At 43.8% G+C, this 72,089-nt stretch overlaps 2 protein-coding genes across 2 annotated transcripts; both read right to left on the reverse strand.

The window, feature by feature from the left end:
- Positions 1–11,509: 11,509 nt before the first annotated feature.
- TEX26 (testis expressed 26) lies at positions 11,510–33,575 on the reverse strand. The gene is made up of 7 exons (XM_065902400.1): positions 33,515–33,575; positions 29,171–29,252; positions 23,921–24,086; positions 21,318–21,468; positions 13,667–13,843; positions 13,336–13,497; positions 11,510–11,602 (listed from the first exon to the last, which is right to left on the reverse strand). Exons 1-7 carry the CDS (start codon positions 33,573–33,575, stop codon positions 11,529–11,531), a joined length of 873 nt encoding a protein of 290 aa, XP_065758472.1. The 3' UTR covers positions 11,510–11,528.
- Positions 33,576–39,884: 6,309 nt separating this feature from the next.
- MEDAG (mesenteric estrogen dependent adipogenesis) lies at positions 39,885–56,906 on the reverse strand. Its single transcript, XM_065902087.1, has 5 exons — positions 56,458–56,906; positions 46,125–46,234; positions 44,386–44,498; positions 43,662–43,947; positions 39,885–41,376 (listed from the first exon to the last, which is right to left on the reverse strand). The coding sequence occupies exons 1-5, from the start codon at positions 56,733–56,735 to the stop codon at positions 41,252–41,254; spliced, it is 912 nt and encodes a 303-aa protein (XP_065758159.1). The 5' UTR covers positions 56,736–56,906; the 3' UTR covers positions 39,885–41,251.
- Positions 56,907–72,089: the final 15,183 nt, after the last annotated feature.

Here is a 72,089-nt window from a genome sequence, read left to right on the forward strand (position 1 = left end):
TATATTAACTCATATATATGGAATTTAGAAAGATGGTAATGATGACCCTATATGCGAGACAGTAAAAGAGACACAGATATAAAAAGCCCACTCCAGTATTCTTGCCTGGAGAATTCCATGGACAGGGGAGTGTGGTGGGCTACAGTTCATGGAGTAGCAAAGAGTCAGACAAAGCTGAGCAGCTAACACTTTCACTTTCTTTTTTCAGCATGTAGATGGCATTTAATACAATACTGAGCAGAAGGCAAACATAGGGAAGAGAAGAGGGTCTGGTTGAATGATGAGGATCCCAGTGTTTCAAGGACAGGCAGAGAGAAGAGGAGTAAGGATGAGGACTGTAATGGTGCAACTAGGGAGGTAGGAAGAAAACCAGAGATGAGGGTGGAAAATGTCGGTGTCTGCTTGTCATTCCCTCCGAGAAGCCATCTCCCCCACCCCTCTGCTGCTGCTGAAACTCTGCTTTGTTTGGGTCTTTGGGGTCATGCCCTTCATGAGATGCAGGTCTTCTCCCCAGTCTTGTGGGGGACAGGGAGGGGGGGACGTGTAAATCGTGAGGCCTAAGACATCCATGGTAATCACTCTCCTTGCTGGTTTGGGTTTAGTCATGAGCATGTGATACAACTTTGGCCAATCAGGTGTAAGTGAAAGTCCACTGGGTGGCTTTGGGTAAAGTTCCCATGCTTGTGAAAAGTGAAGGAAAGGAGAAAACTTGAGTTCCTCTCCTGCCTCAGATGTGGCCTCTGGATGGAGACTCTGCAGCCATCTTGCAACCAGGACAAATGTGAGCCCCAAAGCCCAAACAATAAAGATGCAAAGAATATTTGTGTTAAATGACATCTTTGAATTGTTGAGTTGACCAATTTTGAGCTCTCCTTAGCAAGATTTATTTTGTGAGATAATCATTTTTCTAAAGGTTTAGGCACTGTGGGTCTTCCATGACCTGTACGTAGCTCTAAGCATCCTAGATAGTACTCATGGTATCACACGACAGAGCAAGGTGGCTTGTGGCCTCTAGTAGTATGATTATGCCAAGGGTTTGAGGGTGATATTTAGCTCAGAACTTAATGGTTTCTTCTACCTTATTTGGGGGGAATAGCAATTTCCCAATCTTTTATGTGTATTCTTTGTTACTCAATGCTAATTTAATATTATGCTTACAGTTTCTTTCAATAGTCAAAAACCAAATTCTTCTGCCAAGCTAAAAGCATATTTTATCTCAGTCATCTCAGAAGAAATGGATCACTTTTAATTATGACATGTTATCCACACTTGGTCAGTAGGAAGGATGCTGAGAATAACTGAGCCAGAAATAGTCTAGAGTTTATTTTCCAGCTAACTTGGAAAAGGTTCAGAATAGGGCAACACAGGAAGGAAGAAATAGATACCGAAGGGTCAGGACAACAAGAAATGAGATAGAGATTAAAATACAAATAAAGTGCCTGAAGTCAAAATGTTTGATGATACTTAGTACCTTAATTAACCAGATTTTAAGATAATGACTGTATATCTTCAAATGGTTTGGGCTGTCCTTTAAGCTCTTTGAATAGGGTTCTTTTTATTCAATTAAAAGCTTCTGAAAGAGCTTTAATTTTACATTAATCAAAAGCCCTCATGATATTCTCAGGATTTACTCAAATTCAAGGGTTTTTTTTTTTTTAAGTGCAATTAAGTTATCAAGGCAGAGCCTCTGATTGCAGGGACAAAATTCCATAGCAACAGTCAATTGAGTACAGTAACCTGGGGCACTGCTGCATCCCATGTTTGTGCCAGGCCGCGGGGGGCATGTGGTCAGACTCCACAATGAATGGGACTAACTTCCCTTTACCTTCCTCCTGAGGAGCAACACCTGCTTCCTTGACAATGTAAACAGTTACCTTATAATACCCATTTTTACCACAAACAGCTCTCTGCCTGTACCCCCAAGCAGAATTCTAGAAAATTCTACAAGATTTTAAAAAAGAGAAAGCAAAGAATGAAGAGAATGCTTTCTTACCTGTCAGCATGAGATGTTTCTAACCTTCCCAAAGCAGTACCTGCTCTTCGTCTTCTCCAGCTCATGGTATCAGGCGGCCAAACCTGCCAGGGACTCCTGTACTAATTAGAATGATGTCTGCTTGGCCCCCAAGGGCAATTACTGATGATCAGAGGGATGCCAGGTGAAGAAAATCTTGCTACCTTCTTGCTGGGAGCAGCCAGTGCTGATGAGCGGTACCTGTGGTGCTGGCTTGCGCCTCACTGTGCCTGGATTTGTAACTGGAGTGATTGGGTACGTTCCTCATCTCTCCCCTCCTCCCCAGGTGTGTTAATGCCATCACACGAGAAGGTAATTGATGCTAACATGAAGCTGGGAGGTGGGGTGGGGAGACAATACCAGAGAGTGAACAAAGAGGAAAACAACTCCAGTATTAAAAATGTTGTCTTATCATCTTGCATGCTAAGTCACTTCAGTGGTGTCTGACTCTTTGAGCCCCCATGGATTGTAGCCTGCCAGGCTCTTCTGTCCATGGGATTCTCTGGGCAAGGATACTGGAGTGGGTTCCCATGCTATCCTCCAGGGGATCTTCCCCACCCAGGGATCGAACCCACATCTTTTATATCTCCTGTATTGCAGGTGGATTTACCACCACTGAGCCACCTGGGAAGCCCCTTATCATCTTGCCATTGATTTCCCAGTCTCACACCTCCTCCAACTGTCCTATCTCAGATAACAGCTCCATTTTTTCCAGCTGTTTAAGGGAAAAACCCTTGGAGTCATCTCCTCCCCTACCCCTCCCAAACGCACGCCCAGTCCACCAACAAATCCTGCTGATTCTACGTTTGAAGTGTCTCCAGATTTCAGCCACTCCTCACTTCCTCCACCAACACCTCCAAGTCCAAACCACCATGTTTCTCACCTGGACCTTGGCTATACATCCTGATTGGTCTCCCTGTTTTCACTTCTTCCCTGTTGCTCAGTCACTAAGTTGTGTCTGACTCTTTGCAAACCTCATGGTCTGCAGCACACCAGGCTTCCATGTCTTCACTATCTCCTGGAGTTAGCTCAAATGCATGCCCATTGAGTTTGTGATGCCACCCAACCATCTCATCCTCTGTCGTCCCCTTCTCCTCCTCCCGTCAGTCCTTCCCAGCATCAGGGTCTTTACCGATGAGTCAGTTCTTTGCATCAGGTGGCCATAATATTGGAGCTTCAGCTTTAGCATCAGTCCTTCCAATGAATATTCGGGACTGATTTCCTTTAGGATTGACTAGTTTGATCTCTTTGCAGTCCAAGGGACTCCCAAGAGTCTTCTCCAGCATCAGAGTTCAAAAGCATCAATTCTTCATCACTCAGCCTACCCAGTACAAAATATTCTATGTAGAGAGTGATCTTTTAAAAACAGAAATTGGACAATGTTAACCCTCAGCTCAAATATCTGTCAGGCTTTTCATATCATCCAAAGTAAAATTCATATCCTCAGGCTTCCCTGACCTGCCCTTCTACCTGTCTGACCTACTGCTCTCCCTTCGCTTCCCCAGGGCCACCTTGACCTTCTCTTAGAACACAAAGGGGTTCTGCCCTTGTTCCCTCTAACTGGAAGTCCTTCCTCCATACAGCCACAAGCTTCTCCCCTGCTCCTTCACTTCTGTCACTAGTGGGGTCAGTGCAGTGTTGAGAGGCCTTTCCGACCATCCTCATTAAAATAGCAACTCTCATGCCTCTCTGTCCCTAGCCTGCTGTATTTTTCTTCATACTTCTGAATTCAACATCATATTATATATTTACATGGTGTATTGTATGTATGGGAGACCGGGGTGGCGCAGACAGTAAAGAATCTGTCTGCAATGCGGGAGACCCAACTTCGATCCTTGGTCAGGAAGCTCCTGCAACCCACTCCAGTACTCTTGTCTGGAGAATCCCATGAACAGAGGAGCCTGGAGGGCTGCTGTCCATGTGGTCACAAAAAATCAGACATGACTGAGTGACTGTCACTTTTCATTATACATGTATGAAACCCACTTTATTGTTTTTAAAACATTTATTTATTTGGTTATGCCAGGTCTAGTTCCTGGACCAAGGATCAAACCCTTGTCCCCTGTACTGGGAACACAGAGTCTTAACCATTGGACAGCCAGGGAAGTCCTGTCTTCAGTTTAAAATAGTATTATTTTTCTACTCTTCTATTTGTGAAAGCTTTTTTTTTTTAAGAACTCTTAGCCTTTACTCTCCTACAATTTTTATGTAAAATATCCAGCAGAACAGAACAAGTTTAAACTTATTTATAGAGCAGCTTTTTCAAGAGGTTAAAAACAAAGAATGAATGTTTTGGGAAAGCACGGAAATCTGCTATATATACTTTTTTTAATTAGATGTGTATATGTGTAGCTGGGGGCGAGTAGTGAGGTTTGCAGGAGGTTAGAGAATCAAAAGAGCCATCAGGGGATACCGCAAGAGAAAAGATTCCAGAATCATTTTCTGTGTTGAAATACTGCTCTCTTTGAAATACAATAGTGAAGGTAATGGTGCTACATAATTAACTCACATCATGTACATTGATCTGTCTTGACAATCTGCTCTGAAAAAAGGAACCATACTAAAGCACTCTTTCACATCCTTTGGCGCATTAGAATAAGCAGTGGCTGCTGGCCGCATGAGAACTTTTGTAGTGTTCAAGGTTGAAAATGCCTTCACGGATTTTAAAATATGAGAGGACCACAACCATATTCTCCTGTCTTAAAAAAAAAAAAAAGCAATCTCTATTAAAGCACATGTGTCAGTGGTGATCAGATTTAATATTTTTAAGAGGGAAAATGGATTCTACCAAGCTTTTCATTTTGAGGGTTTCAGAGAAGCCTCATCTAGATAAATACCATGCCCCCGTCAGTTACCTCTGTGTGTGTCTGTGTGTGTGCTTAAAGTCATGTCTGACTCTTCATGACCCCAAGAACTATAGCCTGACAGTCTCCTCTGTCCATGGAATTTTCCAGGAAGAATACTGGAGTGGGTTGCCTTTTCCTTCTCCAGGGGATCTTCCCAACCCAGGGATGGAACTTGAGTCTCTCGCGTCTCCTGCATTGACAGGCAGAATCTTTACCACTAGCGCCACTGTTAACCACTGCAATGCTAATCTCAATGGCGTGCAACAGAAAGCATTTCTCTTTCACTTTGTGGGTCACAAGGGTAGATCAGCTAGGGTAGCTGTATTAGTCCATTTGGGTTGCTATGACAAAACACTGTAAACTGGGTAGTTCTTAAGCAATAAACATTTGTTTCTCATAGTTCTGGAGGCTGGAAGTGCCAAGATCATAGCACAAATAGGTCTAGTGTTTGGTGAGGACTTTCTGGTTCAGATAAACATCTTTTCTCTGTGTGTCTTGTGTGGCAGAAGGGAGCTCTCTGGGGTCTCTTTTATAAGGGCACTAATCCCAATCATGAGGGCTCTGCCTTAAGATCTAGTCACCTTCAAAGGTCCTACTTCCTAATACCATTACTTTGGGGATTAGGGTTCCAATAGAAGAATCTTTGTTGTTGTCATTTGGTTGCTCAATAATGTCTGACTCTGCGACCCCGTGGACTGCAGCACGCCAGGCTTCCCTGTCCATCACCAACTCCCGGAGCTTGCTCAAACTTATGTCCACTGAGTCAGTTATGCCATCCAATCGTCTCATCCTCTGTCATCCCCTTCTCCTCCTGCCTTCAATTTTTCCCAGCATGAGGGTCTTTTCTAATGAGTCGGCTCTTAGCATCAGGTGGCCAAGGTATTGGAGTTTCAGCTTCAACATCAGTCCTTCTAATGAATCTTCAGGATTGATTCCCTTTAGGATTGACTGGTTTGCTCTCCTTGCAGTCCAAGGGACTCTCAAGAGTCTTGTCCAACACCACAGTTCAGAAGCATCAATTCTTTAGCACTCAGCCTTCTTCATGGTCCAAGTCTCACATCCATACATGACTACTGGAAAAACTAAAGCTTTGACTAGACGGACCTTTGTTGGCAAAGTAACATCTCTGCTTTTTTAATATGCTGTCTAGGTTTGTCATAGCTCTTCTTCCAAGGAGCAAGTGTCTTTTAATTTTGTGGCTGCAATTGTTTTCAGAAGAATCTTGGGGATGTGAGGGCGATTTGGTTGCGACATCTGTCACCCCATTGATCGCCAGGGTTGATTCGGCTGATCCGGCTGGCTAGGCGGGTGTCCCCTTCCTCCCTCACCGCTCCATGTGCGTCCCTCCTGAAGCTGCGTGCTCAGTCGAAGAGGACGACCACCCCTGATAGAGGAGGACCGGTCTTCGGTCAAGGGTATATGAGTACCTGTGCTCCCCTGCTAGAACCTCCAGACAAGCTCTCAGAAGAATCATGGGAAGGTGCAAACAGACCATATCAGCAGTTCTCCTCCCCACACCTCTCATCCTCCTCCTGGGACCAGGGAGCAGCCAGTACTTAGGTCTGCTAACATCTCATTGGTTAAAGCGAGTCACATGATTAAGTTCATAGTCAAAGTCTGGGGAAACACCTCCCATCTTTAGTAGGAGGGGTTGCAAAGTTACATAGCCAAGAGTGAGGAAACAGGAACATGTCAAGAAATGGGGGGGGGGGGGTTTGTCCAGATAGGAAAAGAAGAAGTGAAACTCTTGCTGCTTGCAGATGACATGATCCTCTACATAGAAAACCCTAAAGACTCTTCCAGAAAATTACTAGAGCTAATCAATGAATATAGTAAAGTTGCAGGATATAAAATTAACACACAGAAATCCCTTGCATTCCTACATACTAACAATGAAAAAGCAGAAAGAGAAATTAAGGAAACAATACCATTCACCATTGCAACAAAAAGAATAAAATACTTAGGAGTATATCTACCTAAAGAAACAAAAGACCTATACACAGAAAACTATAAAACACTGATGAAAGAAATCAAAGAGGACACAAACAGATGGAGAAACATACCGTGTTCATGGATTGGAAGAATCAATATTGTCAAAATGGCTATTCTACCCAAAGCAATCTATAGATTCAACGCAATCCCTATCAAGCTACCAACGGTATTTTTCACAGAACTAGAGCAAATAATTTCACAATTTGTATGGAAATACAAAAAACCTCGAATAGCCAAAGTAATCTTGAGAAAGAAGAATGGAACTGGAGGAATCAACCTGCCTGACTTCAGACTCTACTACAAAGCCACAGTCATCAAGACAGTATGGTACTGGCACAAAGACAGAAATATAGATCAATGGAACAGAATAGAAAGCCCAGAGATAAATCCACGAACCTATGGACACCTTATCTTTGACAAAGGAGGCAAGGATATACAATGGAAAAAAGACAACCTCTTTAACAAGTGGTGCTGGGAAAACTGGTCAACCACTTGTAAAAGAATGAAACTAGAACACTTTCTAACACCATACACAAAAATAAACTAAAAATGGATTAAAGATCTAAATGTAAGACCAGAAACTATAAAATTCCTAGAGGAGAACATAGGCAAAACACTCTCCGACATAAATCTCAGAAAGATCCTCTATGACCCACCTCCCAGAATATTGGAAATAAAAGCAAAACTAAACAAATGGGACCTAATGAAACTTAAAAGCTTCTGCACTACAAAGGAAACTATAAGTAAGGTGAAAAGACAGCCCTCAGATTGGGAGAAAATAATAGCAAATGAAGAAACAGATAAAGGGTTAATCTCAAAAATATACAAGCAACTCCAGAAGCTCAATTCCAGAAAAATAAATGACCCAATCAAAAAGTGGGCCAAAGAACTAAACAGACATTTCTCCAAAGAAGACATACAGATGGCTAACAAACACATGAAAAGATGCTCAACATCACTCATTATTAGAGAAATGCAAATCAAAACCACAATGAGGTATTACACGCCAGTCAGGATGGCTGCTATCCAAAAGTCTACAAGCAATAAATGCTGGAGAGGGTGTGGAGAAAAGGGAACCCTTTTATACTGTTGGTGGGAATGCAAACTAGTACAGCCACTATGGAAAACAGTGTGGAGATTTCTTAAAAAACTGGAAATAGAACTGCCATGTGACCCAGCAATACCACTTCTGGGTATACACACTGAGGAATCCAGATCTGAAAGAGACACGTGCACCCCAATGTTCATCGCAGCACTGTTTATAATAGCCAGGACATGGAAGCAACCTAGATGCCCATCAGCAGATGAATGGATAAGGAAGCTGTGGTACATATACACCATGGAATATTACTCAGCCATTAAAAAGAATTCATTTGAATCAGTTCTAATGAGGTGGATGAAACTGGAGCCCATTATACAGAGTGAAGTAAGCCAGAAAGATAAAGAATATTACAGCATACTAACACATATATATGGAATTTAGAAAGATGGTAACGATAACCCTATATGCAAAACAGAAAAAGAGACACAGATGTACAGAACAGACTTTTGAACTCTGTGGGAGAAGGTGAGGGTGGGATGTTTTGAAAGAACAGCATGTATATTATCTATGGTGAAACAGAACACCAGCCCAGGTGGGATGCATGAGACAAGTGCTCAGGCCTGGTGCGCTGGGAGGACCCAGAGGAGTTGGGTGGAGAGGGAGGTGGGAGCGGGGATTGGGATGGGGAATATGTGTAACTCTATGGCTGATTCATGTCAATGTATGACAAAACCCACTGAAATGTTGTGAAGTAATTAGCCTTCAACTAATAAAAAAAATTAAAAAAAAAAAGAAAGAAATGGGGGGTGATACTTCAGTTTACCACGGTGCCCAAAGAAAAAGTCTATCAAATAGTGCATCCCAATACTGTGCTTTTAAGTAGCATTTGTGGTTCTAGAGTGGCAGTCACTTACCTGTTCTGCATTTCTGCAGGTAGGATGATTTCCTGTCTCCAGCCACGTGAATGGCAACCCATCTGGTTGTCTGCCAGCAGGTATCTGCTGGTGGCAATCGATGTGATACAGGCTTTTCTTGCCTGTCCTGCCCTTAGACCACCAAAACTATCTCCGAAGAAGTAAAGGGAGATTTGGAAGAAGGGTCGATTAGGTGCAGATAGGGGATATTCTAGGGTGGAAAAACTATTCTGTATGATACCGTAATAAGCACAGGATACTATGCTTTTGTAAAAGCCCATATAACATCACAGCACAATGAGTCAACTTTAATATCTATAAATTAAAAAAAAATTCATTTAAGAAGTCAAGGATCAGGAATTCACTAGCACTCCATTGGTTAGGACTCTGTGCTTTCACTGCTGAGGGCCCCGGTTCAATCACTGGTTGGGGAACTAAGATTCCATAAGCCAGGTAACTTGGCCAAAAAAATTTAAAAAAGAGGTCAGTGATCCCATCTGGGACTCCCAGGGGCTGGAACCCTCTTCGATCTTGCCCAGCGTCAGGGTCTTTTCTAATGAGTCGGCTCTTAGCATCAGGTGGCCAAAGTATTGGAGTTTCAGCTTCAGCATCAGTCCTTCTAATGAATCTTCAGGATTGATTCCCTTTAGGATTGGCTGGTTTGATCTCCTTGCAGAACAAGGGACTCTCAAGAGTCTTGTCCAACACCACAGTTCAGAAGCATCAGTTCTTTGGCACTCAGTCTTCTTCTTTTTTTAAATCCAACTCTCACATCCATACATGACTACTGGAAAAACTAAAGCTTTGACTAGATGGACCTTTGTGGAAAGGGGGTCAGTGGAAAACTGAAGATCTAGCTATAACGTGTCTGAAGAGATGAAACTTTCAGCCTCAGGCGAAGCTTTGTTAGCACAGTCTGAGGAAGTGGGTTAACATAAAACCAAACCGTGTTCACAGGGATACACAGCTTGTACTAGCATAAGTTTATTGACTATTCTGGGACACAGAAGCTAGAACAAGAGGGCCCATGCTGTCAAGAGCCAACAACACTCTCTCCATCCATGATCTGACTCCCACCTCCTTGACCTCTTTCGTCTGACGACCCTCTGCCTGGTCCCCAGTCGACTATGCTTCAGCCACTCTGCCTTCTGACTCTTTCCAGAACAGTTCAAGAAACACTTCAAGATATTTCCTACTTGGATGGCTTGCTGTCCCCCAAGCCTGGAAAGCTATTGCTCATCTTTTGGCATGGCTGGCCCTTCCTCTTCTTAATGGGTCAGCTTAAACCAGGCCTCCTTATAGGAGCCTTGGACATCACAACACTGCTTACACTGTGTGTGTGTGCGTGCATGCTTAGTCACCCAGTCATGTATGACTTTTCTGTGACCCCATGGACTGTAGCCTGCCAGGTTCCTCTGTCCATGGAATTCTCCAGGCAAGATTACTGGAGCAGGTTGCCATTTCCTTCTCCAGGGGATCTTCCTGACCCAGGACTCGAACCCAGGTCTCCTGCCTTGCTGACAGATTCTTTACCATCTGAGTGACCAGGGAAGCCTGATGCTGTGTGTAGCACTTACACTTCGTAATTCTCCTGTTCATTTTCACTTGTTTATGATCTGTCCCTCTCTCCACGATGCAAGCTCCATGTATGTCTTTTCACTACTAGTGTATCCCCAAGATCTACATCACTGCCTCGCACATAAGAGGTGTTCAATAAATATTCATTGAAAAACGGGCTCTTCAATGTTTAATATTTGGTTTAAGATCCTGATGGAATATGCGCCATGCTCTGGAGAGTGCTGGGAGGACAGGAAGTCCCACTGCACACACTAAACTGAGAGAGAATCTGTATGAAATTACTCATGGGCCACAGCTATAGTCCCCGGTGCTCCAAGAAAGACAGAAACAGCAAAAAAAAAAAAAAAGAAAAGAGAAATTTGGAATTAAGTAAATGCACAGAAAAAAAACAAACCCAGCATGAATGGCAATATGAATATAAATTAAAACATAATTCAAGATCAAACCATTAACATGGCCAAAGAAGAATAACATGTAATAAGAAAATGAAGGAGCTCTGTGTAAGTCATAAGCACTAATAAAAAACATAGGAGCCAAAAATATGTAGCAAAAATCCCAGAAATACTAGGAGACATTGATGAAAACACTTCCATTGTGGAATGTTTTTAATATTTTTGCCTCAGAATATGACAGTTAAAATATGCAATTAAGACAAAGAAGTGGCTTAAAAATATAATTAACTATACATTTTTTTCTTCTGTTATTCATGTAATACACAAATCATTCTTATATTTGGCATAAAAAACGTTTGCTAATTTTCCCAAAGCAGAGATTTGTTTTTTAACTTTCAAATTCAAAATCAACAATAATGAATTTTTTAATCCCCTAATTATTGAAAAATTAAGAAACCTCTTCCACATAATTCCTGGTTCAAAGAGGAAACCAGAATTGAAGACACAAAGTAAGTATCCAAAAGAGAATGGGGAGGAAACATTACATCAAAACTCACTGGATACAGTTAAAATCGGGTGGGAATAGGTTGGGAGGCAAGTGATGATTTTCAGCCTTAAATGATTTTATTGTTTAAAAATAAAACAAAATTACACAAAGTCATGATGAAATTATAATTCAGAACAACTTGGATCTTATTTTTTCTTGATTATTGAGAAAAGAACTCAGTTACTTTCAGATGTTCTTCATTTGAACTATTTTTCTTTTTTATCCATTCTTTGGCCCATATCACAGTAAGAGCGAAAAAAGCGATCAAGAATCTGCCTTTCTGAAAATTATGAAGAAAAACAGGATGAAATTTTCAACTTAACTATTTCAGGGCTAAATAGAGAAATTTCTAAGTAGACAAATACCCGACAGTAGTACTCTAAATATGAATTCAATGAGATCAAAAGAATCACAATAGTCAAAGCTATTATGTCTAATAGCTAAAAAGACTCTTCAATACTCAACATCTCTTGAATGTAATTATTGACTAAAAAGAGCAAACAATATTCAAAGGATCAGCAAGACTCCTGGAAAGAGCGTGGATTATGGAATGAAATAGAATTAGGCTTTTGTTCTGTGCAGCCACTCTAGTATTCTTGCCTGGAAAATTCCCTGGACAGAGGAGTCTGGCAGGTTACAGTCCTTGGGGTTGCAAAGAATCAGACACGACTGAGCATACATGGCATATGTCTGTCATCTCTATTTATTCGTTGCCTCATCTCTGAATCAAGGTACTGATACTTACCTAGCACAGTTGTTGGAATGGATAAAGAGTGCTATATGTGAAGCACCTAGACCATGCTTGTTCTGGGTGATGTGATGATAAACAAAACAATAGAGACTATTGTTCCAAAAGTTTCATGAAAGCCAGGGTTGCTTTTCTGTCCACCAGTATTGGTAGGCTTAGCAGTCTTTGAGTGATAACTGACCATGGGAGGCCCCTCTCTCCCCAGCTTCCATTTCCTCATCTGGAAATTGAAGGAGTCTTGTCTGGTTATGAACATCTATGGTCCCCTAATTCTAATTACATATTTTTAGATTGTACATGGTGGAGCTGTAAAGCTTTGTCGCTCCTAGAAATTACCATCTGTGCAGCCAGAACTAAGAGAAAGGAAAAATGCAAGTGATGTTACCTGTCCTTGTGTTCAGTGTGACAAATGCCACCCAAGGGTTAGAGATCAGGGTGTGTGTGTGTGTGTGTTCGCGCACACCTGAGTTACTCTCCACCTAAGCTGGCATTTGTTTTTGTGATCTCACGTTTAACTTTGAATGTTTTATAATGTACGTAACATGTTAGTTTGGTGATATAGGAATATGTGTCCTAAAAAGTGACCCAACCAGTAATGAATGACATTTATCTCTTTGAGGATGAGATACATGAAGATTTGCATGTACCCTAAGAAGACTGTCACACACACACACAGAAAAACACCAAAGAGGAAATAAAGATTACACAAACTAAAACAAAGCTATGAGAGAGTACAGACTTCCACTGGAGAAATCAATTAACCGTAAGAAAAAGAGAAGCCGCCCTGGAGCAGTTCAACCACAGCAAAGTGAGATCAGAAGTAAGTGAAAAGCTAGATGTTTTCTTTTTAATAAGTGGGGATATATTCACTAGGGCCTCTTGGAAGAAAAATTTATTTTTAATAGGTTGAGGTCTACACAAAACTGTATATGTTGCATGCGTGCTCAGTCGTGTCTGGCACTTTGTGACCCCATTGACTGTAGCTCTCCAGGCTCCTCTGCCCATGGGATTCTCCAGACAAGAATACTGGAGTGGGTTGCCAAGCCTTCCTCCAGGGGATCTTTCTGACCAAGGGATCAAATCTGCATCTCTTGCACCTTCTGCAATGGCAGGTGGATTCTTTACCACTGTGTCACCTTTTTGTAGTCACATACATATATATTGAACACCAGGGGTTAGAAGTTGGGAAAATTTCTATTTGGTGGAAAGCCACATATTATTATGATCTGTAATTTATCTAATAGTAACTTGAGACCTCATCTTACCTTTGTAGGAAACACCCTGAAGGTACTCTGTGACTTGAGACGGGCTGAATGAGTTCAGAATCGTCAAGAAATCCAGGTAGGCTTTCCCATAATCACTTTGGTAAATGGACTGCTTCTTCGTTCGCTCTTGGCTCCTCATGTGGCCATACAGCACAGAAGGGACTAGAGAGACACATGGGAAGGGAAGACAAGAAGCTGTCACTGAGCAGAGAATCCCAGCCTTTATTTGTGGGACTCGCCAGGTCCCACCAATGTGTTGTGGAAAGTATTGAGGAATCTCAAAATAAGAACAGTCTACAAAATTGTTTTAAAAAGCTACAGATGTACTCACCTAGACCTTGAGAAGCAATGGGTAGGCTTGAGTAGCATCCATATTTGAAACTAAAATCCTGTAACTCAGGAATTTTAGCTGGAATTTGGTAATTCCTTCGAAATTCTGTGTCTGCTGGTCGGGGAACTAACTTTTTCCATTCCAGAAACATCTGCGAACGCTGTTTATCCTTTGGATCTGGGGAGGAGGTACAAATGGAAGGCAATAATTACTCCTTGTAAAGTATTTCTAAATAGCATCATATTTTCATTCCATTTTGCTTCTGGCAGTAGCTTCCAATTTATCACACTCAGAACCCTCTCTTCTTGCATTTAGAGGTATGGTCAATGTACTTTTTATGGATGTTTCAACCAAGAAATAATTTTCTGCTTTATCAGGCACAGGAAGCATAGGCTAGAATGATCAGAAGTATAGTCTAATGAATATACTGTTCATCAGTTAGGAGTGTTCTTTTGTTTCTGCTTTATGGACTCAGAAAGCACGCCTCACTCCAGTAGTCCTGCTTATGCCCTGGGGCTGGGGTTAGGAAGCAGAGTGAGATATTTTAGATAGGGCTATGGTTGCCATATAAAATATAGGACTTCAGTTACATTTGTTGTAGTTGCTGTTTTGTTGCTACACAAGGCCCTTGCAATGGAAATGTGGAGTTAAATTTGAATTTCAGATAATGAATAATTTTTTGTGTCTGTATACGTACTCATTTTTTACCTGTTATTAGGACTTCCCTGGTAGCTCAGATGGTAAAGAATCTGCCTGCAAATGCAGTATTCTTGCCTGGGAAATTCTATAGACAGAAGAGCCTGGCAGGCTTCAATCCATTGGCTCGAAAAGAGTCAGACACAACTGAGCTGCTACTGCAATATCATTATTCAGTTTTAATTGAGCATCTTGTATTTTTATTTGCTCAATCCAGCAAACTAAGACAGGCAGTACACATCATCCCCATTACCTGGAAAAGAACCACTTGAAAAAGGGCCTTACTGATGGATGGTTAGGCCAGATCATTGCTATTAGTGGGTCATAGTAGTATTATTTTTGGAAATAACTCTGCTAAGAAATATTCACTAATATGATCATTAAAACCTCTGATGTACTAGCTAAAGCCAAGTTCCACAAGCATTACCAGATTAACAAAGGAGAGAATCATGTCATCTCACTTAGAATGAGCTCACCCCTAATTCTTGCTACAAAATGTTGGTTCAGAGGCACATCACACAACATCAGCTTTAATCAGAACAAAAATATTAAAAACAGGAGTATCATGAGCAATGTCACAACAGTGCTAATTACTACTGACTCTAACCTTGATTCTTCTTCCAAAATAGTTTTTCAATAGGTCTTCTCAAAATAGACTCCAATGTACATTGTATATCAAGCAATATGTGATGTCATCTACTGGCACCCAAGAGCAGTTTAATATTGATTTTTTAAAGAATGATCTCCGTCCAGAACAGCACAGAGGGAAAGAGTTTCACTATATGGTATCTCTTAATTTAGATGTCACAGGGAGAGAGGACATGGGTGCTCAAAGGCCCTCATAATGACCTCATAAACCACCCGAGAAGACAAGGTTATAGAGAGGAGAAAACTCTAGGGCTGCAAAATCAGGACACTCCTTAAGATATTTTGGACAACTGTCTGGTATTGTTGCTAGTAAGTACCATCTATATAACTTGGTTTTTGTGAAACTACTAATAGCTTTATTAATAAACAAATTCCCATTCCCTTTTCCCTAGCTACCACTCAAAAGCAAATGCTTTCAGTTCCTACATGTGTTCTGTGCCAAAGTTAAAGATAATGAAGTCATTGTTTTACCTTACTGCTACTGCTAAGTCACTTCAGTCGTGTCCGACTCTGTGCGACCCCATCCCTGGGATTCTCCAGGCAAGAACACTGGAGTGGGTTGCCATTTCCTTCTCCAATGCATAAAAGTAAAAAGTGAAAGTGAAATCACTCAGACATGTCTGACTCTTCGAGACCCCATGGACTGCAGCCTACCAGGCTCCTCCATCCATGGGGTGTTCTACCTTAAGACAACCTCAAATGAGTGTGATGAGAAAGAGATATACAGGAGACACAGATACAGAATGTAATATCTTGCAACTGTAACAAATGGAGATAATACATCAGAATTACCTAGGAAGGTTATGCCAAAATATACCTGCTGAACCTCATCCCAGACATTGAGAGTTCCTAGATGTGAGAGGGACCCAGGCACTTATACTGTGAACAAGCTTCCCATATGCTTAAGAACCACTGACTCCAAGCTTTGGATAAGGTTCTACAGACGCCCAGAGGGAGGGACTTCTCTGGTGGCCCAGTGGTTAAGACTTCACCTTCCAATGCAAGGAGTGCAGGTTTGATCCCTAGTCAGGAAACTAAGAGCCCACATTTCTCATGGCCAAAAAAACCCCAAAACAGAAAAAACAGAAGCAATATTGTAACAAATTCAATAAAGACTTTAAAAACAGTCCGCATGAAAAATCTTTAAAAAAAAGAAAAGAAACCCAAAGGTGGAAGGAAGACAGGCAGATACAGTGGGAGGGAACATGGGTAAACCTATGGCTGATTCATGTCGATGTTTGGTAGAAACCAACACAATACTGTAAAGCAATTATCCTTCAATTAAAAATAAAAAAAAAGAAAGGCAGACACAGCAAAAGGTGTATTTTGACGAATGTTCAGCACTGAAGCTAAAATGCACGCACGGTGCAATCATCTAATGCAGTCTAGTTGGTGTAAAGGTGAAGAATGCAGGGCAGGGAGGAGCAGTTAGCTGAGGGTGAAGCAGGAGGGGAAGGTTAGGATCCACACTGTGAAGGGTCTTGAGAGACTTGTCCACAAATAGGGCAACTGGAGAAGAAGACCCAGAAATGACAAAAATCAGGCTCTGGATTTACTCTGAGTTCCTTTGAAGAGAAAGAGCAAGTCTTCATTGATCCTTAGTACATATCACCATAATAGACCTCATTAAATATTTACTAAATTGAGTGAACAAAAGAGAAAAAAGAAACGTAATCGCTATGTATTAGTAATTAATCTGAACCACACTCTAGTGACTGCCTACATGATATATGCTTACAGTAACTCTTAGTTCTTAATCCTTAACTAATGGTTTTATAGTCTTTATAAAATTTCCTATAAATGAGTTCCTTTGGCACTATTGGGAGAAATTCCTGATACAGAAGGATCTGAGGAACACCATATGAGTGCTGAAGTGCAGCCATAATGTTGTTGAAGTCCCAACAGAGAAGATAACCTGACCCAATGCTAACCCCACCCCGAGGGACTATCCCTGCGCCTCAGGAAACCAATTCCCACTGGTTTTCTTTTCCAGTTGGTAAAGGTGATAGGGCTTCCCTTGTGGCTCCATTGGTAAAGAATGCACGTGCAATGCAGGAGACCCAGCTTCGATCCATGGGTGAGGAAGTTCCTCTGGAGAAGGAAATGACAACCCACTTCAGTATGCTTGCCTGGAGAATTCTATGGACAGAGGAGTCTGGTGGGCTACAGTCCATGGGGTCACAAAGAGTCAGACACGACTGAGCAACTAACACGTTCACACTTTCACAAAGGTGATACCAGAGCAGTTATAGCCCAAAGGGAAAAACTACCCCTTTGAGATAGTCCATGGAATTGCAAAGAGTCAGACACGACTGAGCAACTAAACAGCACATGACGTTCGATCCCTAGGTGGGGAAGATCCTCTGGAGAAGGAAATAACTACCCACTTGAGTATTCTTGTCTGGTGAATTCTATGGGCAGAGGAGTCTGGCAGGTTGCAGTCGCACAGAGTTGGACACTGCTGAAGCAACTTAGCACACACAGCACATGATGGCTGCAGAAAGGCCCCTGCGAATCTACAGCAAGGACTGTTCAAAACTAAGACCATGGGCACTTACTCTCTAGCCAGGTGAAAGCTAGTTCTGCTGTTCTAATTCATCAAAGCCAAGTTCTCAAGCCTGAATGTGTAAACAAGCCCCTTTTATTGCTTCTCACTCATTGGCCTTAATTCAATAATGAGGATTCAAAGATAAGACACAGTCTCTGTGTTTCAGAAGCTTAAAGTATTAGAGAAACAGATACATAAAAGGGAATCACAATATTTTTTGATAAATGCTGTGGAAGAGGGAAGAACAGGAACTACAAAAACATGGGAGGGGCACCGACCCAAATCTGGGGGCTCAGAGAAGACTCCTGGGAGAGAAATGAAGTTTACATTTAGACTTCAATTATGGACAGAAATAGGGCTTCCCAGGTGGCTCAGTAGTAAAGAAACTGTCTGCCAATGCAAGAGCTGCAGGAGACATGGCTTCGATCCCTGGGTCAGGAAGATCCCCTAGAGGAGGAAATGGCAACCCACTCCAGTATTCTTCCTGCCTGAGAAATCCCATGGACAGAGGGGAATGGAGGGCTACAGTCCATAGGGTTGCAAAGAGTCAGACACGAATGAGCGACTGAGCACATATGGACAGCGATAGGCTAAAAATAAAAGCAGAGAGAGGTCTTCACACAGAAGAGGCAGAGGGCAAAGGGTACAAGGTTACAGGAGGCATTGTAAAACTGGAGGGTAGGGGGCAGTTGTGGAGGCTGGAGGATGCTGGGGGGGTGAGCAAGGACCAGATTATACAGCACTCACCTTAAGGCACTTAGCTTTTATCCTGGGGATAAAGGGGAGGGAGATATCACTGAAGGGTTTTAAGCTGGAAAGTGATGTCAATTGGCACATCTGGAAACTTACTATGACCCTAGTATGGACACGGACTTGAGGAGACAGAGTTGGAGAGGGGAGTGGATTAGAGGTCATCCAAGAGATGGATGATGATAGCCTGGATTAAGGCAGTGGCCGTGGGGAGGGAAAGAAGCAGATGGAGGTGAGAGATTTAGGAGGGAGCCTTGACAGGTCTGGGGTATTTATCCACACATGGGGAAATGGTAATTTGTGCTTGCAGAAAGCACAACTCTAATTGGAAGCTCAAAGACATCTTTTAAGGATGCTGACATTTCAGATGTTTTTCCATGACCCTTTATCTGCAAGTATGGAGGTCTTTTGGATTCTGTTCCCATCCAGCTTCAGAAAGTATACTTCCCAAACATTCTCTCCATCACTCAACAAATATTTACAGGGAATGAGGCTACATACTGTACTAGGTCCTGAGTGAATAAGAGCTTTGGGGGGCATACTGAGTAGTGGAGGAAAAAGTAAATCACCAACAACAGGAAACAAGAATCAGTCAACAAATGACTGCAGAATGCAAAGGCGACAGACAAGCAAGATGACAGCACGCCTCTCCAGATAAATTTAGGAAAGGTTTCACAGGCAAGGTGACATTTAAGCTGGAGTCAAGAGAGTGACAAAATGAAACTGTGCCTTTCAGGCAGAGGGGACAGGCTGAGTGCTGACCGATGGTGGGAAAGAGGTTGCGATCTTAAAGGAACTGAAAAAAGGCTCATGTAGCTGCAGGCTAGTGAATGAGAGGGATGAAGTGATGAGGAAAGCAAGGGCCAGGCCAGGCTTGCAGGGCCTTGTGAACCAAGAGAATGAAGTGGAACATGGATTTTATTCAAAGTGCAAAGGAAGACAGTGAAAAGAAGCAGTAGAAGTATTCGATCCAGTTTAGACTGTGAAAGAGCCTCTGACTGCCATGTGGCGATGGAATTGCAGGGGTCTGTAGATGATACAGGAAGTTCAGTGCTAGGGGAAGAAGAAGGTGATGACTTGGAACCCTAATGAGGCCTCTACTTGATCCCCCAATATACAAAATCAGGGGCCCAAGGAAGGACTTGAGGAAGAGATACAAATGCAGAAATCCTCAGGATGATGGAGAGTTGCTTTTATAAAGGAACCAGGAACTCTAAGGAACTCTGTTAGAGGTCAAGTAGAAAAAAAGACCAAAAAAGGGAGACAAAGAAGTAGGGGAAACCAGGAGAGTGTGCTGTCACAGAAGTTCAAAGGAAGAGAGTTTCAAGAAGGAGCAAGTGGCCACCGACATATCATGCTGCCAGGTTATTCGGCACGTTTGACAAGAGTAGCTTCAGTTATCAGATGCGGGCAGAGACCAGATTGGAAGGGTTTGGAAGTAAAAGAATTAGCAGTGCTTCCTATGAAACCCAGTGGATGGTATCCATGCAAATGACTCCTCCCTCCCTGCACTTGACCAGACTGAGAGGAGATTGGAGAGGTTAACACATTTTTAGAAGATGGAAACCAAATAGAGATGCAGCAATTGAGTTAGCAAAGTAGAGAAAGCTGAAATGAAGGGACTGCAGAAGGGGTTAACAAAAATGTGAGCTAATCCACACAGCAAAACTCCAGCAGGCTCAAAGTCAGAGGGAATTGGTTCAGTGGAAGGCTGGCATGGGGATTCAGGGCGGAAAACAGGTGATCTTGGTCAAAACTTGGATACAGAGTGGTTAGAATTCCCTGGACCACCTTCTTAACCTCATGGTAGTCACATGATTACCCTTCTTAGCCAGGCTCTTGGAGCAAAACTGAACCAAAGCAGCTCTGGATCCAGGGACCCCAGGCACAGCAGAAGGTGATGCACTGAGATGTTGGATCAGGTAAAAATGGATTCAGTGAGTGTGACAGGCACATAGGAAACTAAGCATTTGAAAAGAGATAGTTATTAACTATGGTAAAAAAGAGCAAAAGAGAACTAAAAGGAAACATACCCATAAAATATCATTTGGCTCAGCAGTGTTTGTTGTTGCTGCTATTTAGTCTCTAAGTCATGTCCAACTCTTTGTGACCCCATGGACTATAGTCTGCCAGGCTCCTCTGTCCACGGGATTTCCAGGCAAGGGTACTAGAGTGGGCTGCCATTTCCTTCTCCAGGGGATCTTCCTGACCCAGGGATCAAACTCGTGCCTCCTGCTTTGGCAGATGGATTCTTTACCACTCAGCCACCAGGGAAACCCAGGCAATGTTAACATAATTATAATATAAACAACTAGCAATTGCATTAACTCCAAATTTGTAACATAATTATATTGAGAGGATGGATGGAGCAGACATGAGAAAGAATTGTAGGAGGACCACATCCTCAGTTACTATAACTGAAGTCAATCATAATGCCTAGGACTGATGAATCAGAAATAGTAGTGTGAGGATATGATTTTAAAATATGAAGGATCCTATAACAATAAATATTGAAAGGATGGAAATTGATAGTCAGTGGGAGTAGGACCGAGAGTGGATGAGGGAGGGGTCAGGGAATTGCTGTTTCACTGTGAACCTTTAGGTAACTATTAGATTTCAATCTATACACATATCAGTTTAATAAAAGGAATTTTAACATAAGGGTTTTTAAAATGGTAACCCAGTAGTAAATAATTGAAGACAGCAGGCTTAACTCGACCCCATCATCTTCTCCTGGCTCGTCCTTATCCTTTGGACCCAAGAAGCCTTTCCTGACCTCTTCCTCCCGTGTCAGGCTGAATGTCCTACTGTGCACCCACAGCACCCTGCATTTCCCACAAGGTGCACCTTTTTATAGGTGCTCATTAGGTCAACTTTCGTTTGCAAAATTGCCTTTCTCCATGTCTATACCGTGAGTGTCTTGAGGGAAGAGATCACATCTGTGTTGCTCACCATGGATACTCTGGTGCCCAACATTTTACCAGGGAAAGGAGAAAAATGAACATTTACCCTTCGATCGGTCCACAAAGTCTCTCTTTGTGATGGAAATAAACTGATTTCCTATTGCCTTCCGAACCTCTTCCATCGATGCAGCAATTTTCCAAGGAAAGTAGCTCTTTACTGAGGTTGTCGATTGAGGTAGTGTCCAGAGAAAGAAGTCCTGTGAATACAAACACAATTTTCAAGAAAATCCACAGGGTTTCACCTCATGGAATGAAGAACACGTGTGTTTTTGTATGTATGTTCTAAATCACTTCAGTCGTGTCCAACTCTTGTGACCCCATGGACTGTAGTCCGCCAGGCTCCTCTATCCTTAGGATTCTCCAGGCAAGAATACTGGAGTGGGTTGCCATTGCCTCTTCCAGGGGATCTTCCTGACCCAGGGATCAAACCCAGGTCTCTTACATCTCCTGCATTGGTAGGTGGGTTCTTTACCACTAGTGCTACCTGGCAAGTGTTTTTGTATACACATTCTTTTGAGTTCTTTGCACCCAGCTACCACATCGAAGTTGCAGTGTCTTGCAGAGCTATCATCTGACCCTGTTATAACATGGAGCTTTGTCATTTCTTTGACTTTTCATGTGGAGGGCAAGAAAATATGACTGGGAGGTGTGATCATATTTAAATATATTTTATAGGTAAATAACGTTTCCAGATGCATAGAATGTGGGATGTGAAGCAAAATGATGGGCCAAAAACGGCAGAGAGGGCTCAGAAGAGTAAATAATGCAATAGACCCTCAACTTAGGTGATGGGAGAGTCTACAGGCTGGCAGAGGAACACTCATTGGCTTAGACAGCACAGGACCCGCCCACTCTGGCTCTCATTGGTTGAGACAGCGCAGGACACCCTGCCACCTCGGCTGTCATTTGTTGAGAGCCTTCAATAACACTTAAAGGGAAAATAAATGCTGTCCAATATGTATGTGTATGTCATGTGTATACATATACAGTGTAATATTGTAACTATTTTGCATTAATTATAAATCTTAAGGAAAATACTCAAGAGGTAAATAGATTATATATGGGTGCCATGAGGAACCAAATTAAATGGAGCATGTGTATGTGTTCTAATGACTCCAAAGTCTACATCTAAAGCTCACCTTTTCCATTCGAGTCACAGATTTGTGCATTCAACTGCCTTTGGACATATTTTCACCCAACATGTCTTCAACTGAGCTCACATTTCCCCTAAATCCTTCCCCACCAAACCTGGTCCTCCTGAAAGTTCCAGTTCAGTAAATAGCATCAGCACAGACCCAGCCATCTAAGTAAAAAAACAGGAACAGCACCCTTCATCCACTGCCGCCTTGTCTTTTACATCATTGCAGTCATCAAATCCTGACCTTAAATTCTACTGACCTGACCATCAAATTCTACTACCTTATTACCCACTGAACATGTCCAGGTGGTTCCATCCCAGGCAGCACCATGCCATGTGGCAACCCAATAAATGAAATCTTTTACTACAATTGAGCTTTGCCTTTTATGATGGGAGAAGGGTACATAGTACCTAGAAAACAGAGAGAAGTTCAGCCACTTTCATTTAGTGGAGAAGGGAATTCTAGATGGCTCTTTTTAAACTAAGCCTATGAGTTACCTGGGTGGACAAGAGAAGAGCATTCTGGATAAACAAAATAGTATAAGTTCTGATGGTTTGAGAACGCACATACCAAAAACAAATACTTGTATGTGCCTGTTCATAGCAACTTTGTTCATAATAGCCAAAAGGTCAAAGTCACTCAGTTGTGTCCGACCCTTTGCGACCCCATGGACTATGTAGGCCATGGAATTCTCCAGGCCAGAATCCAACCCAGTGATCGAACCCAGGTCTCCCACATTGCAGGCAGATTCTTTAGCAGTTGAGCCATCAGGGAAGCCCAAGAATACTGGAGTGGGTAGCCTATCCCTTCTTCAGCATATCTTCCTGAACCAGGAATCGAACAGAGGTCTCCTGCATTGCAGGCGGAGTCTGCAGCCAAAAGGTGGCAACAACCCAAATGTCCATCAATAGATAAATGGATAAACAAATTGTGGTACATAAATACAATAGAATATTATTCAACCATAAAAAGGAATAAAGTGCTGATAGATGCTACAATATGAGTGAGCTTTGAAAATGATGCTTTTAAACAATGCTAAGTGTGAAGCTAGACACAAAGGTCACATATGGTATGATTCCACATATAAAATATCTAGAATATCATCCATAGAGACAGAAAGCAGATTGATAGTTGCCAGAGACTAGGGGAGTGAGAAACAGGAAGTAATTTCTTAATGGGTACAGGGTTTCCTCTTGGGATTATGAAAATATTTTGAAATGAGATAGAGATAGTTGTTGTAGAACATTATGAACACTAATTACCAGCGATTTGTTTACATGAAAATGGTTAATTTCATGCTACATGAATTTCACTTTAATTAAAAAATATTTCTTATTTAGGGGGATAAGGGAGAAGTAGTTAGAATTAATTGTGAGAAAGTGAGCAAAAAATAGTCTAAGAAGGACCATAGCTGTAGATGATGTAGGATCTTTGGGATATATCCAAACTCTCATTCTTATGGATTATGGATACAATATTAAAGTCAAAAGATAAGTAGATAGTATCTTACCTGACTAGGGTAAAATCTGTGGTTCTTGATTCCTCTTGAAGTCCCAACATTGACCGAATCCTCTTTAGAATATGATTTCCAGACATACTCATCATTGTACTGTGTTTGATTAGGAATAGGATCACTAAGTGAGTACGTATATCCTAGCCTTCTGGTACTTTTCTGACTATAAGAAAAGAGTAGAAAACAAACTAAGATTACATACCAAATTTCACAACAGTACACATGTCAAATAATTTTTCAAAGATTGGCTGGCTTAAGGCTTGATGCCATAAATATTTCAATATTTAGGTTTCCCTGAAACAAAACAATCCTGTATCTTAGGATGGCCCTTAACAAAAGCATGGGAGTCCTAATATGAAATTTAAAAGAATAATCTCAAATTCATTAATTTTTTAAATTAATTTTTAAAAAATAACTGAGTACTCTTCTGTATAAACAAGTAGTTCAGTGTAACCAGATACTTGGTAAAGAAAAGTTTCTATGAAAAATATTCCAGTTAATAAAAGGAAGAAATATAAGAATTAGGATACCAATGTTTTTCAAATCCCTACCGAAATAACAGAATGATCAGCAGTTGCCACTGTGAATATACGCACAAAAAACCACCTATTAAATATTTTTGTCAAAATACCCAACCTGAATCAGATGAAGTCTTTTGAATATCAGATTACAGGAAATACATGAAAAGGAGGATGTTTTTAAATAACATGATGAGGGTGGAGTCAGAAAAATACAGAAGAATAACTTGTTTCTTTGACAAAGAAATTCTTAAAAAAAAAAAAGAAAGAAAGAAAAGTGGAGGAACCTGTAGATTAAATGAATAAAGATAATACAATGTGTAGACCTTGTTTGGATTAAATTTCTAGCCAACTTCTTTTTTTAAATTATGAGACAATTGGGGAAAATTGGATTGCTGATTGACTATTTGATATTAAGGAATTGCTTTTAGGGTGATATAATGGTATTGTTACATATTTTAAAAGAGTCTTTATCTTTCAAAGATACATTAAAAACAAATTAGAATTGTGTGTGTGTTGGGTTACTCAGTTGTGTCCAACTCTCTGCAACCCCATGGACTGAAGCTCACCAGGCTCCTCTGTCTATGGGATTCTCTAGACAAGAATACTGGAGTGTGTTCCCATTCCCTTGTCCAGGGGATCTTCCTGACCCAGAGATCAAACCTTGGTCTCCTGCATTGCAGGCAGACTCTTTACCATCTGAGCTACCAGGGAAGCCCAAATATTTAGAATTAACATGATATAATGCCTGGATTTTGCTTCAGTATTATCAAGTGGTAAGGCTAAGTGGAGGACATACGTTAAAAATGTCCATGTGTTGTTGATTATTATAACTGGATGATAATTGGAAATTTATTGTATATTCCTTTTTCTATGTCTAAAATATTTCATAATGACTTTAAAAAAAAAAGAGGGATGGGTTAGATTCAGGTTATGTTTGTAAGAAACCAAACATCTGGAAAGTGGTATCCATCTGGATGCTGGACTGTTTCACTTGTCATTTAGATGCGCAGATGCAAGCATGACTGTGGTCCTAAATCAAACCAAAGTCATCAAAGGTGCATGAAGATTTTTGCAAAGGGAACACAGCACAGATTACTTTAAAGGAATCAATTTGCACATCTGCATTTATCAGTATACTCTTTCCTAACGTGTCTTCCCAAGTACAAATCTGCATATCTGTGTGGGTCTTTCTTTCCCACATCTCGCATCTCTTGCTCTCTGCATTCTTCTTCATCATTATACTTTGGGGTATAAGCTGCCAACCATGAGAAGGGTGCCTGGCAAAGGGAAACTTCATTACAGTGATTTCAGGGAACCCTCTTGTAACCCAAATTCCATACACTTACCCAGGACTTGCTGTTCTAGGTCAAGAGTGAAGGGTGGGACTGTAACCAGATTATTCTGGCCTGTGTGGGGATGTTCTGAATGTAGGTATGCTGTATGTAGATGGTGTGGCTGAGAGTAACAGCTAGTTTTCCCTTTCCTAACAACTATCAAATGTTCATCCCTCTCTAAGGAGAGCTTCTAAGAGAGCAGAGAATATAGATTGCCGAAAATGGCTCTTTCACTCACATCTTTAAATGTAAGCATTTTTCCAACTTTTAAAAAAGCCCCTAGGAAATGTCGATAGCAGGAAAGAAGAGCATCTCTATGAAGATGAAACAGTACAGGATGGCAATGCTGATTCTTTTCAGTGTAACTGGAATCTTTCTGAGACTATCACATTTTTAAAGATTTACTGTATAAAACTGGTACATGAAAATCTTGTGATCTTTTTTCAGAATATTTAAATTCATCATTCAATAAGATACTTAAATCTACTTTTTTAACCCATATGCATTATGAAACATTTATTTCAATATAACCAATCCTCATTTTATTTTATTATGTAAAATATTTAATACATGAAAGTATATGCTAGCTTGTCATACTACTAATTTTACATGTATAACTATATGCTAACCTATATAACTTTTTCTTTCATTAAATGCATAGTAAATATTTGTTTGGTATCTAAAGAAATCAATTCAGTTGTTTCTGATTTTTATGCATGGTATTATTTAATTATTTCCCAAGTCAAGCACCAGAGTTCTGAACACATGAGAACATATTTAACTAAGAAACCTCATTTTTTTTTCATACTTCTCACTTCACAGATAGCTTACATATTTAGCTACACATTTTACTGTATTATTTTTATTACTTGGATATAATTAATCATATTAGACTTAAATCACTTTATACTTCCCCTGTCTACTTTTAATAATCTTCACGAAAATATGCATTCCATAATTTATCAGTAGCTTTCATAATATTTCTCAAAACATATTTTAACATTTATTTGACCTAGAAGTGTAGCCAGATTTTATTTTGACAGGAAGTAAAACTAACTTCACTTGCTGGTTGGACAATGACTGATTTTACCAGCTAAGTAAGCCTGGTATAAATTGCATGAGTTAAATCTTCAGCTCAAAGATTTGGATAAAAATAGATTTAAAGTATGTAATGATAAAAAAAAATATTATATTGGAAAACATTTACTGAAATTAATGTTCCTATTTTCCATGTACTTTTTGAGTATATAATATGAAATAAGTTTCTTCCAAGTGAAGGAGTAACAGATGTAATTTAATAATCATTTGTTAAGACATGCCTTTTCAGTACATGTCTCAGAAAATGAGATAGGGAATAACTCAATAACTGGATGACAAATCATCTAATTATTTTCTTTCAATAAAAGTGAAGGAGTACCCAACCAAGCTGTCAGCCAATCAATCATTAAAAATCACCTGTGATTTTGCCATAAAACCATGAAGAGTTCAGAGTATTGAATGGCAATGCTTCACTAAAACTCCTTTCATTCACATCTACTTAATTATGAGAACAAGTCTTCTCAATATGAGCATTTATAAATAAAAAAAAAGTAAGCAGGGAAAATTGATGCTGAGTGTGGTCTTATTCCAAAAATAATAACACTCAAATATGGAGACATAAAGTAATTGAAAACAAAACATCCCCATTTATCTCATTAAGATGCAATTCCAAAAAATTTACTTTTTGTGTTTAGTAATTATCAACAATTTGTAATGTGTTTATTGCTTTGAGCAATTCTGTACTAAAAATAATTGTGATAACTCAATACTCAGAGTCATATAACATGTTTAAAAATTAATTTCAATTAATATACTGAAACAGTTGCAAAGAGGTATAATGGAGTGATCAATAAATTGCTTTCAAACACAAAATATATTAGAGAAGGGTAAAATTCTATGGAGGAAGTGGACTGGGAGTAAGAGTTCAAGAAGGAAAGAGAATGAAACAATCTATTAAAGAAGAGCTTGTTTGTATATATTTTTAAAAGGGTCAGAGAGCATCAATTTGCTAAGGTGGTTAGATTACTCACTGGTTATGTGTAAAGAAACGATTTAATGGTCTTGTTTTAAAATGTCAATGTTTAGGATGGGTTGGAAGTTTTATGTTTTACAGCTATTTTAATTTATGATGAGAACTTTCCTGTGAACTTTAAAAAGATGTGAATTTGAAGACCACTGACCTAGACTCCATAAGTACCCATTTAGTTTTGGCTTTCATCCCAAATGTTTCCTCCTCAGACAACCGTTACTGTCAGATGGTAAATCTCCCCGTAGGGGACATAATGTGGCTCAGTGGGATAGCAAGTAACTCGGAAATCAAGAGTCTTGCAGCCCTGTGCTTTTTGGAAATCTGTCATAAATATTATGTTGAGGGAAAATGAACGGAAATATGGGGGGTAACTTCTTCATGCTAGCCAGGAGACTAATATGTTCATCTTGTCCTCAGAACAAACACGTTAGTTACGAGGCATCATTCCCACTTTGCCAACCTTAAAACCTTCAGCCGAAGTAAAACTGGGCTTGTTACTTGTCTAAGGTAGCAGAGAAAATAAAGGTTAATTAGAACAGGGAACTGAGGTTCAGCTCAGAACCCATTTCTGCCTGACTGCACTGCCGCAGTCTGGCCAATACTCCATTGGACTTCTCAACAACGTGCACTTCTAAGGTGAAAAGATCCTCTCCATTGGAAGCAATCTACAGAGTAAGTACGGGCAAGGGAGGGACCTCCATGCTGATTTCCCATCAACCACTGATGCAATGAAAGATGGTAGCCCTACCCTTGCTCACCCACCAACAAGCTTAGAGGGGCAGCTGATGGAGAGAAATTCCCACCACCCTTGGTTCAGGTGGAGCTGGGGAGAAGCTGCAAGGCAATACTGCTTTAGGAACCAATAGTTGGAGGGGTGAAGGTAAAGGTAAGCGGACTTTGACCTTGTTCGACCTTTTAAGACTACAGTTGCGTGGAAGTGCTAACAATTCCTCACTTGTCCATTCATTCAGTTGTTATTGCCTACCTCCTATAAACCAGGTAATGGACTCAATTCATGCTCCATGTTTAGGTAGCACAATTATATTAACTATATACTGACTCTGTTGTAAAGCATGACACACAGTGGCTTTATGAAGGATTCATGTGTTAAATTTCTAAATCTCCCTGTAGGGGCTTTGGATACTGTTTTAAGGTGAAAACCCTCTCTGACGCTTGGAGGAGACCTGTTTGTGCATTGGGTCTTATCTGAATGCATTCTATAAGCCTTCTCTGATTACTTTCTATCAGTTTTGGACTCTGAATAATAAAAGACAGGTGAACAAGGTCAAGTGTGTACATCAATCTGGCATGAATAGGGATGTACCGAAACAAAGCAGGTGCTGTTCCTGTCTTAGGTGTGAATGCAGTCCTCATCGTGGTGGCATAAGAATCCCAACTGGTATCACCTGCTAAGAGCACAATAAACTGGTTTTAAATGTGGCAGACAGCATATTTTGATCAAATGTTACTTCAATACTTAGAGCAATTTTGCAAGAGACAAACATTTTGAGTGGTAATATAGAGTCTAAAGGAATGAAGGCCAACTTGTGAGCTCCACCAGGGAAGAAGGGAAGCTCAATTTAATCATCTGAGTTTCCCCCCTAAATAAAAATGTGTTCAGCCGTGTCTGATCCTTTGAGACCCCATGGACTGTAGCCCGCCAGACTCCTCTGTCCATAGGATTTCCTAGGCAAGAATACTGGAGTAGTTTACCATTTCCTTCTCCAGGGGATCTTCCCGACCCAGGGATCCAACCCATGTCTCCCACGTTGGCAGGCAACTACTTTACCACTGAGCCACCTGGGAAGCCCTTCTTTAAGTTCCTCGAATAGGTCTATTGTTTTCCTTGAGAATTCACATAGGCTGTTTTCAAGAATTTGAGCAATACATCAAAATATAAAGGGAGTTCATTTGAAATTCTATCATCTTAATATACTCACTATCACTGTTTTAATGCCTGACTTTTCATGCATCATATTAGATACATCTGTAAATGCATGAACTGATTTTACACAAAAGGGGTCATAGTTTGCATGTCAGGTATTCTCCTGGACCCCTCCTCCTTACTCCTTCTTGCTCATGCTGTCCTTACCCTCCACCCATCCCTCCCCCCATGTTAACAATTGTGCCTGTTTCTTTCCAGACTTTCAGACCAGCAGATATAATCATATACAGATTGATATATATGTATATCAAACTGGTTTATAAAATATTTTATTTTTTAAATTTCCCCTATTCTTTATTTATTTTTAATTTTTTGGCTATATGACATGGCATGTAGGATCTAGTTCCCTGGCCAGGAATCATACCTCCTGCCTTGGAAGTGTGGAGTCTTAACCACTGGACTGCAAGGGAAATCCCAATGTATTAGGTTTTAGTCCTATTTTGTTTTACAAAAAGAGGCTCATCCTACACAAAGTAACCTTTGTGTATCTCTTCTATCTGTCACTTAATAGCATGATATGAAAATCCCTCCAACTCGTCTGATGCAGCTCCAATTCATTCTTTGTAATGACTGCACAAGATTGTATGGTATGGTGAAGTCACTCAGTTGTGTCCAACCCTTTGCGACCCCATGGACTATAGCCCACCAGGCTCCTGCATCCATGGGATTTTCCAGGCAAGAATACTGGAGTGGGTTACCGTTTCCTTCTCCAGGGGATCTTCCTGACCCAGGGACCGAGCTAGGGTCTTCCACATTGCAGGCAGACTCTTTACCAACTGAGCCACCAGGAAATCCCATTGTATGGTGTAGATGTTCTTTAAAGCTGTGAGAATGGGTGAGCTCAGCAAGGGACGGAGTGTCATTAGAAGAGCTGACGTCTGAAGGCTGAAGCCCAGGGCTGCCCAATGTCAAGAGGTTTGGGAGATGAGGAGCAGCTGGAGAAGGAGGCTGAGAAGAGTGTGAGATGAGCAGAGAATCAGGAGGCTGTGGATGGTGGAAGGAAAAAGGAGGTTCCAGGAGGAGGGAGGGACCACCTACAAGGCAGATGCTGCTGGCAGACCCGGGAGAGTGTGAACAGAGAATTCACCGCTGTGCTTAGCCACTCAGTCGTATCTGATTCTTTTCGACCCCATGTACTATAGCCTGCCAGGCTCCTCTGTCCATGGGATTCTCCAGGCAAGAATACTGGAATGGGTTGCCATGCTCTCCTCCAGATCTTCCCAACCCAGGTATCAAACCCAGGTCTCCCACATTGGCAGACCCTAGATCTGCCCAACCTCTCATTGCCAACAGAGTACCACCAAATTACTTGGGAATATAGTTATAAATTTCAATTCAGTGGTCATTCATTCCTTCATGTCTTGGCAGTTACCTGTGGCTTTTTACATTTCACCAGCACCTGGGTGAAATGATCCCTTCACATTTGGTGAGTTTCACCTCCACCTGAGGCTCCCCTAGTCTAATGAAGGCTTAGCCCCTGCCCGTCATGCTCTGTCCCTCTGCTTGCAGACTCCTGTCTATTCTCTGATCCCGTCATACTAGAAATGACATTATCCTTTGATTCTCCTGCTTTAGTGGGAATCACTTTACACTTTAAAGCATTTTATTCCAATTGCAGAATTAATGCTCTTTGTTGAGAGAATTTCAAGCATGGACAAGTAAGTGGGGAGAAACTGTGAGGCGGTGTTGCTCTCTAAAGAACCATCACTGAGCCTGATTTGAAGCTCTGAGTTTGACTCTTAGAGAAATCAGGAAGTTTTTCCTAAGCAAGCAACACCAACCTAGGCCCCATTACTCTTGGCAGATGCAAGTAAGGATGTGAGGTGAGGAACATCCTGGATTACCTGTTGGACCCTAAATGCAATTTCAACATCCTCATAAGAGAGAGGCAGAGGGGTTGAGGAGGCCACTGTGAGCATGCAGGCCAAGACTGGAGTGATGGGACCACAGGTCAAGAGTGCCAACAGCTACCAGAAGCTGGAAGACGCAAGGCAGGATTCTCCCCCAGAAGCCACCAGAGAGGGTGCAGACAAGTCAATAGCTTGATTTCAGACTTCTGGTCTCCAAAATATAAGAAAATAAATTTTGGTTGTTTTCAGCCACCCATCCATGTTAATTTATGATAGCCCTTGGAACAAATACAGCACTTAAGAGCCCAGTCTATAGTAATAGTTTGATAGCAATCAGCCCACGGTGATCATTATCAACCTCATCCTATTTTGAGCTCAGACCCACCTTTTGGAGGGTGATCCTTCCAGCAATGGAAGATGGAGCAGTACAGAGTGTTAGAGATTTGAGACTGGGTGTGAAGGGGCAAACTCCCCCAGGGGGAAGAAGCACTTTGGAGGCAGAATCAATGAGACTTGGTGATGACCTTGAGGTGTCGGTGCCCTCCCCTCTACTTTGAGCATCTGGGACCCTCCTCGCTGCACTTCCGAGTCTAGGAGGACAAGGAGTGTAATTTTGTGCATGTGTCTGAGGCCCTCCTGTGACACCCAAAGGCATGTGGTAGACAGATGGATATTTTGGTCTGAGGTTGAGGAGGAGTTTATGAGCTAAAGATTAGAGAGCCACGAATTGGCAGCTCTGTGTAGACTTGAAGCCCTGTGGCTGGATGTGGCCACTCAGATAGAGTATGTAAACCAAGAGGACACACCTTGGAGGATCGCAACATTCCCAGGCAAGAGAGGGGAGAGCAGACAGTGAAAGAAACCAAGACAGGGTGGCTAGATAGGGAGACGAGATTCAAGGGGAATGCAAAGCGGGAGATCCTGGGGAGGAGCACCCCCACACATACACATACCTTCCTCTGCCTCTCCTGTTTGCCTGGACACCACAGAGAAACTCGGCATTGTAAATATTTTTGTATTAACTTTTTTTTCACCTGCTATTTGTAATTTACAAAGGGATGAATGGGATGAAAGTATACATTTCATTCATTCTCCCGGGGACTGCAATCCTAGGGAATTTACAGTTGAACAATCCCCACTGCTCTGGAGCTACTAGGGAACCACAATTACCCAGCCAGAGGGCTGCAGTGGGTTATTATTGCCACGAGAAAGGCCGGGATGGAGCTGACTACACAGTAATCATGCCACTAGCATCACAGCTAGAGCGGCTCTCCCTCCACCGACACAAAAAGCTGAGTTAGTAAACCCGCGGCATCTGCATGCAGAATTAGTATTAAAAGCACTGCCTCTGTTAGATACAAAATCCCTTTGAAAGAAAGGGAAGCGAAGACTAGAAGCGAGCACCCAGGGCCCAAGTTCCCAGCCTCTGCCGCCTCTGCGCCTGGGGGTCGCGTCTCTGCATTCTTCAGCCCTTTCCTCCCTTTCTGGGCTGTTTCTCAGATCCTGCCTGGGATCAGGGCTCCCCCTGGGTGTGCTCTTTTCAGAGCGCCCCACCACCGTTCCGTCTTTGTCGTTAGCCTTGTTCTCCCAAAGGCGTCAGTCCTCCCTTTCCCTTGTACCCTCCTGGGCGTTTAAACAACTGAGCCCTTTAGGGAGGGGTTTGGCAGGAGTTAGGGCGAAGGTCTGGGGAGAGGCAAGGTCAGGAACGCCCTTTCATTCTCTCCGAATTCCCAGCCTCCATTTAAATTGAGTTCCATCCATAAAAGCGCGGCATCTTGAAGACCTAGGCAGCCTTCGCCCTAGGTACCCCAGCTCCAGGAGAGACCCCGCCCCCGAACCTCGCCGGGCCAGCTGGCAGGGTCCGCAGGCTTACTTGGCCGTCTCTTGTTGCCATATTGAGAAGGGCACGCATCTTCCGGCCCAGGCTCTGCCATTCTTGCTCCAAGAGGCCGTCGTCGCGGGGCGCTTTCCACCAGCTGGACTGGGTGCTGCGGTGGAAGCTGTTTTGTGACGCGTCGCCATGGAGACGCAGGAGGCTCCCGGCAGCGCATCCCCGGTGCACCGAGGTGCGGAGCACTTCCCCAGGCCGGCTGATGACCCTGTGCGACGATAAGAAGATGTGTTTCTGGTGCCATGGATACCTTACTTTTGTGTATTTGTGTAATTCATGCAATGAGCTTACCTGAGCACCGTCATACATTTGGGGAGAGAAGCAAAAGGGGGTTAGACTGAAAAGAAAGTAATATTGTCCAACTTTAACTGCAGATGTTCATCTTTGCACAATTTTCAGCTTAAGCGAATGAAGGCTAAGTTGTCAGGGATCTTGCAGGATCTGAGCAAGAGGAAGGAGGAATCGAGCAAGAAGACAAAATCACAAGTCATGGGTGTCAATGGAACTAGAGCCAGAGTCTCTGAGATAGCTCCATGCTATCAGACGGATGACCCTGGCACAGGAATTAGGGGACAGTGGGAAGGTGGAAAGTGTGCTTGGAGAGAGGACTGAGCAGGGATGTGTGAGACCCCATTCTCCTCACCAGGCCACGTTCCTGGCACCAAAAACGGTGTTTTGTACTTGTTGATTTAACTATTTTCTGTCCCCACAGATTGGACTGTGTCTCTCTCCCCCAGGTATGTTAGCATTTTCACAGCATGTAAGAGGGCCTTATATTATTGGCAGCTACCTGGTTATCTGGTACATACTAGCTATTTAGTAATATTGAATGTCTCCAAGTTAGGATACAGCTATTACCCACTTCCTTAGGTGGTAAAGAATCTGCCAGCGATGAGGAGGTCTGTGTTCTATCCCTGGGTTGGGAAGATCCCCTGGAGAAGGGAAAGGCTACCCACTCCGTATTCTGGCCTGGAGAATTCCATGGACTGTATAGCCCATGGGGTTGAAAGGAGTCAGACACGACTGAGCCACTTTCCCTATCATTACCCATTTAGGGCTTCCCTAGGTGGCGCTAGTGGTAAAGAACCTGACTGCCACTACAGGAGATGCTAAAGCCTTGGGTTAAATCCCTGGGTCGGGAAGACCCCCTGGAGAAGGGAATGACTACCCGCTCCAACATTCTGCATGGAGAAGTCCATGGATGGAGGAGCCTGGAAGGCTACAATCCAGGGGTCGCAGAGTCGGATGTGACTAAAGTTACTTAGCATGGGTTACCCACTTTGGTTCAAAGAGAAAACAGTAAATATGCATTGGAGACTGCCAACTCCATGTTTAAAAAGCAATTTACGACAATCCCTTATCCTTTCAAGGAGTTATTCTAACACAGACCTTAGATAAACATGTTTACACGCAAATGCTAAAAAAGTTCATTTTTAGCCTAAAAATGAAGTGCTAAACAAGAATTTTCTGAGAGTAGAGTCTCATCCATGTAATGGAATGAATATAACACATTTAGACTCTGAAATTTGTTGCAATGAATGGTGGGACACACAGACTTCTGTCGATGTTATTAGAAGGAATGCATCTAAATTAAGATTTAGTAGTGGAGTCTAAATTAAGCAAGTAACACCCAATAACAGATTACTGTCTGGAAATAGAGCTCATTAGCATAGTATAATTTAAAAGAGGTACATTTTAAAAATAGAGCAGTGGGTATATAGAATTTTAAAAGTGAATTTTTATTAATATCTTATGTTTGTCTTCTCCTAGGCAAGCTGTGAAATGGGCAAGGGGTCGGGTGGGGTGAGTACACGCTGAATTGAGAGGCAGAAGATCTGTCAGCTTTTACCTGGGGGCCTTGGGCATAAAGCAGATACAGCTCCAAGTCTCAACTTCCTTATCTGTAAAGTGAGTATCCACCTCACTGGGCTGTAAAAACGAATAATTCTAAAGAAACTTTATAAATCGTAAAGCCATACACACCTATGGTATTGCTCTTTTGTCTTATTGCTCTTCTGATCTTCATTCCTTTTTGTAGTCTTTCATTTCTGCTTCAAAATGGATGGTTCTCATGGGTCCATCTCATTGTGAGCAGTACAGTGCTCTTCTTGCCTTTGAATTTGGGTTCCTTGAGGCAACTAGAGACTTCCCTGGTGGCTCAGATGGTAAAGCGTCTGCCAACAATGCGGGAGACCCTGGTTCAAACCCTGGGTCGGGAAGATCTCCTGGAGAAGGAAATGGTAACTCACTCCAGTATTCTTGCCTGGAAAATCCCTTGGACGGAGGAGCCTGGAGAGTCGGACATGACTGAACGACTTCACTTTCACTTTTCACTTTCATGCACTGGAGAAGGAAGTGGCAACCTTGAGGCAACCCCGTTCAAGGATTAAGTAGAAATGTTTCTATTTTTTCCCTTAGCAGATACTGACTGAGCACCAGAAGTGAGCCCTATGATGTATGTTAGAGGCATTAAGGGTTATTACTGTAACTTTGGGGTGAGTGGGTGTGTGGGATGCAGTGAAAGCAACCTAAAAGGAATTTCCTGAGCTGAGCTCACTTGGAGAGTAAGATCAAACCAGTCCATCCTAAAGGAAATCAGTCCTGAATATTCATTGGAAGAACTGATGCTGAGGCTGAAGCTCCAATACTTTGGCCACCTGATGGGAAGAGTCAACTCACCGGAAAAGACGCTGATGCTGGGAAAGATTGAAGGCAGGAGGAGAAGGGGACAAAAGAGGATGAGATGGTTGGATGACATCACCGACTCAATGGACATGAGTCTGAGCAAACTCCAGGAGACGGTGAAAGACAGGGAAGCCTGGTGTGCTGCAGTCCATGGTGTTGCAAAGAGTCAGACACGATTGAATGACTGAACAAGCTTCCAAGGGTGCTCGGAAGGCAACCAGCTGAAGAGGGAGTGGCACCCAAAGGCTGACTGAGGTCCCAGAAGCAGGGAACGGCCTGTGTCCTTCAAAACCCCTGAGAACTAGGTGTTACCTTTCTACGGAAGATGAGGGGGGGAGCCTAGCAGAAGGCCCAGCAGCCACTCTGGGAAACTTGGGCTCCACCTGAATGCAAGGAGACTGCACTGAAGTGGATTAGGCAACAGCATGAAGGGTCAGGTCGGCAATTTAAGTAAATCCTCTTTTCCAGGAGTAAGAGAGGCAAGGTTCCATATCCCCTGCCAAGGTGAGTCAATCACACAGAAACTAAGACATCGAGTCTTCCAATACACTTTTGAAAGAGTTTTGAATTGATCAAAACCAAATGGGGGCTTCCCAGGTGGTGCTAGTGGTAAAGAACCCACCTGCCAATGCAGGAGACTTAAGAGAGGCAGGTTCATTCCCTGGGTCAGGAAGATCCCCTGGAGAAGGAAATGGCAACCTACTCCAGTATTCTTCCCTAGAGAATCCCACGGATGGAGGATTGTCTCCGGCTGCAGCCCATGGGGTCACAAAGAGTCAGACACGACTGAAGCGACTTGGCACACACACAAAACCAGTTGAGGGTAGTTGCAGCGAATGGGTTAAAGGTTAATTGGTTATTCCCAATTTAAAGGATTACAATCAATTTCTGTCTGCCACACACATGTACAGAAGAAGCATGAGATGAAGAAGTAAGGACAGGCGTGGGTGGTGGAGGGAGGAGACATCAAGGAAAGAACACTTGAATTTTGTCCGTGTAAGAGAAGAGAGTCTAGAGGGGGAAGCGGGAACAGGTCAGGTAGAGGGTTATTACCTGAAAGGAGAGAAGAGTAACCAAGTTCATAGGCCAAGGCCAAGGAGCCGCGAGAGAGAACTTGACCCTCCGGGGAGGGTGGATGCGGCCCCAGCCTGGAGGAAGGAGATGTGCCAGGAAGTGGTCCCCAAATTGAGCATGTCTGTCACCACCTGGGCATCTGGGGAGGACACAGATTCTGAGTCAGCAAGTCAGGGCAGAGGGTGGGGAGAGGGTAAGATTCTGCTTTTCTAATAAGACCCGCAGGTGATTCACAACATTTGAGATGGATAGATCTAGAGCCTTGTCCCGGGACCAGCAGCCTTGGCATCACCTGGCAGCTTGTTAGAAACACAGATGCTCAGGCTCCATCCAGACCTCCTGGATCAGGATCTGCACCCTCACCCTCAGGAGATTCCAGGGCACATTCCAGCCTGAGAAGCTCTGCTTCGGTTAACATGAGATGTGAGTCTGGAGTGAGAGGGAGTGGGAAAGAGTTGGTGGGAGACTCGGCTGGTGGCTGCTTCCAAAAGCCCAGAAAAGGTCACAGATATTCTTCAGCGATGCCATGTGCTTTGGGTACCAATATGATGAGTGGGGTTTTTCTGACTTGCTTGTTATATTTGAGCAAAAGACTTTCTGTTACTATGTGGTATGCAATGCTTTTATTTTTATTCAAGTCTCTTCATGTAAAAAAAAAATACTGCCATTTCTCTTTTAGCTGATTGATTTACCTTGTAAAACATTTCCTCAATTTCTGTGATGGACTCTGTGTTATTAAGGGCTCTCTAGAGAAACAGAACCAACAGTGTGTGTGTGTACAGAGAGAAACTTAGTTTAAGAAATTGGCTCCCACACCTATGGGGCCTGGCAATTCCTAAATCTGCAAGGAGGCCAGAGGCCAGAGGCCCAGGATGGCCCGGGGTAGAACAAGGTCCAGGTCTTCCTGAGGTCACCTGGTTCCTGCCTGCCACCAAGAGGGGTTGTGGTTAAGCAATCCAAGAATGACTGCTATCCTTCCATTGAAAAATCCAGAAAAGAAAATCCCATACTAGTCTCTATTAGGACAGTCCAGTTTAACAGGGTAAATTCTAAGCTCTGCTTCTAACTTGCCACTCACCAAACTCACATTTTATTCAAATAAAGCCATAACAGCAAGTTCAGACCTTTCATTCTATCAAAACCTTGTCAATCGTACATATATGTCACCTTTCTCCTGGGTTCTCTCTGTTGTCTCTTAAGAGTAATTATTCATGTCTTACACTGTTGGTTCTCTCAAGTTTATTCAAGCCATTAGTATCAAGTGTGAACATTCATTTAAAATCTGTTGGAACAGCATTTATCCTTCCAAATGAATGTTCTCTTCTTCAAAGTAATCATTTATTATAATGACACTGCTATTGCTTAAAGCATCTTTGAAATGTGTTAGAAACTCCGTTCAGAAATTGATGCACATTCTTTTGAATTTCTTAAATACAGGTATAACTTTGCTCTTTGAAGATAGACTGAGTACTTGAAACAGAAGACGTTTGAGCTGATAATTAAGGTAGGCAATCGAGTTAGGCAGTGTTATCCTTTGGCCAAAATTCAAACTCTAACTATGAGTTAATAAGAGAAAAACTCCCTCCTTCTGTAGATAATGTCCGGATTTGCATTCTTTTGGAACAAATTAATAGCTTCCAAGGTGACTCTCTCACTGAGAGCTTCTGTAATCTGTCACTTGGATAAACCAATCACTACGTATTTATTTTAAAACTAAATTTTATACTTACAGTCATTAATTTTATCACCAAAACTGGATCATAAGCATTTCAGATGCTTTCATTTTTGAATCTGTCCCTAAACATTGATGCTATTGTTCATACTAGCTGAGCACCTGTCACAAGACTGCATGCGTCTTGAAAGCAAGGGCCATGTTTTAGGCACCATTACTCAACAGCCCTCGGCTTCGGTAGTGGCTCAGACGGCAGAGAATCCACCTAGAGTGCGGGAGACCTGGGTTCAATTCCTAGGATAGGAGGATCCCCTTGAGGAGGGCATGGCAACCCCCTCCAGTATTCTTGCCCGGAGAACTCCATGGACAGAGGAGCCTGGCAGGCTAAGTCCATGGGGTTTCAAAGAGTCAGACATGACTGAACAACTAACCACACACACATATTTCCTTAGAGGCAGTGGACAAAACTTTGCTAAGTGCATATCGAATGAGTGGATGCACTTGGTTCCGAGTCAACTGATAAAAACATTTTAATGATAAAAGAAAACTTTTAGATCTTTAGTCCATTCCTGGAGTGATGACTGATGGCTTTTCAAAAAAAATGGACTTTGTCAATTTTTGTGAATAGAGTTTCTATTTCCTTTGGGATTAGAATAATTTGCATTTGAATAATAAACATTTATCATTTTCTGTTATTAAGGAAGATTCCCCTTTTCTGAAACATCAGCATCACTTTTTTCCTCCAAATACTTCCGTTATTCAACAAAGGCTCTTTTTTTTTCATTTATTTTTATTAGTTGGAGGCTAATTACTTTACAATATTGTAGTGGTTTTTGTCATACACTGACATGAATCAGCCATGGATTTACATGTGTTCCCCATCCCGATCCCCCCTCCCACCTCCCTCTCCACCCAAAGGGCTTTTTTTAAAAAAAATTTTTGTTTATTTATTTTTGGGTGTGCCCCGCAGCATGTGTGATCCTTGTTCCCTGACCAGAGATCAAACCTGCGCCCCCTGCATTGGAAGCACATAATCCTAACCACTGGACCACTGGGGAAGTCCCCCAAAAGGCTCTTCCTGAGAAAGTAGCTATAAAACCACAATTCTTACTGTAAGTAAGTACAAGTACAAGGACAACATACCGCCTGCATAGCATGATGGAATGGTCACGCATATTGGTCACAAATTTAATCAATTCTATGTTGAATGCTAAGGAAAAATTTAATTGCACAAATATGGCACATACCATTTCAAATACAAATGAAAGGACAATGGGTGGTGCTATCAAAACGTATCATACAGGAACATTCTTTAAAAGGATAAGAAAATTATACTCGGGACCCATAAATCTTTCTCATTAGAAGCCTATGTAGAAATTCATTCATGCAGATTTTTATATGTAGATAGGATGATTTTTTTTTTTCTTTTTGAAGAATGCCACTGTAGCTATGAGATGAAAAATGTATTGATGTGACTACAATGTATTATGGTAATGCATAGCTTTCTTCTATTTTGCTTTTAGTGTTAGGATTGCTAAAAGCTTATAAAATACCCAACTGACATTATGTGCTTTAATAGAGAGGACACAGCCGCATACATTATCCTTCTCCTGTCACATTTGGTATCGCATCACCTGGCCTCTTTCTACACAGGCCACTTTGTTAAGAGGGAGGCCAAGGGAGTTCAGATTTCAGGCAGCGGGGGGCAGGGTTACAATCATACCATCCTGGCCAGTCCTCCATCCAGCCTCACCTCCGATGTTTGTCCTAAGGTTTCATCCTACCAGCAGGATGAAAAACCGACTTGACTTCTGGAGAAAGAGGTCCTGGACTTTTTGCTCAGCCCAGTTTGCAAGACAATGGCACTGCTAACCTCATACTTGCTGGGTTTAGGTTCAGACAGGGATGTCCCCAAGCAGAGGGCCAAACCTGGAAATAGGAAGCATCTTGGGGCAAAACTTGGGTAAGATGGCTCTGCCTGGGAAACCCCCAGGATGCCAGGGTATGAGGTGCCAGGGTATGCCAGGGTATGATGCCTGCTGCTTCCCTCTGGCTCTTTGCAAAAGCATTCAAAGGAGAGGAACCTCCCAGCCGTGGGGCCAAAGCCTCCCATCCTGAAGTCAGCTGCATTAGGCTGCCAAGGCATCGTCCTTGGAAATGCAAGGAAGGGGGCCCTGTCAGAGGAGAGGGTCTGGAGGTACCTGCCTCCCCCCTCTCTCATGTCCCCTTAGCCCTCGATGCTGGCACAGGCCTGGGGTGTAGGAGGAACTGTGGCACATCCAACCCAATCAGACAAATGGGTTTGGTGTCTCCTCAGATTCCAGAACGCATGGAAATGGCAATTCCACCACAAGAGGCTCCATCAGAGATGATCTGGGTGACAGATTGCAGTTAAAAACTTCATCTATTGAACCTGAAAAAGAAGTTAAAAGGGCCTGCATTATTACCATCTCTGGAAAACCAAAACCAAAACCCTACAGTACCTAAAACCCACACAACATCCAACGTAACCATTTCAATGTGAACAGAATCCTGGCTTCCCCAGAAAATCTCAAAAGACAGAAACATGCTACTTGCTGTTCACCAAGATGATGCGAACGGTCACTTGCCTCTCCGTGGAATGGGCATGCAGGTACCGTTTCTCACTTAATGACAGAAGGCCCACAGGTGGGGACCAGATGCCAAGGACAAAGGTCAGTTTATGAGAAGGAGACTCTAACTGATCACCAGGGCAGAGTCAGTGGAGATGCCTGCCTGGCCACTGATGTGTTGTGGCTAGACCACCTGAGGTGCATAATTATGGCTCAGATGAGCCTTGAGGAATCTTCCCTCCCCTACTCTGGAGTGGAAAGGGGCCCCAGGACTGGCTCAGAGTAACCTTGCAAGGAAGCACCGCCCAACTTCACACGCCCCTCGGTGTCCCCGGGATAACCAGTGGACGCCCAGGCAGCCTGCAGGACAGAGAGTGAGGGATGGTGAAACAGAAAGCCTGCCCAGGCTGCCCTGGCCAGTGGGTGAGGCTGGAGGGTGTCCAAGGAAGGACCGGACATCTGGTTTGGGCACAGTCAGGCAAGGTAATCTTCCCCCAAGAGGATAAGCATATAAACCTCCCCCTCTTCCCACCATCACACATGGCTGCGATGGAACAGAACATAAAGGCATCTTTGTAAGGAACACCCAGACAGACAACATAAAACAACACGGAGGGGGAGAGGAGGAGGAGGAGGGAAGGCAGGAGGGAGGGAGAGACACACAGAGACAGAGGGACGCTGCTTCCAGGCTAAGAAATAACCGGGAGTAAGCTTCCCTGGTGGCTCAAATGGTAAACAATCCGCCTGCAAAGCAAGAGACCTGGGTTCAATCCCTGGGTCGGGAGATCCTGGAGAAGGGAATGGCAACCCACTCCAGTATTCTTGCCTGGAGAATTCCACGGACAGAAGAGCCTGACAGGCTATAGTCTTTGGGGTTGCAAAGAGTCAGACATGACTAAACAATTAATACACACTTTAAGCATTTTTGAAGTTGCCTTTCAGCACAGACTAGCCTGGGACAGAGGGCAGGCTCAGCAGAAGACAAATCCAGACAAGACTTGACTGGTGTCACTGTCTGAGCCACACCACCTGAAAAGTCTTACCAAATCCTGGGGAGGAGCTACTGCATAGAAACTCCAGAATGCACCAGATATGACCTGCAGTTTGTTAAGTGAAGAATTCTCAAGAGTTATTCTTTAGTGGTCTTAGAAACCCTGGAGAACCTTCCAAATATATTTTTTATAATTTTATTGATTTTATTTATTTTCTGGCTGTGCTAAGTCTTTGTTGCTGTGTGGGCCTTTCTCTAGTTGTGGCAAGTGCGGGCTACTCTCTAGTTATGATGGGAGGGCTTCTCATTGTAGTGGTTTCTCTTGTTGCAAAGCACAGGTTCAATAATTGTGGCGCAAGGGCTTAGTTGTTCTGAGGCATGTGGGATCTTCCCAGGCCAGGAATGGAGCCTGGGCCTCCTGCATTGGCAGGCAGATTCTTTACCACTGAGCCACCAGGGAAGCCCTCAAACATTTTTAAAGATGGATATCTTGACCACATGTCTTCCTCCCCTAACCAACACATTTCCCTAACATTCTGCTGCCCTGAATATGCACATCAGGAAAGCATCATTCTTCTTTGTTAAATTAGTGTTAAAAATACTTCAATGAGCATTAACATGTATCTATGTTAATAACATATTTTAAAATTATTTTCTGAGCGTGCCACACAGTGAAACCGCTGAGAGAAAAGCTTAAGGAACCTAAAAGGAAAAGTCACTCTATTCTTTTTTAAAAATTTTACTGGAGTGCAGTTGATTTACAGTGTTGTGTTAGTTTACTATATTTCCTTTTGGTAGTAAATGTTTCTCACGTCTTACTTTCTGAAAAATGTGATATTATATTTCCCCTTTATCAAGAGGCGTTTCCTTTTCCATTAATTGATTCTTTTCTCCCGTGATATTATTCTGCCCTGTAACTATCGTTCTGGGGGTACTTGAGAACTTTTTTTAAAGGTCATATTTATTTTTTCATTTTAAAATTTTCTGGCCCCTCCGCGTGGCATGTGGGATCTTGGTCCCCTGATCAGGGACTGAACCTCACTCCCTGCAGTGGAAGTGCAGAATCTTAACCACTGCACCACCAGGGAAGCCCCTACTTGAGAGTTTTTAACATACCTCTAGAAGTTACACTGAATTTTCGATCAGAAAAACTGCTCCTTCGGATTAAAGGTTCACTCATTTTCTCCAGAAATAATTTAATGGTCTCCTTCTTTTCTGGGCTTGTACTTGACAAATTTAGAACTTTTCCATTCACTTTTACAGTGGAATTGCTGAGCCCAAACCAATAGAAGAAATCAAACAATGCATCGGCTTTGAATTCATACGCAAAGCTCAAATCTTCTCCGTTAACAACCTTGTTTCCTGGAGGGAAAAAATTCTTTACTGCCTCTTGAAAATCAAACTGAAAGAGAAAGAAGCATTTAATTAATTACATGGATATGACGATAACATTATATTATAGACATACATTACCACACAATTATAGAATTAACAGCTGTTCAAAAGTCCAAACTATCACACCCTTTATTTCTATGACATAATTTTAAATAGTTGCCTTCATTTAAAAACAAACAAACAAGTCTTTGCCTTTGCATCAAGTTCCATCAAGTTCAAGGTAAAGACCTTGAACTGCTTGGTCAAACTGATATTTATTCTTACCCCATTTCTCAGAAGTTGCTAGAAACTAAGTTCACTTTATTGGTAGTGACAATGCAGCAATAGAAAATGTCAGTCTGGATTCAGTTAAGTGAGAGTTAAGCTCTAGGGACTCCATCCTGGCCTGAAATGCCCAGACCCCCTTCTGTCTGTGGCAGCCCTGGACTAACACAGGCCAACTCACCTGGAGCCGGTAGCTTTCTCCAATCACTGAGGAAATGACCATGTCCATCCCCTGCTCTATTTGTCTTCTTATCTTGGGATGCCTTGTGTTCACAAGAAATGCATATGTCCTTTCTAGAAATGAGGAAGCACAAGTCAAAAACAAGGGTGCACTTGTGACCTAGACCTACTTCTTAGAGAATTGTCGGCTTTCTGGTACCAGCAAGCCAAATGACATCAAGGGCTCAGATGCGCTAACAAGCATTCCTTGTTACACTGTGATCTGTTCCTGGCCCTCCTGCAGAGAAAGGCATCTTGACTTTGAATTATGAAGTGAGCAGGGGATCTGAATGACTCCGAACAAAATGAGCAGAGAATCGGCTCTATGAATCTGAATGAGGATGAGAGTGTTTGAGGAAGTCTCTTTGGAATTTGTAGGCCCATTCTTACTCTCTTGGACTCATTTTAAAGAACATTTTAGAAGTAAGTTTAAGAAATTCTAACGCTATCACAGAACTGATCCTCGTGACGCTCTACATATCACTTTGAGCAGGAGGAAGATGGGCAAATGGAGATATTTTCATATTGGAATTTGAGTTAATTTAGTTACTATCAGTTTGATTTCCTGGAAGAAACAATAAAGAAATATCTTTGAAATTTGAAGGCCACAGCATGAAACATGAAAGCATCTACAAGCATTTTTTCCCTTTAAAATTAATTTTTATGAAGAATAATTGCTTAATAGTGTTATGTTAATTTCTATTGTACAGCAAAGTCAGTCAACTATGCATATATATATATCTCCCCTCTTTTTTGGACTTCCTTCCCATTTAGGCCATCACAAAGCACTGAGTAGAATTCCCTGAGTAGGGACTCATTAGTTATCTATTTTACACATAATATCAATAGTATATATATGTCCATCCCAATCTCCCAATTCACGCCACCCTCCCTTTCCCCGCTTGGTGTCCAGGCCAAGCTTTGCAAATACCATTTATTTTCTTTATCCCAGTTGTCTCATCTGTGAGAGAGAGAGAAAACTAGGATTCTCATCTGTAAGAATCCACCTGCAATGCAGAAGACCTGGGCTCAATCCCTGGGTTGGGAAGATCCCCTGGAGAAGGGAAAGGCTACCCACTCCAGCATTCTGTCCTGGAGAATTCCATAGACTGTATAGTCCATGGAGTCGCAGAGTTGGACACGACTGAGCAAATTTCACTATCACTATCTCATCTGTAAAATGGGGATGGTATAAGTATCACGTAGGCAGGATGACCAGGCATCCTAGTTATGCCTGAGTTAGTTCTAGTTTATACCTTTGTCGCAGCATAATTATTACAGTTCCTGTTTTCAGGTCCAAAAATGTTCTCCTTTGGATGACATGCTCCACAGGGTTGTTGCCCAATTATTGACATTAGCTCATTCCTCACAGGAGTGTTTGATACGGGGTAGACAGTATGATATATCATCATCATCATCATCATCATCACTCTAGTCATTTTTGCAACCCCTGCAGGCTCAGAGATCACTTCCTGCCAAGACAGGAAGTATGAAAGAAAACTCAGAGGCAGATGACTTCTGCCGCAGGGTCATTTACAAGTTTGCTCTGCAGGCCTCTGCTGATGGCCTAACCCATCAAGCTTCCAGCCTAGCACAAGCTGACACCCTCTCTGCTTTCTCCATGTCCAATTTCTGCCTCATCAACAGGCCACAGTTCACAGCCCAGAAAGGCAGAACCAAACCCAAACTTTATACACCTACCTTTCGAGGAGTCCTTTTTCGTCTGTACATGAACAAAGAAGAGCATTGCTTTGCTCAGTATAGTTTCCCTGTAGTCTTTATAATCGCAGTAGTTTGTCAGTTCCACATATCTGTGAAAAAAGCAGAGAGGATTACAAATGCTATGTAGCCTCCCGCTGAAGTCAGGACCGGCATGTACTGGACACACGCCTGCTATATCCACAGACTCTCCAAGGGAAGTCCTCTGAACTGTATTCTTCGGGAGGCAGCCAGATCTTGTATCAAATAAGTAATTCCCCCTCCCCTGGTTGACTGACAGATCAACATGCCACCCAAAGGTGGCCTGGGCCTGGGGGTGCCTGGCACCAGCACTCAGCTCTCAGGGGCAGCCTTTACCAGATGATGACCACTACCATCTGTTTGGGCTGTAAGATAGCAGTGTGTGTGTATGTGCGTGTGTGTGTGTGTGTGTGTGTGTGTGTGTGTGTGTGCACGCATGTATGCTCATGCTCAGTTGTGTCCGACTCTCTGTGACCCCATGGACTGTAGCCCACCAGGCTCCTCTCTCCATGGGATTTTCCAGGCAAAAATACTGGAGTGGGTTGCCATGCCCTTCTCCAGGGTATCTTCCCAATCCAAGGATCAAACCCTCATCTCTTGTGTTGGCAGCTGGATTCTTTACCGCTAGCTACCTGGGAAGCCCCTAAGATAGCAATACCAGAGCACTATGTATCCCTGGATTGAGAATGAATTATACTTAATAAGTACACTTCTCAAGTTCTTCTCCAGTGTAGTCATCCTGACGGATGGATCTGAAATTTTCCTTTCCTTCTCTTCCTCTCTTCCCTTTTCTAATCCTGAGATAAACCCAGCCCCCTCCAGAGATGCAATATTCACATGAACTACTTCACATCTCCCCCGATTGTGAGCTTGTACAGTTTTAAAAAACTAATGTAGGACTTCTGCCCAGGGCCCTATTCAACTTAGCCTCCTTGGTCTTAGTTCATTATTCCAGCCCAGGAAGATCCTTTTACTTTTTGACTGTGCCTTCCAGCATGTCAGTTTCCTCTCCCTACTCTACACATTTTCCAAGCTGCCTTTCTGTGTCTCTACCTGCATTGTTGATTTAAAACAAGACAGATGCAAACTGGCTTCCTTCAAGAAGATGGCTAATTTTCTAACCAAACCCAAGTTCAGAAGCAGCTTGGACACAGGTGGGCTGAGAGGTACCCAGCAGGTTGGGGGATGCGTCTGCCCCAGGCCCTCTTCAAGACAGAGCGGCCTCCCTACTGATGGGCATCACTGTGAAGTCTGCATGGGGTCAATGGGGGGCTTTTGTTATAGCACTCTGTGTTGGCTTCTAGTCTCAGGCAGAGACCGCTCTTGCATTTCTGGCTTGTGGTCCTTCCAGAACCTGACCTGAAAAATCACAGCCTTGGAGATCGCCTGCAGCTGGGGGGCTCTGGCCACACAATCCGCAGCCTCCTTCTTCATCAACCCGCTTAGAGGGGCCGGAGCTGGAGACCTAGATGGAAGGCTGGGTCAAGAGCAGTGGGAGAATTTCTCTACCCCTGAATCAGGAAAACACAGCTTCCGCTAGTCTGCCTCCAGCTCTGTCTCTTAGAAATCTGTGTCATCATCTTTTTTTTCTGAGATTGTCAGATCTGATATTGAGAGCTTTTAAAACCTGACCCCCAGTGGAGCACCTGAAATGCTTCCTGCCTTCTATTTCACCAGGCTTTTAATGCAGCCTCCATCTCCCAATGCTGGGCACGGAGCGGGGGAGTGGTTACAGGGCTGCTCCCGCGATGGGTGAGGGGGACACAGGCTGGTGCATCCAGGCAACGAGAGGGGGGGCCGGTGTCCCTGTTCAGGGGTGTGGGTGCGAGGGGGCAGGAGTTGGGGAGAGGAGGGTTGGGGTGGAGAAGGGGGGAGCCACGGAATGGACTGGGTGAGATAACACAGATGCAGACTGGGATCTGCATGGCTCTTCCTCCGCGCCTCCCCCACCCCAACCCTTCCCCGGCAGAACAGGGTGGAGTGAGCATGGGCTGAGCGGGCCCCTGAAGGGCAGTGTCACTGTTCTTTGCCCCAGCTGACCAACTGCCAAAAGATCCTGGAGAAAGGAAGCAAAGGAGAAGGAAGGAGGAAGGGAATGACCCTTTGCTGGGCTCCTTCACTCCCATTCACTCATCCACTAAGCCTGGGTGCTGACCTGTGCCTTATGCAGCTGAGGCGCTCAGGGCCCAGGAAGTGGGGGTGGGGTTGCAGGGCAGCAGTACACGGGTCCCCCTGTGCTCCCCACCCCCTCTGCCATCCATCCATTCGGCTGTCAAGGACTGAACACAGGCAAGTGGGAGTGACCAGGGAAGCAGGTGAGGAGAGGCCAGCCGGTGAGGTCTGTGATTTCAGGGGGTGTGAGACAGGGCAGAGGGAGAAAGAGGAGGAAGAGCTTATAGCAGAAGAAGCAAAGACCAAGTCTGATTGGTGTAAATGTCAGAGAGACACATGCATGATGCTGGGCCGGGAGTACCACTGTGATCCATCCAAAGCAATTTTCACACTCTCCCCACCTTGATTATCGTGGAGTGAATTCATGGTCACTTAACCACTTAATATTTCCCTCAAGGTGATTCCTCTGCTCTCAATAGCCACGGTCTTACAGTCACTCTCTAGGGCGTGCGTGCATGTGTGTAATACATTCAGAAAGCCTGCAGTTTGGACTACCCAAATGACTTGCCTCTGCCTACAAAATCGATTGATGTCTCATTGGAGGTATCGTTGGCAGGGAAAAGATAAAAATCTCAACTTGGAAACAATCACTGGCTGGGAAAATAATTGTTTTCCCCCAGAATTCCACAGAAGAGGCTTTTTCTGAATGCTACTAGCCCTGATCAAAGACGAGGGACTTGGAGGAGGGAGGGGAGGGGGGTCTTCTGGAGAGTCACATGTTGAGTTAAATGCATAACCTAAACATGAGTCACTCCTTCTGGAGCCTGAATTTAATAAGATATCCTGAATAATAAGATGATGCTCGACATCATTTAATCTTCCTTTGATGATTTAGAGGCACTTTTAGGATCTTACCCGGGCTGTCAACAGCATCACAGAGCAGTGCCAGTTATCACTGAACCACAGATGTGAGAAAATGCTGCTCACGCGAGAGCTCTGATAACAGAATTTACAGACAAGATTGTGGCAAGATCCCTGCTTAACGCTCTATTGAAACCAGGTCGCAAAGAAGAAATATCTCCTTATGTTCATCCATTCCCAACCTCCCAGATATGGTCCAATTGTTAAACACTTCAGAATCACAGTGGAATAAATAAATGGGAACATCCCTTTTGAATTCAGACAGATGCACAGACACTGCCCTTCAGGGGCCCGCTGGTACAAAATTTGGATATGCAAGTCACTAAGACACAAAAAAGACTGAGGACCTAATTGTTAAACCTCACAGGTCTTCAAGTACCTGACATTCAACTGCCAGTTTTAAGATGAGCCTGACTAGACTACCTTAGTCTGATGAGACTAGCTATCTCATCTTTCATTATGCATATTTCTGAACTGCTAATGCAGATATTGCTCCTGTGTCCTGGATATTTATTATATTTGCTGAAGTTATCCCTAGGGAAGAGAAGCAAACAGTTGAAGAGAGCTGCTTTATTTTTTTTTTTTTTTTTGAGAGTTGCTTTAAACTCTGATTTCTTCAGTGCTTTTATTCTGGCCCCAGAATGCTCCTAGGTCGGAACTTTTATCAAGGGATTGAAAGGCAGAACACTTGATGCGAAAGCATGGTGGTGGTGGTGGTTTAGTCACTAAGTCGTGTCCAACTCTTGCGATCCTGTGGACTGCAGCCTGCCAGGCTCCTCTGTCCATGGGTTCTCTAGGCAAGAATACTCGAGTGGGTTGCCATTTCCTTCTTCAAGGGGATCCTCCCAACCCAGGGGTTGAACCCAGGTTTCCTGCATTGCAGGCAAATTCTTTACCAACTGAGCTATGAGGGAAGCCCCAGTGGAAAGCACAGTGATTCAAAATAAGAAGATTTAATTTGCATCCTGATTGACTGGCTGTGTGAACTCAGTCCCAGAGCCACAGTTCATCTTGACCTTGAGTGAGTTACTTAACCCATCTGATCCGGTCCCCTCATCAATAAAAGGGATATAACAGAATCACCTTCCATTTGATGATGTAATGTGCCCATAACATAGACATACAGATGTGGGCTCATAGTAGATGCTCAACAAACATTATTAGTGTCTTCAATTCTGGCCAACTCTGCTGGCCCGTGGGTGAAATTCTGTAAGCTTCTGACACACAGCCAGGGCTGTGTTCATTCGAGTTACCAGCAAAAGAGGACTATATAAGTATCTGAAAAATAAATGAGTAAGAATTTCTCCTCCCTCAATCCAATTTCTTTCCTCATCTTTTTAGTTTGGAATGTTAAAGGGAACAATTTAATGAAGGCAGTATCTGAAAGAACCAAGAAAGAACATTGAATTTTTGCTTCTAGCAAATTAGGAGTAGCTGAAAGATTCCCCACCCCAAAGATATCTATTCTTCTCCAGTTTCCTTCAGATTTTACATCATCTTGGAATGATTCAAAAGTCACTCCAAATTTTCCTGGCCCCTGACAATTTAAACTGGCTTCCCTCATGGCTCAGCAGTAAAGAATCCGCCTGTTAATGTAGGAGACTTGGGTTCAATCCCTGGGTTGGGAAGATCCGCTGGAAAAGAAAACGGCAAACCACTCCACTGTTCTTGCCTGGTGAATTCCATGGACAGAGGAGCCTGGTGGGCTACAGTCCATGGGGTCACAAAGAGTCAGACACAACTTAGCAACTAAACAACAGCTGACAATTTAATACTCAAAGACAAATAGAAATTGAAACACATGGCTCACATCTGTGAGTGTGTTCATTTCTAAAATATGTAGGGAGGAATAGAGAAAAAGAGGAATATATTGGATAGTCCTTGTGTAAAAGGCCCAGAAATTGCTAATAGCTTCCACAATTCTTTGCTAAGAATTTACTAAGCAAAAGCATACAAGGACATTCTTTCCAGTATCAACTTGTTAGTTTTATGCAAAACCTCCCCTACACACTCAAAACAGTTCCTTTGGTTCATCATCTCACCTTCTTCTTCTGCCCGACTCTTGTGAAATAAACAAAAATTTCAGATTCATCATTCTAATGTCTGTGGCTCTAATCATTGATATGCATGTTCAGTCATTCATTTCTGCAATAAACATTGACTAAGCAAATTAATAGGACAAACCTAGACAGTGTGTTAAAAAGCAAAGACATCACTTTGACAACAAAGGTCCCTATAGTCAAGGCTATGGTCTTTCCAGTAGTCATGTACAGATGTGAGAACTGGACAGTAAAGAAGGCCGAAGAATTGATGCTTCCGAACTGTGGTGTTGGAGAAGACTCTTCAGAGTCCCTTGGATAGCAAGGAAATTAAATCAGTCAGTCTTAAAGGAAATCAACCCTGAACACTCTTTGGAAGGACTGATCCTGAGGCTGAAGCTCCAATACTTTGGCCACCTGATGCAAAGAGCTAACTCACTGGAAAAGATCCTGATGCTGGGGAAGATTGACAGCAGAAGGAAAAGAGGGCAACAGAGGATGAGATGGTTGGATGGCATCACCAATTCAATGAATATGAGTTTGAGCAAACTCCAGGAGACGGTGAGGGACAGTGAAGCCTGATGTACTGCAGTCCACCGGAGTCGGACACAACTTGGTTACTGAACAACAAAGCACCTACTATGTGCTTGGCACTGGGGACCTAACAAAGAAAATAGTCTTGCTTTCTAGCAGCATACAGAAGCCCTTAGAAGAGGGCTAAGAAAACATACCATTTCAATATGAAAGGATTCACAACTAAGACCTCATTGCTTATAGTCTGATTATTGGACTTACAGCACTGACATCACAGGGGAGCTTGTAAAACTGCAAAATTCTGGGTCCCTCTTCAGCTGTATCTGATCTGAAATCTGTGTTTTAACAAGCTCCTCGGGAGACTTGTAAGCTTATTAAAAGTTTGAGAAGCGCTGGCCTAGGACACAATCCCTGTTACTCAGAGGCTTACAAACTAGTTAATCATTCAAACACACAAAGACCAGAGGAATGCACAGTGCTCGGCTTCCTTGTGTCCACAGGGCTATGTCCTGGCAATGCAAATAGGAAGAAGCAAAGCCAAGAGGCCTGGAGTTAGAATCATTTACTGAGCTGAGTCAGGTGTAGCAGAAGGGTTGTTCTGTCAGGCCAAACAGACAGCCAATGGGTGGGCAGAAGGAGGAGATGGGGGCCCAGGTGGGCGCAGGGAATCATGGCTTAGCTAAACCTTGGGGACTGTGGGTAGCTGCATTCAGGCCTGCAGGTGTGTGTTTGCAAGGACTGGAGTGTGGCTGGAAGGACAAAGCCAAGCTCCCGAGGAAGAAAGCATCAATGGCTTGTGGGTTTTTTTTTTAATTGCACCTGGTCTTAAGAAGTATTGCAGCATGCATATTCTTAGTTGAGGCACATGGGATCTAGTTCCCTGACCAGGGATTGAACCCAGGCCCCCTGCATTGGGAGCTCAGAGTCTTAGTTACTGGACCACCAGTGAAGTTCTGTGGCTCACGGCTTTTGAATCACCGCATCTGGGTTTGATTTCTGCCTCTGTGACTTCAGCAAGTATTTTAGCCTTGGTGAGGTGCATATTCTCACCTATAAAATCTGGCTGACAAGAGGGGCCCCATGAGGAGGCTGAAAGGTTAAATAGCATGTGAAGCATTTGGCGTTGGGGCTGCTTGATGAGAACATAAGCTGACATTGGTCCTGTGATGAAGATGTGCCACTGACTATCTTGAGGACTTAACAGATTTTAATTCTGAACAACTTATAAAGTTGTTGGCATTATTATTCCCAGTTTACAGCTGAGGAGACTGAGTCACAGAGATGAAGTAACTTTCCCCAGTCACTCAGCTAGTAAGCAGTGGGACTAGGGTACAAACCAAGGCGGCCTGGTCTCAGAGCTCATGATTGTCCATACTTTGCTGTTGTTCAGCCGTTCAGTTGTGTCTGACTCTTTGTGACACCATGGGCTGCAGCACGCCAGGCTTCCCTGTCCTTCACTGTCTCCTAGAGCTTGTTCAAACTCACATTCACTGAGTCAGTGATGCCATCCAACCATCTCGTCCTCTATCATCCCCTTCTCCTCCTGCCTTCAATCTTTCCCAGCATCAGGGTCTTTTCCAGTGAGTCAGCTCTTTGCATCAGGTGTCCACACTTACCCTGAATGGAATTCCATAAAAATCATAGTTCAGCACATAAGAGGTTATTACTTCATCAATACCACTATGCATTCTGTTTAAGGGGCTGCTATCCTGGGCAGGTCATTAAATCCAAGGCTCAGACCTAGGGCCAGAGCAGAGGATTGGTCGTGTCAGAAGTCCACTGAGCACAACAGTAAGGGTGGCCAGGCTCCATGCGGAGACGCTTCTGAGAAGCGGGACCAGGCCGCAGACAGGGCCCAGGCACTTCCCACCCACCGCGGATGGAGCTGACGCTCTCCCAGTGACAATCTAAGTGTGATCCAACCCTGACGCATCCTCCCCTGAGTCTTTACCCCCATGCGTCTCCTCCCCACCTCCCCTGCACTTCCTGCCCCAGGAGGCTCACCTCAAGGGGGCTGAGACCATCACCCAGCTAAGCGATGCTCAGATCTGAGCAGAAGCAGGTCACAGTGCTACTTCCAGTGACTTCCTTCAAACCACTGGACTTACTTTCTCTCTTAGGCGGATTATATGTGTACTGGCTGATGTAATCCCAGTCATTTATTTGAGGTTCAGGAAATCTATGAGCGGGCCGCTGTGTCCTAGAGGAAGCCAGAATTATTCCAGGTTGGAAGCAGCTAGCTGACAGCCTGGGCTGTAGTTAGACAGCTCTGCAGAGAGGCCCTGACCCTACAGTTCACCGGCATCTCACCCGGGGAAATTGCTTAATCTCTCTGAGTCCTAATTTTCTCATCTGTAAAAATGGGAAACAAACAATGGCACCAACTTTGCCAGCTTCTGTGAGACAATAGCTGTGAAATACTTTGTACCAATGCTGAGACTCAGGTAAACATTAAAGAAAAATGTATTTGCTTTTTTTCCAAGCAGCCTCTTACATGCTAGAGGACTGCTGAAAACAGGGATTAGAGCTCCTCTGTGAAATGTTGGCCATTACATCCCACTAACAGGCTGCATTACAAGAAAAAAGGGAAAGGTGTGTGTATGTGTGTGTGATAGTTAATGGTAATTTACACCTGGTACCCTGAGCAAATTTCATTTGTAACATGGGCGGGAATTCTGAGCTTGAATCTGGGATCTTTAGAAGTGTGCCAGAACTTACTGGGAAAGAGTAAATCATGCAAATTCCTCATCAGTTAAGTTGGCTAGAAATCACCGAAGGAAGGAAGGAAGAAAGGAAGACGTGAAGGATAGCTCAAGAGCAACTATTTTGAGACAGGAAGCTGCATCTATCTTCAAACCAAAGACAACTGGGTAAATCTGTGCCAGTTTGAGAAGCAGCAACTTCAGATACCTGAATTTTGACTGTGCCTCTCACTCCTGATCCGTGAGGGGAAAACCTCTCACTGCCATCCACAACTGTCTTCCCCTTCTTTCTAGAAGGCTCCCTCTGTTCAGACCAGGTTCCCTCCCAGTCCTGAAAGAGGACTGCACACCCACCTGCCACAGTCTGTCCCCCAAGAGGAAGGCAGGTTGTTCCACCTCTCGAATTATTCTCAGGTGCACCTTGACATTCCCAGGTACAAAAGCCCTCACGCTATTGCTTAGCCCATAAGAACCTTGTATTTGCTGATTCTTCTTTGCACCTTGGTCTCTGTCACCTCGTTATTGTTTATTTTGGACTCCAAACTGCCGGGGGAACCACTGCTGTTTAATTTTCCCTTATGGAGGAGGTGTTCAAAGCAAGAGTTTAACAACCAGATTTCAAAACCAGTTCAAGTTTTGCAGCGCTGTTGGCTGAGATCAAGGGAGCCAGCACTGCATAAGACCTAACCTGCAGCTTCAATTAACTCTGGACATTTTTATTTTTCATACTCTGTTCTCAAATACAATGCTTACTTCTTTTAAAAATCTCTGCAAATCTGATTTCTAGCTCAGTCCCTACCACCATCCCCTGCTTATGGCTTGGAATTTTCAATTCACTCAGAAAGAGAGAGATTTTTGCTGGGGAACCCTGTATCAGGCGCTCAGTGAAAGCCCTCACTATCTTTTGAGTAGAAAAGCAAGGTGTTCCCCAGCAGCTTTGAAGAAGGCATTTTAAATATCTCCTTTGGTTTGCTTGCCCCTCTTGACTTTATTCCACTCATAGGGTGCCCAGGGCTGTTGTCTCTTCCTGGAGCAAAGGCTTTCTAGCTTAATAGCTGTCTGCTCACTCATCTCAGAATCAACCTGTCCCGCTTCCTGATACCCAGCTGCACAGCACAAACGCAAGCTCCCCACCCCGCAGGTGACCTCTGGAGGCACCGGGTGACCTCTGGAAGCAAGAGACCCCAGCAGAACCCAGGGCGAAGCTCCCTCCTCCTTTGCCCTCCCAAAGCCCGCCTCAGATGGGCTTCAATCCTGCTGCCTTCAAGTCCCCTAGGAAGGGCTTCAGGCACTTTTCCACCGCACTTAAACATTCTGTGACCCTCCATCAAGTTGTTTTGGGCCCAGCTCTGCTCCCGGAAGCCAAACTCACTACACTCATCCTCCCAGAACGGAACTGCCCAGTCGACAACCAACTGCCCACTCGACAGCCCACATGGCCCCAGGGCTGGACTTCACGGGCTTTGGTTCTTTCTCAGACACGATTTATTAATTTTTTTTTGAAAAGGCAGAGATGGGCAACTGTAAACTTCTGCTTGCTCTCATCGGGTCTCCTCTAGCTGATAGCGCAGAAGAGAAGAACCGCTCCCTGCCCCTCCCCCCCACCCCAGGCTAAAGCCAGGGTGTGAGTCTCCGCTTAGCAAGGGTGTGCCCCCAGTTTGAACTCATTTGACCCGGTTAAGGAGCCAGAAAATAAGAATCATCAGCCAGTTCCGCGCTCCCCTCCCTGCCCACCCCCCACCACCCTCACGGGCGGCTTGGACAGCTGTGAAATGTCGGTGCAAAGGGCAGAAAAAGCCAGGGCAGGGGGAGCTCCGCACCTCTGGGTGATGTTAGCAATGAGAAAAATCTAGAAGTGTGATGGGAGGTGGGGGGTCCAGGCTGGATCTCTGGAAGTGAGGCATGGGGATGGGGATGGGGGTGGGCAGCGTGGAGGCCTCGGCGGGAACCAGGCGGCGGGCCGGGGTGCGCGGCGAGCCCACCCACCTCTTCATGTAGCTGCTCAGGCTGTAGAGCTGCCCGTCGAGGCGCACGAACCCGTCTCCGAAGACAGTGAAGCCCCCGCGCGCGGCGGCGGGCTCGGCGGGCGCGGGCACCACGAGCTGGTCGCCGCGCAGCTGGAACGCGCCGGGCTGCAGCCGCAGCAGCTGGCCCAGGGGCAGCAGGGCCATCTCGCAGTCGCACGTCCACAGGCTGCGCAGCTCCCCCGACGAGATGGACGTCAGGCTCGGCCTGGCCGCGGGCGCGCTCTCCAGCCCCGCCATGGCCGGGCTTCGCTGTTGATGGCCCGCGGGGAGGCGCCGGCGCCCCGACTCGGTCCGCCCGGGACCCCTGGACGCCGCTCAGGTCCCCGCCGGCGAGGAGCGCAGAGCTGCGGCCACCGCGCGGAGAAAACGGCCCCGGCGCCGCGCGGCCCTTTTATCCCGCGCCGCGCCCCTCCCGGCCCTCGGGCACGACCCCAGACGCTCCGGGCGGGCGCGTTCCAGCATCTCAGGACTTGGCACGCTCCCGCCCGGCCGCGCCCGCTCGCGGCCAAGGGTTTACTCATCTCCCTGGGGTCCGCCGCTCCACGCCTGGGGCTGGGCCCGCCCCTGCCTGGACACCGTGGGGGGTGGGACACACACTGCCAGAGGACACTGGCGCGGGGACAGTGCCAGGACGGAGGGGAGCGTCCACCGAGGGTGCTGGGTCAGGCCCGAGGTGGGAGCCAGGGCGCGCAGCTCGCCCGAGGCACCACACCTCCGCGCGCGCGTTGGAGCGAGGCATGCATCCCTTTCCCCGGCTCCCCACCTGGGGCCCTGGGTCGTGGGGCAGCGCCGGATCTCTGATCTCTACTCCCATGCCCCGCCCCCAAGCAGGAGTCAGATGCCAATCACCGTCTCCTATCCTTGCTTTCTGTTTTTTCCCTTCTAGATTATTCCGTGAATCTCCCCTGCTCAGCCTTTCCTTCGCCTGGATTCCCTTCCATGTGGAAATCCCACTGGTCATCGTGTCACTTTCCCACAGTGGCTTCGTGAATCCCCCGTGGATTCCATCACTTCGTTCTGCTTGCTTCTCTGGCACGGCAGACCACGGGGAGCAGTGTGTCCAGAGCGGGGGTGGGGGTGGGGAACCACAGGGACCCAAGGGTCCTCTCCTCCCCTGCCTCCCCAGAGGCTGAGCCCCTCGAGTCCTGGAACACCTCCGTGTGTTCAATCTGGAGATATTTGAGAGTTAGGTGTGGCTCGATTTGTACAAGGCATGAAAGGAGGGCTTTCCCATTCAGTTTAATTGTACAACTACTTCCAAAACATCTACTAGGGGACAGGCAAAGAGCTAAATTTTGAGAAAAGTAGAATGAATAAACATAAGCCCTGCCCTTGGCTAGCCTGTGCGTGTCTTTCAGTCGAATGCGACTCTTTGAAACCCTGTGGACTGTAGCCCACCAGGCTCTTCTGTCCATGGGGTTCTCCAGGCAAGAATACTGGAGTGGGTTGCCATTTCCTTCTCCAGGGGATCTTCCGGACACAGGGATTGAACCCTCGTCTCTTATGTCTCCTGCATTGGCAGGCAGGTTCTTTACCACTAGCCTCAACGTACTGTCTAACAGAGAGGTGGACAAGCAAGCATTCCAGCGATTCTACCACACTGAATGAAAATCTCTGTTGAGGATAAACCTGAATTTATGGGAGGAGAGTCCAGTCTAGCGCTGAGATGCTGGGAAGACTTCCTCAAGTACTGTAATTTAGGACTGACTCAACCATTTCCCGAAGTTTGAGTAGAACTTAGAGAATATCTTTAACTTGTCTTTGTGTGCCCCCACCAGGACCCTGCATAGGTTTAATCATGTGAAATGAGGTCTTTCTGTCACATCTCATTGGATCTCAGAATATAAAGAAGCTCCATTCACTCCTTTCTCCAGACAAGAGTCCCTTTGCCCCAGCATCTGTCTTTATGGCTGTGTCTTCCTGAGCAAATCTAATTTGTCCAGCAGGCATTGATACCGAATCAGTCTTCTGCAGGAGGAAGAGGGCGTCTGTCTGGGAAACAAGCCCCTGAGGGCGTTCTTTCAGAGGGTGAAGCCTGGGGGTCACTGCACAGGAGGTGGGTGTGGAGGAGGCTGGTGCTGTGTTCACAGACAGGGAGGTGGCACCAGGAGTAGACCCAGCACACCCTACTCAGGTGTTCATTCATTCTCACCCCAAACACTGCTGCAGTTACTGCTGCCCACCAGGCACCAAAAAAACAAAAAAAGGACTTGATGAAGGTGAGAGCTGGACTAGATGCATGGACCAAGGATGAGGGCAAGATCAAGAGAGGGGTTGATTCTACCTGGCAGGTCCCAGGAAGGGTTCTCAGAGGAGGTGACCAAAGGGTTGGACTCTGAATACAGGATCAGAGCATCATCAATAAGAAGTTAGGAGATCCTGGGCCAACCCTATGCAAAGGAGAAATTAGGGGAAGAGTAGAAAATTGTGTGACCAAAGAAGGTGACACCTATTTAGGGTGCTGTTTTTGTTATTCAGTTGTTAGGTTGTGTCTGACTTTTTGTGACCCCATGGACTGTAGCCCACCCAGCTCCTCTGTCCATGGGGATTTCCAGGCAAGAATACTGGAGTGGGTTGCCATTTTTTCCTCCAGGATTTAGGGTGAGAAGGTGAGTTTTGTAAGAGATGAGACCAGAAAGGGAAGGTGGAGCCAGATAGCGATAGGTTGTCTGAATTGTCTAAGAATTAGGATTCTTAGGGAACTGAGGAGCCTTTGAGTGCTTTGAAGGAGGGAAGTGGCATAATTATGGCTGAGTTTAAATAGATGCTTTCGGTTATGGCCACACAGAAGAGGTTTTGAAACAGGAAGATTGGAGGCAAAGAGACCAGGAGATTGATGCAGTAGTCTAGGTAAGATTTAATGAAGGTCTGACACAGCAGCTGTGAGAATGGAAATGACAGGATGAATTGGGGACATTTTTAAACTAGAGTCAGCAGGATTTCATGAGCTAATCTACAGAAGACGAAAGTGCAAGGCAAAGGAGTAGACATGCTTTTAGTTTCTCACTTGGGTACCTCAAGGGTGACAGTAATGAGGTCAGAGGTTGTGGGAGAAGGAGCAGATTTGGGAGGGAATCCAATGAGTATGTACGGTTGTGAGAGCTGGACAGTAAAGAGGGCGGAGCACCGAAGAATTGATGCCTTTTTTTTTTTTTTTTTAATTGATGCCTTTGAACTGTGATGCTAGAGAAGACTCCTAAGAGTCCCTTGGACAGCAGGAAGATCAAACCAGTCAATTTTAAGAGAAATCAACCCTGAATACTCTTTGGAAAGACTGATGCTGCAGCTGAAACTCCAGTATTTTGGTCATCTAATGCAAACAGCTGTCTCATTGGAAAAGTCCCTGATGCTGGGAAAGAATGAGGGCAGAAGGAGAAAAGGGCATCAGAGGATGAGATGGCTGGATGGCATCACTGATGCAAGGGACCTGAACTTGGGCAAACTTCGGGAGATGGTGAGAAATAGGGAGGCCTGGCGTGTTGCAGACCATGGGGTGGCAAAGAGTCAGACATGACTAGGTAGCTGAACAACAACAATAACTGATGAGTACAAGAGGAAACATCCTTATTTGGGGCTACTTATGAAATACCCACTTGGACAAGTCCAGTAAGCAGTTACTGAGGGGGATCTGGAGTTTTGGAGAGAAGACATTGTTAATGATTGGAATCTGAAAGCCATTAGCTCAAAGACAGGGCTCAAAGCCAGAGAAGTGGATGGGAACATCTACCAATAAGTGAGAAGGTAGGAATTTGAACCTAAGCCTTTAGCTCACTTCCACAAATGTTTGTTGAGCACCTGCTATGTTCCAGGGCCAGTGGTTTGTTGGAGATTCCCAGGTGAATAAATAGAGGAGGGCCCTTTCCTCAGGTCATGGAGAAATGTAGGGATCAGCACAGCTAATTTTCTGGCACCGTGTCCAGACTTGTTGCTGAAGCCTAGGTATTTATTTTGCTTATAGCAGGTCTCTGATGCAGCAACAGCAATAACAGCTCCAAAAGTGGTTTTCCCAATTATCAGGTCAATGAGAGCAGGTCTATAGCAGAGCTCCATCCAGCCCCACATGGACCAAATTCAATGCTACTGATCACCCTTAAACTTTTACTCTCTATGAATGGTTCGGCTTTGTTGAGAGGCGAAGTGTTTTGTGTCAGAGTTATATGCACTTGGTTAAGATGAACATAGCAGCTGTCCCAGCTTCCCAGATGGCTCAGTGGTAAAGAATTCGCCTGCAATACAGGACACCTGGGTTCAATCCCTAGGTCAGGAGCATCCCCTGGAGAAGGAAATAGCACCCACTCCAGTATTCTTGCCTGGGAAATCCCATGGACAGAGAAGCCTGGCAGGCTACAGCCCAGGGAGTCCATCAAAATACGTTTCTGTTGCAGTAAAATATCAACATTTATTACCCGAAAAGAAGAATTCAATGAAATTTTTCTTTGTTTTTTCATAGTTCTCTCATTTTCCAATTTTTGTATTTTCCAAATGAGTATATATTGTTTTGTACAGAAAAATGATGTGGAACACAATAAAAATATTTTAAAGAGACTTTCCTGATGTGTTATCTAGAGGCTTCATTTCATGCATTTTCAGTAAAACACCTGCATTTCTTAATGGATAATTTATGCACTACCAGAATGCCAGAGAAAGACATGAAAAAGTGAACAGAAAAGAATAGCATTCATTGTAATGCCAGACATTGCTAACTAGTGGAGAGTTAGAGAGATCTTTTCGTGTGTTGTTTCCTTTTCATTAAAAAGTATTAACCAGGCAAACGTAATCAAGTCTAGCAAAGATATCTTCAGTCATTTTCATATTGTTGGCTTGTTTACACTGTTGTTTTCATATGGTAGAATTTTCATTTTGCTTTTCTCATTTAAGACCGTTTATATATATATATATATATATATATATATATATATATATATATATATATATCTCATGTTTTAAAAATTGTTTTTGTAAGTATTATTTTAAGCCACTATTTTTTTCATCAAGTGGATATGTTATAGTTTGTCTCGACATTTCTTTGCTCTTAATCTCTTATGTTACTTCCAGTTTTTTCTTATTATAAACAATGCTTCAATGAACATCCTTGCACATTAAGTTTTTAATCCAAACTCTCAGAAATGGAATTATTGAGATAAGTGATATGACAATACACAAGGCTCTTGAAACATGTACCATTGTTTTCCAAAAGAATTGTACCCAATTGTCTTCTCACCAGCAGAGAATTCTCATGGTTTCAAATCTTTGGTCCTAGGGGTATGATACCTCAGCTATCTATATTTGTAGTTCTTAGATTACAAATGAAGATAGCAGTTTTGATGTGATGTTATCATTCAAATTTAGAAGACTGTTAATAGCAGAACAATCACCCATGGGTGAGTCTGTGGCTATGTTTGAGTTTCAAGCAAGACAATCAAGATCTTGCCATCCCCCTATGCTCCCTTTGGGGTGACGTCGCCGGCTCACAGGCTCAGGTCCTCAAGTTTGGAGGTTCAAGTCAGCCAAACCCAGAGACCTTGATTCCAATTAACCATACTCACAGCAGACTGAAAGCCAGTTCTCCACCAGCATAACCCCCATCCTTGGGTTTCCTGTCAGCATGCAAATACATGCAAGTTTTCCCCTCTTAACAAAAGAATAATTTTTGAGCATTTTTATCTCTCTCTTTTTAGCTGATCTCCCATCTCTTATTTTCTCTCTTTAGCCAAACTTCCTGAAAGGACCATCTAAACTATTGCCTACCATTCACTCTTCAAGACTTTACCACCAGAACTCCACCCCATCACACCACTGTAACTGACCTTCCTGACTCCCCAGTGATCTCCATGCTGCCAAATCTAACAGATGCTTTCTGTCCTAATCTCATTAGACAACACTTTTGCCTGTAATTCTGCCCTCCCTTAGCTTGTGAAAAAGTTGCACAGTGGATAGTGCAAAGGTTTTTGTTTAAAACTCAATGCTGACCCTTATTGGCCATGTCGTCTTCACCTCTCTGGTGCTTGACTTCCTCATTCTTAAAATCCATGCAAGGCAGGAGGAGGCAGAACAGTCACGTGACTCTTAGCTCAGCTGTTGCCACCTGTTCCATGTCCAGCTCGCTCTGTGATCTTGAGCATCTGGCTCCTCTCTGCTCCAGTTTCCTCCTGTGTAAATGGTGGGACTCTTTGACGATTCGATGAACTACCGCCAACTCTTCTCAACAGTGTCTGGCCTTCAGTAAGTGCACTTTAAGAGTTTGCTTTATGCCTGTAAGAAAGGACTTCTGTAAGAGTCACATGAGATGCTGTCATAGCATCTATTAGCAGAGCACGGATGGTCATGCCAACTCCCAGTCATCTTCTGTTCTTCCTCCCACTACTCAAGCCATTCCTTTTCTGGAGTCCCAGGGTTCTGTCCCTGACCACCTTCTCTTTACCTGGGTGACCTGGTTCAAATCCTGGCTCCAAATCCTCAGCCCCAACTTCACTGATGATTCTCGAATCTCTAGTTCCAGACCAGACTTGTTTTCAGATTCTCTGACCAACATCCCCAACTCTTTGCTAAACTCTCCAGGTGGTTTTCCACTGGCACTTCTAGCTCATCAGCTTCCTCCCCCACTCCAGACCTGCTCTTTCTCCCCTGTTCCTCATTCCAGGTAGCATCACCATCCTTTGGCTCAGGATTTCAGAGTCACCCCACCCTCTTGCTTCCTTCCTTCCCACACACCCTCCTGCACTGTCCCTCTGCCCAGTCCTCCCTGCCAACTGGCTGCCTCTGCATGCGGGTTCTGCTGCAAATCCCAGGAATCTCCTGCTTTCTCCCCAGGCCCGCTGCAGTTGTTCACTTAACTTTGCATCACTCTCCCCCGGACTGGTTGAGTAGCTGCCACACTGGCCTCAGCCCCCACCCCCCCTCCACCTCATGGCATTCAGATGAACTGTGTTGCTTCCCCCGCATTAGGCAGGGGCCCCCATCCAATGGGACTGGTGTCCCCCAAAAGGATGACTGTGAGGACAGAGCAAGAGGGTAACCTCTGTAAGCCCGAGAGAGGCCTCAGGAGGTAACTAAACTGCTGACACCTTGACCTTGAACTAAAGGACTGTGGGGAAAACCAATGTCTGTTGTTTCAGCGCTCCCAGTCCGTGGGATCTTGTAGGGCACCCCGAGCAGGCTGAGACCCCACCTCAGCCTCAGGTCTGGGCCCCCTGCTCTAGGCTGCTGTGGTTGGGCTTGCTGCTCCCCAGAGCACAGGCTGGCTTTCCATCAATGCTGAGCTCAGGCTTAAACATCACCTCCTCATGTGCTTCCTTCTCATCCCCAGGACAAATGATACCCGCTGTGCGTGCCCCTACGCCAGGCATTGTGCTACTGATTTCCTTGTCTATCTCTTCCACTAAACCCATGAGACAGAGAGAGAGAGAGAGAAAAAAAAATGTATCCAATGCCTTTTTCATTCCTAGCACATTGTGGTTTCACGGAACACATCCAATTTATTTTTATTGAATGAATGAATAAGTGAATGAAAGGCAGCGTTGTGTCATTATACATAAAGTTCTCAGAATGGTACCTGACTCTGAATACGTACTATTGAGTGTTTGCTCAATAAATGGGCAAAAAAAAAAAAAAAAAAAATGCTGAACATGCTTTGAATCACTTTTTCTTCCATTGTATCTGTTGAAGTCTTACGAGAGCTAAACTAAGAACATATGGGAAAATAAAAGCCCAGATTTGCAAAGAGATTTACTCATGCAAAGCGGTTCAAACTCGCAGTTATTGCACTGATTCCTGACAACTTTAGTCATGGCTGAACCAGAACGGAAAATTTTACCTCCTTTGCTGTATGCTGACCTCACTGGGCTCTGACTGTGTTCATCTCTGAGTTCACTGTCTGCCCAAATAAACACTCCCTTTCCGCGTCGGAGTTCACAGGCAAGCCTACCCAGGCCAGTTGGTTCATCCCGTTAACGTTCTTTGGCGTTTTGGTTAAAACCTCTTTAATTGCTGGTGGGGCACGAGTGATGTGGGCAAGGAGGCAAATGTGGGTTAGGATGTTGTAGCAGCCAGAAGCATCTAGCACAGGAGAGAGGCTGGAGGGAGTGAGATGACTGGAGAAGAGCGCTGTGTAGATGAGAACCAAGTGTGGGAACAAAGGGCCAATTCAATTCTACAGACTGATTGAAAGTTTGCCTGGGCTAGGTGCTTGGGAGGCAAAGACAGTTAAGACCTGTTCCCTGCTTCCAGGGACCTCGAACCAAGCCAATTCTGAGTATTCAAAGCCTAAAATATTTACATCCGAAGTGGGACTATAATGCTGTACATATGCAGCTTATGTAATGTTATAAACCAGCATTACCTCAATTAAAAAGAAATATTTATTTTTAGAAAATAATAAAATATTTACTGCCTTGCCCTGTACAGAGAACACATGCCAGGCCCTGCTTGGGGTCCAGACTGGGGTCTGGAGTGAGTTCCCCTCACCAGGGCACCTCCCTCTCTTGAAGGCAACTCTCTGCCCCCCACCTCTCCCACAATCTCTCCAGAGCTACCCTCCACCCCTCAGCCATGGAAAAGACTCCAGACCACTAGAAAATAAAAGCTAGCCCCCAAACCCAGACCCTCAAACCCCCAAACCCCTCTCTCAAATTAAAAAAAGTAACCTGACTTCATGGCCACTTTCGCCTTCTTTGGCAGTCTGGTCCACACATTCATTCACCTAGTCATTCATTCATCCCATAAACACTGCTTGAGCCCCTTGGCCCTGCTGCTTTCTAGGGTGGGTGAGAGAGTGAGATAGACCTTCAGCCTCCACAGAGTCAATAGTTACCTCCAGTCTTAGACCCTGATCTGAATGGTAAAGGCACAGACTTGGCACTTGGGTAGACCTGGGTTAAGACCCTGGTTCGTCCCCTTGCAAACTGCCTGCATGAAAGTGACTAAACCAGGCAGTCCTGAGGAAGTGAAGGGGTGGAGTCGCTTTAACCCCTTCTCATTTCTGGGCATAGCCCTTTGCACCGGGCGGCAGGGGTGGGAGGTGGGGGATGGCAATGGGTGGGAGGTGGGGTGGGGGAGAGGAGGGGAGGGGTGGGGGAGGGGTGCACAAGCCCCACCCCAGAGAACTGTCATCTCCATTTCCAGAGACTGAAGAATCCAGCCAGCCGCACCTCCGCGTTGATAAAATAGCCAACGCAGATTTAGAGAATAAAATCCCGGGTGTGTTTTCCCTTCTTAAAAATTTTAATACCGGGAAACACTGCACTATTTCTAGGCCCCTTGGTATTTGTTACAATCTCAAGAGCCAAAATGATTTGAGTCAACAACAACAAAAAAAATGAGAATTTTCCTCTCACCACTCACCTCTGGGATTCTGAGAAAATGCAAAGCAGAAATAATAAGGATCTTGGCAATGCCGGGCTGACAGCAGTGGGAAGAGGGACCCAGCTGCCGGTCCTAACGTCAGGCCTCTGGAATGCTGGGCCCTAGTGCAGTAATCCTTTTAGAAGGAAAAAAAAAAAAGACCCAGCACAGAATGTTCAGAAAGAAGTGAAATTTAACAAAAAAACAAAAACCCACACACACAAAAAACAAGACATTCTGTCTTTGGGAGGCTTTACAATCAAGGGCTTGGTGGGAAGGGGGTTAGGAAAGCTGAGCTGCCCTTCCTTAATCCTGTTTTGACTTGTAAATTACCAAAACAGCCCAAGGAGGGGGAGAATGGCTACTTCCTCATCACTTAGGACAACTTCACAGCTCTGAAAAACTTGTAATTCATTACCAGTAAGCGATGTGCGCTAAATGCAGAAAAATCAGAAGATATTGATCTGATTTTTTAAACTAATACACGAAGTCTCCCCCCTGGAATTTCCCCCATCCAGAGGTAAGCACTGAAAGTTGGTCCATGTGTGATGCCTTTCTTTCTCCCGTGTAAAGGGAGAGTGTAAATCACACTTCTCACCCAGTCTAGCTGCACTGGTAGTTAAGACCAGGCTCCCTGAGGCCACACGACCTGGTCTGGAATCAGGCTCCGCCCTCACCAGCTGTGCGGCTTCAGGCATGTGCTTCCCTCTTTCCGCCTCAGTTTCCTCATTCTCTGCCTCAGTTTCCTCTTGACTGGGTTGTACTGAGGACTGCATGCGCGTGTGTGTGCTCAGTCGCTTCAGTCATGTCCGACTCTTTGCGACACTATGGATTGTATCCCGCCAGGCTCCGTGGTCCCCGGGATTCTCCAGGCAAGAATACTGGAGTGGGTTGCCATGCCCTCCTCCCAGGGATCTTCTCCACCCAGGGAATGAGCCCACATCTCCTGCATCTCCTGATTTGCAGGCAGATTCTTTACCCACTGAGCCACCTGGAAAATCCATAGTGAGGATTAAATGAGTTATTATATGTAAAGAATTAAGACAGTGACTAGCGCTGTTGTGTGTGTGTGTATTCATTAATATATACATGCATTTATCTTAAATAAAATTACACCAATCTATTCATGGTATTTGGTAGCCCTTCTTTTTATGGGTTAATTATAATGACAATATTATCATTATTGTAATGTATGTAATGTCGCTCAGTCGAGTCCGACTCTTTGCAACCCCGTGGACTGTAGCCTATCAGGCTCCTCTCTCCATGGGATTCTCCAGGCTAGAATACTGGAGTGGGTTGCCATTTCCTTCTCCAGGGGATCTTCCCGACCCAGGGATCGAACCCAGGTCTCCCGCATTGCAGGCAGACGCTTTAACCTCTGAGCCATCTTATTTCTCACTATTATTTAAAAAAGGCACTACCAACTTTTTGCACTTATCTCTGGCAACTTGTCTAATACTTGCCTAGAATTCATTGCTAGAAACTGAGTCAGATGCTATGCCTTTTTAAAAGGATTTTGATACATAGTGCTGAATTATTCTACAACAGGTTTTACCACTTTAAATTCCCAGTAGCATAGTATGAAGGTGACTTTTTTCCTAAATTCTTGAAAGTACTGGATATTTTCATCCTATTCCATTGTTCCCCCCCATCAGGTTGGGGAGTTTTGTTGTTTTAATTTTTATTTATTTTGTTACCAGGAAGGTTAAACATTTTTGTTTATATTTATTGGCTACTCCATTTCTCCCCTGGAAATTTGCTATTTATGTCCATGTTAACGTATGGATTCATCTTTTACTTATTGATTTGGCAGCGCTCTTTATATATTCAAAGTGTTCCTTATATTTTTAAGTTTATCATCTGTCTTTAAATTTTGTTAAATACCAAAGCATATCTGAGTATATTTTTTATCATTCAGAAGTTTTTTGTGTGCATGTGTATTTTAAGTACTCAAATCCAGCAATATTTTCCACTCTGGTTTTTGTCCTAAAAGTCATTGTTATTAAATCCTTCTCTACTATCATCTCTCAAGTTACAACAATCTATTTTCTCCCAAAATACATAAAATTTCATTTTTACATTTGAAAATTAATTTATATCAAGCAACTTGTAGCTAATATGTGTGGTTTCTCCTGCAAATTCAGTGATTCTACAGACTGATCATCATCCAATGTGCTTGATTGTTTTGAACATCAGTGTTCTCTTCCAAAAACTGAAAATTATGACATAACCTCTGCTTGTGATTGTGATTATCCATATTTTGAAAAGTATTAAGTGACACAGCAGTGTACATAATTATAACTGAATTCTGCTTGAAGATGTGAAAGGTGTGAGACACAGAAGAAAGGTTTGAGAATTTCTTTCAAGACTTTGAGAAAAAGTGAGACACCTTCAACTCTAAGATTCCCTGGTTCTGAATGACCAATAAGCTTATGAAAGCCCAGAGCAGGGAGGCATTTGGGATTTTATCGCATAAATATATGGCTTACATATGTAAATCGACACTTTATGCCTTTAGATATCACAGAACTGACTTTATATGCTGTCTAAAAGCAAACAAACAAAATTCAAGTTTTATAATTTAAAGAATTAGTACTGTTTATTATTACATGGTCTTCTGTGGTGGCTCAGATGGTAAAGAATCTGCCTGCAATGCAGGAGACCCAGGTTCCGTCCCTGGGTGGGGAAGATCCTCTGAGAAGGAAATGGCAGCCCAGTCTAGTATCTTGCCTGGAAAATCCCATGGACAGAGGAGCCTGGCGGACTACAGTCCACAGGGTCATGAAGAGTCAGACACAACTGAGTGACTAACACTTTTCACTTTCTTATTATTACATATTTCAGCAAAAAAAAAAAAAAAAAAACCCACTAAAAACCAAAAAACTTCCGTTTCCTAAATTGGTTTGATTCTCCATAAACCTCTTGGCAAATTTATTAGTGTTATGTAAGACTGTCACTTTTGTTGCTCAATATTTGCAAACTCTCACCTTGTTATTTTCTCTAAACCAGAATATGTATGCTCAGTTGCTCAGTCATGTCTGACTCTTTGCGACCCCATGGACTGCAGCCTGCCAGGCCCCTCTGTCCATGGAATTCTCCAGACAAGAATACTGGAGTGGGTTGCCATTTCCTTCTCCAAATCAGAATAGTGCAGATAAGGGATAGATCAGAAGTGGTTGGTGGGGCCATCACTTTCAGCCTCTGTGTTGCGGGCTCTGTTCAGAGCTGCCTCCACCCACACCTGGTAGCTTTGCACCAGGATTCATCCCCAGAGAAGGGGTGTGGGGGGAGTGTGGGAGAAGGGGGGGGAGGGGGAAGCCCACAGCCACCCACTCTTCTGCTTTATCCTTGGTCCTTAACAGGAATAAATCATGCCATTGACAGCTGACGTGGACTCAGCTTCAGAGACACATTACCCAAGGGGAAACAGCACAAGTTCATGAGTAAACAGTTACAAAACTGTTTTCAGCATTTCTGAAAGGCTGCGGAGAACCTGCTGAATAATCCTCAGTCATCCATCTCTTTTATTGTTCGTTTGCTCAGGTTCCCGCAGGACACTATCAGAAACACGAGGCACTTCGGGTGGTTTTCAAGAATGTGAACTAAGCCTCCCTCCTTTTCTCAGATGGAGGTAGTAAATTTAGCAATAAGAGGTACAGGAGGGCTGTGTTGCACCCTCATTATGCAGCTGTGATTGAATTTGGGGTAAGAAATTTTGGTGCTCTGGAAAGTACCACACGTTCTTCATTTGCTCTTTCCTTTCTGTGCTATCGAACACTTTCGGAAACTTTTTCTGATAAGAAAAGCAAGAAGTAAGTGTGACAACGCTTTTTGATGAGCCCAAGTTTGTCCTCCATATATAAAAAGTACAAAAAAGCAGCTTTCATTTCCTGCATGCCTGATATACACCGGTAAGGAGTCTGCCTGCAATGCAGGAGACCGGTGTTTGATCTCTGGGTTAGGAAGATCCCCTGGAGAAGGAAATGGCAACCCACTCCCAATATTCTTGCCTGGAAAATTCCATGGACAGAGGAGCCTGGCAGGCCACAGTTCATGCGGTTGCAAATAGTCAGACATGACTGAGCAACTTCACTTCACTTCACATATCTGACTGCCACACACCTATTAAGGTAAATACTATCACTGCTTTCTAGGTGAGGAAAGGAATTTCAGAAGGATTAAGTAACCAGCCTAATTGCCAGGGGATTTGAACCCAGTCTCCCTCTAAAGGGTTTTCTCTTCCCACTCACTGCTTAGGGCTCACTTTCCTAAACTTGACCTACAAAATGCATTTAACAGACAGCTTTCTCTTTTCTCCACTCTCATGCAGGACAGGAAAAGGGGAAAAAACCTTGCTGAGTCTTTAAAGCATGAAACAATTTTCATCATTGAGTCTGTGATTTAATTCTCTGAGGTTTCTATTAGATATTAAGGAATTACATTTCTTGGTTCCACATTTCTCTTCCACATTCTGTCCTTGGGGAATTACAGTTCAGACTGTTTTCCTGACTACTTGGTGAATGCCTCATTTCCGCAAGGTAATCTTCCTTCTACTTTCTTGTTACTCTAAAATCTGACAGAGTTTCAAATCCATGTATTGCCTTCTCCCATTAAGTATGGATTTCTGATCTACTGTGATATACACTAAAATAGGAAAAGTCCATCTTCATGGTTCCCGGAGAGTTGTATGAACAGACATTCTAACAAACTGTCAGAAAGAGACTCAGACTATGAGGAGACTGTAATTCAGTATTTGTGAAATATTCAGCTGCACAGAGCACTTACAACATACAACCACTGACGTTCCTTTCTACCTGAGAGGTATGTACTCCTGAGTTCAATGAGGCAGAAACCATGGATATAAGCTACAGAAAAGAGATTTTAAAACACAAAGATTCCTCTCTAGCAAATCATTGCAGGCTTTTAAGTAATCTCTTAACAATTTGAAATTTTTGAAAGAGAATTTAAGAAAGACTTCAACAATTTGCTCTTTTATTCACGCGGGAGGTGCTGGCACAAAGAGTATTTCATTTGAACATGTAGCCTCATGACTGGTACATAGTAGGCATTTGATAAATATTTGTTGGGGAAAAGGAATGAATAATTAAAACAAAGATTGTTATTCTTTTTAAAATTTATTTTTAATTGAAGGATAATTGCTTTACAATATTGTGTTGGTTTCTGCTGTACAATCAACATCGTTCAGCCATAGGTATATACGTCCCCTCCCTCTTGAGCCTCCCTCCCACGTCCCCCCATACCACCCTTGAACAAAGATTATTGCTCTTTATACTATCTCAGTTTTGTTCTTCAATTTATTTATTTAACATTTATTCTACCCAGTTGACAAGTGTGGTAAAAGATGCTGAGAATACAGCACACTGCCTTTCCTCACATAAGATTTTAAACCATCTGTTTAACCTAGGGCAATGCCTTCGTGGTCCTTTTCTTCATATAAGATGAGAAGAATTACAGCTTCTCTGAATACGTTGTGAAAATGAAGCAGGATAAGATGATTCATAAACTGTTTAGTTGTCTATTAATATATCAATAACCGCTATCAGAATGCAAGTAACAGAAGATTTCACTCAAAATGGCTTAAACCATCAAGGAAATTTGTTAGCTCAAGTAACTGAAAATATTAGAGGTAACATCAGCTTCACACAGGTTTGATCCAGTAGCTCAAAAATGTCACATCCAGTTTCTTTCCAGTTCTTCACTTCGCCCTTTTTCATGTCAAATGCTAAGGCTTACTCCCTTGATGGTCTCCTGTAGGTTCCAGCAGCTCTCAGGCATGGTACTTCCTCATTCTGGTTCAAAGAGAAGAGAAAGCATCCCAGCCCAGCCTTTCCAAAAAATAAAAATAAGATTCATTCATATTGGGCCTCCTTAGGTCACATGCCCACTCTGTAACCATCCTCTGTGTCCAGAGGGATGGAAGGCACTGATTGGCTAAACTTAGACTACATGCCCCAAACCTGAAGCTGGATGTGAAATTGGCTTACTTGAGCTTCATGGATTCCCCCAGTAGAAGTGGTGGGCTCCTGGGTAGAGAATGAAAATGGAGGGAAATGGATGATGAATATGCAGCCAACTAACTGCTCTGCTAGCTGAATGTGAAGCAAGAGTCAGTCAACAGTGCTGCCTGAAATCCATTTTATAGTCCCAGGTGAACTAAAAAAAAAAAAAAAAAAAATCCCAATATTTGGGAAAACTAGAGGCATGAATAAAGTATATGATGTATATAAAGGT

This window comes from Muntiacus reevesi, chromosome 11 (assembly GCF_963930625.1).
Source record: "Muntiacus reevesi chromosome 11, mMunRee1.1, whole genome shotgun sequence".
NCBI lineage: Eukaryota > Metazoa > Chordata > Mammalia > Artiodactyla > Cervidae > Muntiacus > Muntiacus reevesi.

What these genes read in the sequence shown, in the direction of transcription:
- MEDAG (XM_065902087.1), bottom strand. Translation starts at nt 56,735, where the DNA reads ATGGCGGGGCTGGAGAGCGCGCCCGCGGCCAGGCCGAGCCTGACGTCC. An exon ending in GAAAAAGGACTCCTCGAAAG is followed by an intron (nt 44,499 to 46,124) that starts GTAGGTGTATAA and finishes CCTCATTTCTAG; the next exon opens with AAAGGACATATGCATTTCTT. An exon ending in GAGAAAGCTACCGGCTCCAG is followed by an intron (nt 43,948 to 44,385) that starts GTGAGTTGGCCT and finishes TTTCTCTTTCAG; the next exon opens with TTTGATTTTCAAGAGGCAGT.
- TEX26 (XM_065902400.1), bottom strand. Translation starts at nt 33,575, where the DNA reads ATGGCAGAGCCTGGGCCGGAAGATGCGTGCCCTTCTCAATATGGCAAC. An exon ending in ACAGCACCTGCTTTGTTTCG is followed by an intron (nt 24,087 to 29,170) that starts GTACATCCCTAT and finishes CTTTTCTTATAG; the next exon opens with TCAGAAAAGTACCAGAAGGC. An exon ending in CATTGCTTCTCAAGGTCTAG is followed by an intron (nt 13,498 to 13,666) that starts GTGAGTACATCT and finishes GTGTCTCTCTAG; the next exon opens with TCCCTTCTGTGCTGTATGGC.